The 70,863-nt window shown below is 41.7% G+C and overlaps 4 protein-coding genes across 8 annotated transcripts in view; 3 read left to right on the top strand and 1 right to left on the bottom strand.

Annotated features, from left to right (window-relative positions):
* LOC132974673 (trypsin-1-like) overlaps positions 1 to 2,991 on the top strand; it is a 3,852-nt gene extending 861 nt beyond the window's left edge. The window contains exons 2-5 of the mRNA XM_061038896.1: positions 13 to 175; positions 1,746 to 2,017; positions 2,512 to 2,657; positions 2,753 to 2,991. Of these exons, the coding sequence (XP_060894879.1) occupies positions 13 to 175; positions 1,746 to 2,017; positions 2,512 to 2,657; positions 2,753 to 2,911 (740 nt within the window). The 3' untranslated portion in view covers positions 2,912 to 2,991. The remainder of the gene's footprint in view (positions 1 to 12; positions 176 to 1,745; positions 2,018 to 2,511; positions 2,658 to 2,752) is intronic.
* A 10,871-nt stretch (positions 2,992 to 13,862) lies between these two features.
* On the top strand, positions 13,863 to 17,735 carry LOC132974672 (trypsin-1-like). Its single transcript, XM_061038894.1, has 5 exons — positions 13,863 to 13,992; positions 14,759 to 14,921; positions 16,474 to 16,745; positions 17,256 to 17,401; positions 17,497 to 17,735. The coding sequence occupies exons 1-5, from the start codon at positions 13,956 to 13,958 to the stop codon at positions 17,653 to 17,655; spliced, it is 777 nt and encodes a 258-aa protein (XP_060894877.1). The 5' UTR covers positions 13,863 to 13,955; the 3' UTR covers positions 17,656 to 17,735.
* A 585-nt stretch (positions 17,736 to 18,320) lies between these two features.
* Positions 18,321 to 30,476, bottom strand: naa35 (N-alpha-acetyltransferase 35, NatC auxiliary subunit). Of its 2 annotated transcripts, none has more exons than XM_061038859.1 (23): positions 30,325 to 30,476; positions 28,205 to 28,333; positions 28,036 to 28,069; positions 27,657 to 27,771; positions 27,211 to 27,285; positions 26,862 to 27,029; positions 25,810 to 25,876; positions 25,674 to 25,717; positions 25,535 to 25,585; positions 24,783 to 24,866; positions 24,541 to 24,655; positions 23,973 to 24,151; positions 23,717 to 23,776; positions 23,437 to 23,543; positions 22,216 to 22,282; positions 21,791 to 21,889; positions 21,286 to 21,464; positions 21,016 to 21,152; positions 20,241 to 20,308; positions 20,020 to 20,160; positions 19,497 to 19,619; positions 19,225 to 19,305; positions 18,321 to 19,053 (listed from the first exon to the last, which is right to left on the bottom strand). In XM_061038859.1, exons 2-23 carry the CDS (start codon positions 28,323 to 28,325, stop codon positions 18,994 to 18,996), a joined length of 2,175 nt encoding a protein of 724 aa, XP_060894842.1. In that variant the 5' UTR covers positions 28,326 to 28,333; positions 30,325 to 30,476; the 3' UTR covers positions 18,321 to 18,993. The 2 variants fall into 2 exon arrangements, with proteins under 2 accessions (XP_060894842.1, XP_060894843.1); XM_061038860.1 differs by having other exon boundaries at positions 28,205 to 28,330; positions 30,325 to 30,456.
* Positions 30,477 to 30,683: 207 nt separating this feature from the next.
* Positions 30,684 to 66,905, top strand: agtpbp1 (ATP/GTP binding carboxypeptidase 1). Of its 4 annotated transcripts, XM_061038875.1 has the most exons (27): positions 30,684 to 30,786; positions 32,346 to 32,404; positions 33,911 to 34,041; positions 42,398 to 42,465; positions 42,948 to 43,011; positions 43,902 to 44,048; positions 44,196 to 44,327; positions 44,829 to 44,922; positions 45,067 to 45,104; positions 45,427 to 45,635; positions 46,423 to 46,600; positions 46,801 to 46,842; positions 47,676 to 47,773; positions 48,508 to 48,624; positions 49,055 to 49,836; positions 50,766 to 50,849; positions 51,067 to 51,156; positions 51,580 to 51,728; positions 52,135 to 52,222; positions 53,603 to 53,747; positions 54,526 to 54,676; positions 55,569 to 55,749; positions 55,977 to 56,106; positions 56,696 to 56,827; positions 58,567 to 58,743; positions 60,262 to 60,413; positions 65,661 to 66,905. In XM_061038875.1, exons 2-27 carry the CDS (start codon positions 32,373 to 32,375, stop codon positions 65,839 to 65,841), a joined length of 3,792 nt encoding a protein of 1,263 aa, XP_060894858.1. In that variant the 5' UTR covers positions 30,684 to 30,786; positions 32,346 to 32,372; the 3' UTR covers positions 65,842 to 66,905. The 4 variants fall into 4 exon arrangements, 3 of the variants coding, with proteins under 3 accessions (XP_060894858.1, XP_060894859.1, XP_060894860.1); XM_061038876.1 differs by lacking the exon at positions 46,801 to 46,842; XM_061038877.1 differs by lacking the exons at positions 30,684 to 30,786; positions 32,346 to 32,404; positions 33,911 to 34,041 and adding an exon at positions 38,916 to 39,231.
* The last annotated feature ends 3,958 nt before the right edge of the window (positions 66,906 to 70,863 follow it).

Below are 70,863 nucleotides of genomic sequence, written 5' to 3'. Positions count from 1 at the left end.
TCCATCTGTCAGGAGCCGCGTTGGCTTCCATCGAGAAGAGGATTGTCGGGAGTCGGAAATGTAAGAAGGACCGGCAGTACCATGTTGAGATCAAGGCCACGCAAAGAGAGACTACCTGTGGGGGCACCCTGCTCAACACTCTCTGGGTCCTCACTGCGGCCCACTGTGGACAACAGTAAGAGACATCAACGCTGTGTCACACATAATAATAATAATAATACTTTATTTGTGTACTTTTCAACACAGCTTCACAACAGATAATAAAAGCAAACTTATAGAATAAAAGACTGAAAATAAAATCCCAGAGTTAAAGCTTTCTGTAATAAAAGGAGGGACTGACTCTGCAGGTCTGATCTCCTCTGGCAGGCTGTTCTGAAGTCTGAGGGCTCTGAAAACTAAAACCTTTTTAGTTCTGCATTTTAATTATGTTTTGTTTCGTTGTTGTTTTTTAATTGGATATTTTAGCATTATTTAGGTGGAGGCTTCAAATAATCTCTTTGAGTTTTCTGCACTGAATGTTGTCTTCTTTGTTATTTGTTGATGATGTCTTTTTTCCTTACTGTGCAAATAAATACAAATACAAAAAAATAGGCCTACTAAAATACTTTAGATACCACATGTTTATTGTTGCCATGGGCAACAAATGCTATCCCTTCACTGGCTGCCTGTTGATTTTAATAACTTTATAGGCCCCTTCCTATAGTTTCTGAGCGTTTAAAGGCTTTATATGCGATTTTTTCATCCAGCAGATGTCGCCCTTGAGCACCAGCATGAAACCAAAACAACTGGCGCTGCATTGTTGTGTTAGCATGCTAATGCTAGCGATCTTTATTATGCTCGTATCTTCACTCTGCATGTAAATTAACCTGAAATGAGCGTGATCTAGAAACACAGTTAAGCAGTGAGTACAGTATGTTATTCTTCTTTTCTCTAGTCCCTCAATTAAACAACTTTTATACACGAGGGGAGGAGTCTGCCTGCCGTCCTGGCGATGTAAACAAAGTCAAGATAGGACTCTGAAAACTCTGAAAACATCACAGACAGTGGGACTCGGGTGTTACACCCATTGTAGACAGTCATGACTCACAGAGTTATTTTCAGAGGATATACTTGATTTATATTACATTTAAGTGTGAAAAATCACATATAAAGCCTTTAACCCCCTAAAACAGTTTGCAGTCTGAGATCCTCTGGCAGAGCTTAACAGGCTGTTCCAAGGTCCAGGATGAAAACTAAAAAAAATGTTGCGATATGGACACATTTGTTTATTCTTGTTAAAAGCTGGGCTGCTGTGTTTTGTCTTGTTTGGAGGTGGTGGATTGTTTTTTTACTGAGACAGATGTATCATGATTTACAGCAGTCGAGGCGTGAGGAAATAAAAGTGTGGAGGAGTTTCTCCACTTTTTTTTTTGGCGACTTGAGTGATTTGAACTTGGCATTTTGCACTTTTAACGAGATTCAAACAATTTAAGAAAAATATATACTGGAACATAATGACTTGAAATTGTAATACAAAACTTGGCATAACAAGAGCAATTAATATATTTAAAAAAAAAGTGTTTATAGATTTGCACAAAATAGTGCCGCTTAAAATGAAATGACACCTGCCCTTCAAGGAACACACTCTGTTTCATAGTCTACATTAGGTCTAAAAAAATAACAATATTACATTGAATCAGCCAAAAAGAAAAAGGAAGCTGTTTAAATTATTTTATTGAAGTTACTTTTCTGTTGTTGCTTTGCAGGGAACTGAAGGTGGAGCTCGGCGTTAACTATGATGCACCATTGTTTTCCACACATTTTTTCGTAAATGACAAGCAAGACATAAAAACCAACCAGCAGTTTTTCTTTGACAAAGATGAGGAAGGGAAACTCCACGACATCATGCTCATTAAGCTGACTGAGAAGGCTTCAGCTGAACTTCCCACACTGAAGCTTCCTGCTGGGGAGTGTACTAGACCAGAACTGAAAAAAACGGTTCAGGTTGGAGGCTTGGGACCTGACAAAGAGGGAAAAAGTGAGAAAAAAAATGATATGATACAAAACAGGCCTTTACAGTAGCCTGCAACATGACATGATACGATACGACACACAACACAACAAGACACAACAAGTCACAACAAGACATTTTCACTTAATTGACTGAAGAATATAAAACGCCCTTAATAACGGTCACATTTCAGGATCAACTTCTTGATCACTTTAATTTGGTCTCAGTTTCACCTTTTTATCGCGCTCTATCTCTTAACTTCTATTCACCTCTGCCTGACATTATCCCACAATGCACTTCTGTCCCTGTTACCCTCACTCATATTTCTAAACGCCACTGTGATGAGTCATGACATAGTAATGTGGCGAGTCAAATTAGTGTGAAAATCAGTTGTGGGCCTATCAAAATTCGGCTGAACTGATTTGATAATTGCATCTCACTACATGTCAATATTCTTTCCCACCTTTACTAGACTCACAGGTGAAAGTCACTTTTCTAATTCTGTTCCTTTAAACCCTCAGAGAAAGGATGGTTCAGCTCCAGCAAGTTGATGTGTGCCAACACATTAATGGCCGCATGTGGCGAGAATGATAAGCCTGATAACCAATTCCACAGCGATGAAACCAACACCATGTGTGCCTATGAATCTGGAGTGAAGTCCTGCTATGTAAGAAAACTGCTTATACTTTTAAAAGGCTTATCCATCAAAAGTCTGATTGTAACTTGACATATTTAAAAAGTCCTGCGCTTTCTCTCCTGTAGGGCGATTCGGGTTCCGCTGTGGTGTATGAAGGCTGTTTACACGGGATCATTGTCAGCAACCCGACTGATAAGTGTGCAAACCCCATCGTAATGATGGATATCTGCCACTACAAGGAGTGGATTGAAAAAACCATGAAGGAAAACGAACACTCGCATTAATGATGAGATATCACCATAAAAATGACTAAATGTATGTCATTTCATTTTCCTTTTTAATTAAAGCGATGTGGTCTCTCAAAGCTCATGTGAAGTCTTTCTTGTGTTTACCAAACATTTGAATGTCAACTGTCTGATATGCAAAAAGCTTTCACGCCTTTTCAATTCTGGTCTTAAACTTGCAAAGGGTCAAGAGTTCAGCCCAACGACAAATTGAGAATAAAGATACATCACACTCAGGGTTCCATTACAGCCATACTTTTTCAAGATGTTCAAATTCTGAAGGCAGCATATAAAAGTTCTCATAGGACAGTTCTTTGTACAAAAGCACCTCGACGCGTCTTTAACTTGCACACAGGCAGAAACACACACACACACACACACACACACACACACACACACACACACACACACAAACAGATGTGAGTGTTGTCACTCCTTCAGGTCCACTTGTGATTCTCTGGTTTCTTTGTCACATCTCTCTGTGGTGTGTTGACAGTGCACATGTCATCTTTTTGTAAATGTAATATTGTTTAAAGTGAAAGGTGTTGGTAATAATCTCTAATCTTATCATATATCCCTCCTTGGTTAGATGTTCAGTTCTTGTAATGTCATCTTTCACCTTCCAACATTTATCCAAGCTTAAAATTAAGGTTAATTTTTATCCTGCTTTTTTGGTTTTAATCTGAAAAACAAATCATAATTTTCTGCTAAAGAATTGACACAAACATCTTTAGTACCTCTCTATGTCTTCTGTAGGAGCCATGTTTAGGAAGTGCAAAACGCAAATTGTTCCAGCAGGTGTCCCTTTAAGTTAATGTCATACTCTATATAGGTAGGAACTTTCACTGGGGTGTCAGGTGTTGGGAGCAAATACACTTTTTTTTTACCGCTGTACGCAACGCTGAGGTAACAGAGTGAATCTGAATGGAAATGTATGGATTATTGTTTGAACATCGCACATATTACATTAATGAAGACAACGATGGAATTACAAATAAATATTCCTTAAAAGAAGAAGATATTGGACTGTCTTATTTTCGCAATCTTACGCTGAGGAGCGAAGCGGGCAAGCGCATCAATTAATAGGCTAAATTAGCCCGTCTATGTAGCCCCTCAGTGGCTTCAGGTTTAGGCTTAGCCGCTATATCTTCTATTATTCAGAGTTTTGGTTGTGATCAGGTCTTTTTGGGATTCTACTGTATTTAATTTATTTTACATTTGACATTTATCTTAAGATATCCCTAAATACAAGTCACTGACAGCAATTAACGTAACTCAGGACATTTAGTATTTTAATTTTAGATATGTCTTTACTGATGATCTATTTCTACTGTCTGTGGCAGTGACATAAAGAAGAAACTAAGAAAACACAGCCCCTGTCAATCAATAAATATATGTATTGATTGACCAGGGTGTTTTCTGTTTTTCAGTGTTCTGTGTTCATGTGATTTTTTTTATTTTATCATTACCATTTACCTTATTTGTCACAGTATTATGATTATATGAATGGGCTCAAACATTGTAAATAATGCCTAAACCAAGCTCAATTGTGTTTTCTCTGTGTGTGATGCAGACCAAGCTGTATGAGTTGGAAGGCCAGGTGCGACGAGGAGCGGCGGAGCGAGGAGTCGCAGAGCTGAATAAGAACGAGTTCCGTGAAGAAATTCAGAGACAGAAGAAGCAGATCAGCAACATAGAAAGCCTCTACAAGAGACAGCTAGAAGGAGCCCAGAACACCTGTAGCCAGGACAAGGTAGGTAGATAGATAGATAGATAGATAGATAGATAGATAGATAGATAGATAGATAGATAGATAGATAATGTTGGGGTTGTATCAAGTCAGATGCAGGGTCAATGTAGGTGGAGTATTCCTGGCGCAAAGCATTGCAGAGCGCAGAGTACTGGTATCTGATCTCAGGCTGAAGGGTAATCGTGAAGTTACGGACACTCTTGGAAGTTGTCTTCCAGATCAGCCTGAGTTTTTCTCTTGTGGATGCATCAGGTACCTCACTGAGACACAGGCTAATCGCTCCGAGGTAATCATCGATGCAGCGGTCTGAGTTATCTGGATCAAACCGCTCTACATCCTGTGCCATAGATTCAATGAGCCTTATGCCCATTCTTTGATCTCTGGGTAAAAGGGAGCCATCCGAGTCATCTGAGGTTTGGATATTCCTCAGCTGTGAATCCTGCGATGGGAACCTACAGGTCGCGGGAGGGGGCCTGGTGTTATCTCTGCCTCTGGGGGCTGAGAAGTCACCCCCCTTCCTATGTGGTGATTCAAACCTGTGAAGGTGTGAAAGGGTGTCACAGCTGTCAGGGAACTGGGGCGTTTCCCCAAGGAGCGGGGCTCCACAGTCAAAATCAGGGAAAAATAGACTTATTTCCTCAGTCCTTGGGTTGTCCTGGCTGCTCGGTTCTTTACTGAGCTTTTTCAGCAGGGTTGTTTGATCTCTTGAGGGGCTTGGTCCAGGATCGGAGTCATATCCTGACGATATGTCTTGCTCCATGCTTACCTGTACTCCCTGAATTAATTCAAACATGTCCAACACTTTCTGCTTGGCAGTTTGTAAGTGCTGACTAACAGATTTGTTTCCTTTCTGCAAGGATCGGACCTTTGGTGGGAGTGTCCCCATGAAAGCACGGACACTCCTAGCCGTAGTCTTCCAGATCCGTTTCAGTTTTTCATGTGAGGACGCATGAGGCAGGTCAAGGAGACAATGGTCGACTTCTCTAAGGTAGTCGTTAATACTTGAATCTGGGCTATCTGGGTCAAAACGCTTCAGATCTTTGGCCTGAGGTTCTATCTGCCTGGTTCGCAGACCCTGACCCGAAGGCTGGCGAGGGCCGTCCGAGTCGTCTGACGAATCGTAAGCCCTGTGGTTGTCACGGCGGGGTTTGTGTTCGGCTCAGACGTGGCCGTCTATCATGGGACAGGTAATATTCGGTGCCCGATTGGACCTGTGCCTCCTCCCTGTCTCTAGGGGGCGTGAAGTCCCTCTTCCTGCGGGGTGAGGGTTCTCTTGGCTCAAAGCGTATTGCAGAACGCAGGGGCCATGGGGCATTTCCCCATGACGGTGCTTCATGGTCTGGGGAGGCGTGGTGCCCTTCATTTTTACTCACCCAGCTCTTTACCGGGAAGTCTGAGGACGTGTGCGCTTTTGTGCCTGGGTCGACCCGGCGGTATCTTCCCTCTCCTCCAGATCCTTCAACATGTCTGTCTCCCTCCTCCATGGGCTTGGTTCAGTCTCCCATCCTTCGTCTGAGGTTTCCTCAGCTGACATGGGGGCTGCAGTACTTATCTGCCTATCCTGAAATCTGGGTACCGTGTCACTTCGTTTCTTCTGTTCGGCCAGTTTGCTGCTTTCATGCAGTGTTTTATTCTCCTCCCTCAGGGCCTTGCAATTTTCCTGCAAGTTCTTTAGTTTATCCTGCATTCTTTCAAAGTCGTCCCACAGGATCTGTCCTTCTTCTTGTACCCGGGCTAGCTGTACCCGGTGTATCTCATTCTGCACATTTGATTTGCGCTGATAAAGGAGGAGAATTTCGCCTAGAACATCTGAAGTTGTGCGTGTTGGTTTCCCAGTTGGTTGATTTGCATATTCAACCAAGCCCTTTAGTTTCTCTTCACATGTGCTGAGGGTGTAGGAGTTCAGACTGTCGAGCTGCTCTATAGGGAGGTGGATAAGATTAGCAACTACGTGTTGAAGGGGTGGATCGTCTGATCCACAGTGAGCCTTGGCCCATGGTTGATGTATGTCTTCTGCATACATTCTGTCTTTATTAGGGGTGATCCTGGCTCGGTGGTTGACAAGATCAACTAGCTCCTCTAATTTCTTATCACTAATTGAATAGCTATATAGGTTGGCACTCTCCTCTGAGGAGAGGTTCATCAGACCGGCAGCAGTTTCTTGCAGTGCTCCGTCATCTGATCCAAAAGGAGTCTCACCTAGGGTCTTGGGACACATTTTTCGTGATAAAATGGAACCACAGTGGATTACTGTTAAAAAAAAAACACTAAGCTAAACAAAGCTAGATCAACACAAGAGCAAATCTTATCTAGGTTTCCCAACTGATCACTGTAGTCTATCCTGGAAGATAGGAGAGGGGATTCACACCTCAAGTCCTCAAAGGAAGGGAGGAACTCACACCTCTCAGACAGCTGGCTATGCAACAATGATGAGGTTACACTCTCATCTGGCCAAATGGCTCTCAAACAACAAGGAGCACCACAATCCTTTAGTAGAATACTTCAGTATCAAAATCTGGATTAATGCAACAAATCAAGTTCATTGAGAAAGTCACACTAGCTGCATCCTTATGTCCAATTGTTGTATGGACACAAAGGGGACAACAGTTATTGCTTTAACCGTTAACCAACAACATACAACACAACTAAGCCACAGCTTGATGTCTGCTTTGCTTAAACAACAATAATTTAAAGAAAATATAATTTTCTTCAGAAAGATCCCTTTTAGGATTTAAGTTCGGATTACTGTGCATTTACAGTGCAATAAAGCTGGTTTATTGACGGCCTCACACGGGGCACCATTTGTTGGGGTTGTATCAAGTCAACTTTGGTTATATTCTTTAATAATTATTTCTAATTATTAATAATATAAATAAAATTTCATTAAACTATGTTTAATCTCGTTTTGGGGCACCACCCTGTACTCAGGGAAATATAACCAAAATATCACTCAAATCAGTTTCAAATTAGTTATTTAATTACTAATATTATTAATAATTAATAACTATATTTAATAAATTGAAGGCGTGAAATCCGTACACAAAGCCTTCGCACCCAGCTTATATCACAATGCAAATACACCAGTAATCACAAACAACTGCTCTCTTAAATTATAACAGAATTTATTTAAACAAAGCAACATCAATTCAAAATCAATGAACTTAATCAAACAAATAACTATCATAAACTAATCTAAGCAAACAAACATTATCAAGCACGGCTTGTGGAAGAGGTGTGTGTGTGTGTGTGTGTGTGTGTGTGTGTGTGTGAGAGAGCGAGGGGGGGGAAGAAGAAAAGGGGGAGATGACTTCGTACCCACGTGGACGCTCACGATGGCGCACCTAACAAAGACCTGGGTGCGTGCGTGCGTGTGTGTGTGTGTGAAAGAGAGAGAGGGGGGGAGATTACTCCGTCCCACGTGGTCGCCCTTCCGATGGCACACACCTAACAAAGACCTAATGTGGCCTTAATGTCTAGAAGAGACCGAGTTCGGCCCTACACGATCTGTGTCTCGGAGGCGTCTGGATGGCCGCGAGTATACAGATCTCTGTGTGTGTGTTAGTCAAAGGGGAAGAAAAGAGGATAGAAGAGGAGCATAGAAATGCGTGCCTGAAGAGGCCGGATCACAGTCTGAATCCCGCACCACAACTCGGAGTAATTCCCTTTATTCACAGGAACAAACCAATGGCCGAATTCAAGTTAATACGGCTTACACTGGCCTTTCTGATCAGAAGAATAATACCCGGTTATAACACTGTTACGCTAAACACATATAGGACGCAACGGTCCGAAATGGGAACAACAAGAGTTTTAAACAGGTAAAACTCAGGACGCGACGGTCCAACAAAGATAAAAATTACAGTTTCTGCTTCAATCAAACAATTGTTAAAAACACTCTCTAAAGCTAATTCTGCCCAGACCTAATTAAGCCTCACGTGTGAATCGCTTTGCCTGCGATCGGTGAAGGAAAAAGGAGTCCGGCGATAAAACAGATCTTCTGTCTGTCCTGGTGTAGAGGCGTCTGATGGCGGCGAGGGTCCCTTACGGCGAGAGCGGCTTCGTTGGTTCTCCGTCGAGGGGAAAGATGTCCGTTAATGTCCTTTCGTTGCAGGACAGAATAAGACCGTTATCTTTCTGATAATCTGTTATAGCCTAACGCTCTCCGAGAAACTGAGATGCGTTCACTGGACAATCCGAGCTCGGAATTTGGAACACTGCCGGCCGCGGATTACCTGCGCGCCAAAACTTAAAACAAAGGAATATTGTTGCAGGAAACAGGAGGTGAGCTTGGGTCTCCTAGCACTTCAAGTCGGCGCGTGGAAAGAGGTTGAACGAGGGGAGTCTCAGAGTGTTGTCACCTGGCCGCCTTCCTGTGGGGTCTCCCTCAGGTTCCGGTCCCCCCTTTACGTCACACGTAGGTGTAAAGTACCGCAGGGGATTCTGGGATAAAGAGTCCTTTTAGGCCTCTTTGTGATCTCAGTAAATAACTCAAAGGCCCAAGTCCATGGTTTGACTGTCCTAAGCCTGCGTGGCCCAACAATAGATAGAGAGATAGATGCATTCTTTAACAAAACAAATGAAACAAACAAGCAAGAGGAGGAGAGAAAGAGAAGAGTGTCAGGTGTAGATTTGTGGGCTAACTCCTAGCCTGGGCAGGAGTTAGCCTGTGGGATGGTGTATGTGGCATGTAGGTGTGTAAATGTACATGTACATTATGTGTCACATTACCAATGTCAGGTCATAAAACAGAGACATTAATGTTGGTAGAGTGACTTTGGTGGGTTTTACAGTTGAGGCTACTCCCCCCTGCCCGATGTGAAGTCAGAACCTTGTTCTTTGTAAGGGCTGGAGGCCTCCAACTGTCTTACCACCTCTGTCACACATCTCCGGATCATGTTCTCCATTCCCCTGTCAGAACCTGCTTCCTTGGGAAGTTCATGGGAACTCCGGTTATGCCTACCCATCTGTCTGGGGCTTCGGCCATCCCGAGAGTTCTGTTCAGGTATGGTGGTGATCAGCCTTATGCACATTCTTTGATCTCTGGGTGGACAGGAGCCATCCGATTCATCTGATGTTTCAGAACTTCTCAGCTGTGGACCATGCGGTGTGGACTTACAGGTAGCGGGGGGGGGGGGGGGGGGGGTTGGTGTTATCTCTGCCTCTGGGGGCTGAGAGGTCACCCCCCTTCCTATGTGGTGATTCAAACCTGTGAAGGTGTGAAAAGGTGTCACAGCTGTCCGGGGACTGGGGCGTTTCCCCAAAGGGAGGGGCTCCACAGTCAAAGTCTTCGTTTTCAGGAATGGCAGGGAAAACAAGACTCCTTTTCTTAGTCCTTGGGTTATCCTGGCTGCTCGGTTCTTTACGGACCTTTTTTAGCAGGGTTGTTTGATCTCTTGAGGGGCTTGGTAGAAGATCAGAGCCATATTCTGATAATATGTCTTGCTCCATGCTTACCTGTGCAAATTTCTGAATAACGTCAAACACATTCAGCACTTCCTGCTCAGCAGTTTTGAGTTGCTGACGAATAAATGTATTTTCTGCCAGCAGGAATTGGATGTGGTTCTGCAGGGCTTCTTTTTCTACTTGCAGCTGGGGAGGACTTGCGTTGGGAAAGAAGGAAGAGTTGCCCAAGAATATTCAGGATTATGCTTTGAGGTTTTCTGGCTCGGTGGTTGGCCTGATAAACGAGCTCCTTTAACTTCTTATCACAAATGCTAATTGAATAGCTATTTAGGTTGACTAGCTCCCTAAGGAGAGGCGCGTCAGACCGGCAACAGTTTCTTGCAGTGCTGCGTCGTCTGATCCAAAAGGAGCCTCAGCTCCCGGCTTACCTAGGGTCTAGGTACACATTTTACGTGATAAAATGGAACCACAGTGGATTACTGTTAACAAAACCGCTAAGCTAAACAAAGCTAGATCAACACAAGAGCAAATCTTTCCCAACTGATCACTGCAGTCTATCCTGGTAACTAGGAGAGGGGATTCACACCTCAAGTCCTCAAAGGAAGGGAGGAACTCACACCTCTCAGACAGCGGGCTATGCAACAATTATGAGGTTACACTCTCAACTGGAAAAATGGCTAAATAGTTGTCTCAAACAACAAAGAGCACACAAAAAAATGAAAACTGCTCAACTCACCAAAACACAACAACACAACAAAAACACAACTTGATGTCTGCTTTGCTTGAAATGAGAAGTCAATGTTCAAAACAAAAACATTTCTTTAGAAGAATTACTTCAGGGTAAAACTCTTGATTAAAGCAACAACCTAGTTCATTAAGAAAGTCGCCCTGGCTGCATCATTATGTTCAACAACATACACACACAAAGTAAGCCACAGCTTACTGTCTGCTTTGAATAAACAACAAGCAAGAAAAGTAAATCTTCAAAAGAAAAGATAATATTTCCTCAAGAAAAATCCCTTTTAGGATTAAAAATTTAGATTACTGTGCATTAACAGTGCAATAAAGCTGGTTTTATTGACGACCTCACACGGGGCATCATTTGCTGGGGGTTTTATCAAGTCAACTTTGGTTATATTCTTTAAGAATTATATTTAATTATTAATAATATAAATAACAATATCATTAAACTATGTTTAATCAACTCTTGGGGCACCACCCTGGTATAAGGGAAATTAGTTACTTAATTACTAATATCATTAATAATTAGTAACTATATTTAATAAATTGAAGCCGTGAAATCCGTACACAAAGCCCTCGTACCCATCTTATATCACAATGCAAATACACCAGTAATCACAAACAACTGCTCTCTTAAACTGCGGTTCATCACAATAAAACAAATGCAGCAGCTTACAACAGATAATAAACAGAATGTGACGTCTCGTCAACAATTATGCATAATTATCAGTGGTTATAAAAGAAACATAACTATTTCTGAAACTATTTCTGCCCAGACCAAAGCTCTTACTTGGGGTAACTCCTGGTGATCGTTGCAAAGTTGGTTTGATCGTCACTGTTGAATATTAAATCAACAGATTCAGGCAGGGTTCCTTCGTGGCAGATGTAGGAGGAGGGAAGCAGGATTCAGATCTTCGACCAGAGCACTGCTCTAGGGTCTTCTGGTTGCAGGAGCCGAGTTCTTTATGTGTCCTTGTGGATTCAGGGATCAGTGGGCTTCCTTCGGCACTCCTGTCCAGTTGCGTTCAATGACGTCTTACGAAAATCAAAGGAAAGAAACTCTTCTTTTTGCTCGAACCTGATAGCATCTGATTGCGCCCAAAACTCCTAAAAATATGCCATGGAAGTAGTCAGCTGAATCCTCTGATGCTTGAATTCAGCATGTGAAGAGCTACCTAGACTGAACAACCTCAGCTCTGGAGTTTAACCTATGTAAGCCAAGAGGAGGAAAGGGTTTGTCTCGAATGCTGGAGTCCATCTTGTTGGAGCAATGCCTGGCGATTGCTTTTAAAGACTGGCGCTGCCTGTGGGTTTACCTCAGGCCTCCTCCAATGAGGATAGAGAATTCAGACACCCCCCATCCCCCTATTTTCACACCTATTTGTTAGTTTCTGTTGGGGGGTACTGGGCTAAGACTCCTTTGTTTAGTTCCCTCCAAAATAACTCTAGTCAGGCTTGAGAACTGTGATACAGGCCTGAGTCCTTTGTCCAGCACACATGGCTGAGGCCCAACAGTTTCAAGGGAAACATGTAAATACTCTTTAAAGATACCTTGTTAATATATCTATTTCTTGTTTTTTTTAATTTTGTTTTATTTTTCTTCTAGGGTATATTGCAGCAGAATATTACCTCCAGTATGAAAACCCTTCAGGAATTCAAAGGTAATTGTGAACATTTAACTTCTTATAGGTTAAAATACTCTAGAGCTGTGTTGAAAAATGTTTCTTCTCCGTTCTTTAAGAGGCTCTGAATGTCTCGTGTTTGTGTCTCTACTGTAGGTCAGCTGAATCAGCTGAGCGATGACCTTGGGAAGCTTCAGAAAGAGCTGCAAGGTTGCCAAGGCAACATCAAAACTCTCAACAACAAACTCACTTATGACATGTAAGAAAACAATTCAACACCACTTTCTTTCTTTTAGCAGGTCTATTTGCATTTTTTTCATCATTATGAAAGCAACCTTTCTAAAATTCCCGGTGAACCTTTTCTTTCGACCGTTTCAACCATTTTTTAACCTGAACTCAACTCAACTCAACCTGACACAAACACCAGCTTATTATGTAAAACCAGACCAGAATGTTTCCTCTGAAAGTAACGGCAAAGTCAGAACAAACGGCACATTCGTAACAAAAGACAATCATGCACACATTCAGTGTAAGCCTTTGAGAGGTCATGTTTTACACGTACACCTTCACAGTGTCTGAGTTTGAGACGTTAGGCTGACATACGTTTCTATTCAAAGCCAAACAAATATTCCTTGATTATCAAACGTATGCTTGTAATCCTTTAGTGGACCTCATTTGTATTTACAACGTTCTCAGTTTCATTGGTGCGCAGATGGTCTAACAGTTCACTCCCCATGTAGTAAATTTACATGGGGAGCCCTTCGTTCTGCACTTTGGAACTAAAAGTCTCTCGTCCAGAAGGAAGAGGCTCAAACTCACAAATGCAGAGGAGGGGGACTCATCTCTAAAGACTGAGCTGGTGATCCGCTCCACATGTTCCACATGCTCCACATGCTCTACCTGCTCCACCTGCCAGGTGTTCAAAGTCTCCAGACTCAGCTTACTGGACCCACCTCACGATCTGGTTCAGAGAGGTTTCCAAACCATGACAAACAGAAAAAGATCAAATGGGCTAAAATAAATAAAGTTTCTTACTACTATTGAGTTATCAAAACAGTGTTCAGGATTCAGAAGAGAGCAAAGAAAAGATATTTCACTGTTCACTTCTTTTCTAGTCTTCGGAATACTCAAAAGTGTTTTTACACCACAGGTCACACCTACATTTTCACACACTGCTGGTAGAGGCTGCTGTGTATTGAGACCATCAGAAGTCACTAACACAGCGCTAAATATGGTTCTAAATATGGAAGCTGACATGCAGCAAAGTTTTCACACAGATATTCTGAAAAAATTAAAATATCTTGACACAGACAGACATTTGCATTAAGATAAAAGGTGCTCTGACCTCGTACAGTTCAAATGGTTTTTTTTCCCCTGAACATGATGCACAGCCCTTTATCTCCTGCTTGCCCCTCCCTCACGTCTCAGACCTCCTGTGTATAAATACCCAGAGAGGAAAGCAGAATATAATCCATCAAAAGACAAGTCATCAGCGACTCAACCACCCAAAGTGATCGGAGGGACAACCATGAAGCTCTGCGCTGTCTTCATTCTGTTATCGGCTGGTGAGTGTTTTCTATCAACTTCTATCCATAATGTTTTTATTTGTTACAACTTTCTCCAGCATGCATTTTTATTAAAGTTGCTTTAAAGGTGAAGAAGAAATAAGAGGTTGAAAAACTGAATGTTTTCCCTATTATTAAATCATTCTATATATTTATATCATGTTATATATTTCTATGTAAATCACATAATGATGATGTTTAGGTCATTTTGTCTGTATACATGTTCATGTGGATGCATGGATATAAATGTGTATACACAGTATATGTAGTGTATTATTTTATGTGTTTAAAGATTTATTTTTTGTCTTTTTGTGCCTTTAATGGGGACAGTGATAGGAATGGAAATCAGGGAGGGAGAGAGAATGGGGAATGACATGCGGGAAAAGAGCCACAGGTCGGATATGAACCTGGGAGGACTACAGCCTCCACACATGGGGCGCTTCTAGCTTTTGATGATTTATTTACTTTTCACTTTTTTATCACTCTCATGCAAAATACCCACTCGCGAGTCGTTACACAAACTAGTGTCAAATAAAGCAAATAGATATCCAAGCATGCACACACATGAACTCCCCATTCTCTCTTCTTTTTTTCTTTTACTACTGTTACTGTTTTCTTTCAGACGTATCCCTACAAACCTCTCTGTTTGCCCTGTGTTCCACATCATTTGCCCGTCTTTAACGTCACTGCTTTGACATTCATCCTTTATGTCTGAGCTTGAACTCGACTCGTTCACACAGAATTATTTTCTTCTTCCATCTGTCAGGAGCCGCGTTGGCTTCCATCGAGAAGAGGATTGTCGGGAGTCTGAAATGTAAGAAGGACCGGCAGTACCATGTTGAGATCACGGCCAAGCAAAAAGGGACTACCTGCGGGGGCACCCTGCTCAACACTCTCTGGGTCCTCACTGCGGCCCACTGTGGACAACAGTAAGAGACATCAACGCTGTGTCACACATAATAATAATAATACTTTATTTGTGTACTTTTCAACACAGCTTCACAACAGATAATAAAAGCAAACTTATAGAATAAAAGACTGAAAATAAAATCCCAGAGTTAAAGCTTTCTGTAATAAAAGGAGGGACTGACTCTGCAGGTCTGATCTCCTCTGGCAGGCTGTTCTGAAGTCTGAGGGCTCTGAAAACTAAAACCTTTTTAGTTCTGCATTTTAATTATGTTTTGTTTCGTTGTTGTTTTTTAATTGGATATTTTAGCATTATTTAGGTGGAGGCTTCAAATAATCTCTTTGAGTTTTCTGCACTGAATGTTGTCTTCTTTGTTATTTGTTGATGATGTCTTTTTTCTTTACTGTGCAAATAAATACAAATACAAAAAAATAGGCCTACTAAAATACGTTAGATACCACATGTTTATTGTTGCCATGGGCAACAAATGCTATCCCTTCACTGGCTGCCTGTTGATTTTAATAACTTTATAGGCCCCTTCCTATAGTTTCTGAGCGTTTAAAGACTTTATATACGATTTTTTGATCCAGCAGGTGTCGCCCTTGAGCACCAGCATGAAACCAAAACAATTTGCGCTGCATTGTTGTGTTAGCATGCTAATGCTAGCGATCTTTATTATGCTCGTATCTTCACTCTGCATGTAAATTAACCTGAAATGAGCGTGATCTAGAAACACAGTTAAGCAGTGAGTACAGTATGTTATTCTTCTTTTCTCTAGTCCCTCAATTAAACAACTTTTATACACGAGGGGAGGAGTCAGCCGGCCGTCCGGCGATGTAAACAAACTGAAGATAGGACTCTGAAAACATCACAGACAGTGGGACTCGGGTGTTACACCCATTGTAGACAGTCATGACTCACAGAGTTATTTTCAGAGGATATACTTGATTTATATTACATTTAAGTGTGAAAAATCACATATAAAGCCTTTAACCCCCTAAAACAGTTTGCAGTCTGAGATCCTCTGGCAGAGCTTAACAGGCTGTTCCAAGGTCCAGGATGAAAACTAAAAAAAATGTTGCGATATGGACACATTTGTTTATTCTTGTTAAAAGCTGGGCTGCTGTGTTTTGTCTTGTTTGGAGGTGGTGGATTGTTTTTTTTACTGAGACAGATGTATCATGATTTACAGCAGTCGAGGCGTGAGGAAATAAAAGTGTGGAGGAGTTTCTCCACTTTTTTTTTTGGCGACTTGAGTGATTTGAACTTGGCATTTTGCACTTTTAACGAGATTCAAACAATTTAAGAAAAATATATACTGGAACATAATGACTTGAAATTGTAATACAAAACTTGGCATAACAAGAGCAATTAATATATTTTTTAAAAAAGTGTTTAAAGATTTGCACAAAATAGTGCCGCTTAAAATGAAATGAAACCTGCCCTTCAAGGAACACACTCTGTTTCATAGTCTACATTAGGTCTAAAAAAATAACAATATTACATTGAATCAGCCAAAAAGAAAAAGGAAGATGTTTAAATTATTTTATTGAAGTTACTTTTCTGTTTTGCAGGGAACTGAAGGTGAAGCTCGGCGTTAACTATGATGCACCATTGTTTTCCAAAAAGTTTTTCGTAAAAGACAAGCAAGACATAAAAACCAACCAGCAGTTTTTCTTTGACAAAGATGAGGAAGGGAAACTCCACGACATCATGCTCATTAAGCTGACTGAGAAGGCTTCAGCTAAACTTCCCACACTGAAGCTTCCTGCTGGGGAGTGTACTAGACCAGAACTGACAAAAACGGTTCAGGTTGGAGGCTTGGGACCTGACAAAGAGGGAAAAAGTGAGAAAAAAAATGATATGATACAAAACGACACAACACAACAAGACACGGCATGATACAGTAGCCTGCAACATGACATGATACGACACACAACACAACAAGACACAACAAGTCACAACAAGACATTTTCACTTAATTGACTGAAGAATATAAAACGCCCTTAATAACGGTCACATTTCAGGATCAACTTCTTGATCACTTTAATTTGGTCTCAGTTTCACCTTTTTATCACGCTCTATCTCTTAACTTCTATTCACCTCTGCCTGACATTATCCCACAATGCACTTCTGTCCCTGTTACCCTCACTCATATTTCTAAACGCCACCGTGATGAGTCATGACGTAGTAATGTGGCGAGTCAAATTAGTGTGAAAATCGGTTGTGGGCCTATCAAAATTCGGCTGAACTGATTTGATAATTGCATCTCACGACGTTATCAATATTTTTTCCCACCTTTACTAGACTCACAGGTGAAAGTCACTTTTCTAATTCTGTTCCTTTAAACCCTCAGAGAAAGGATGGTTCAGCTCCAGCAAGTTGATGTGTGCCGACACATTAATGGCCGCATGTGGCGAGAATGATAAGCCTGATAACCAATTCCACAGCGATGAAACCAACACCATGTGTGCCTATGAATCTGGAGTGAAGTCCTGCTATGTAAGAAAACTGCTTATACTTTTAAAAGTCTTATCCATCAAAAGTCTGATTGTAACTTGACATATTTAAAAAGTCCTGCGCTTTCTCTCCTGCAGGGCGATTCGGGTTCCGCTGTGGTGTATGAAGGCCATTTACACGGGATCATTGTCAGCAACCCGACTGATAAGTGTGCAAACCCCATCGTAATGATGGATATCTGCCACTACAAGGAGTGGATTGAAAAAACCATGAAGGAAAACGAACACTCGCATTAATGATGAGATATCACCATAAAAATGACTAAATGTATGTCATTTCATTTTCCTTTTTAATTAAAGCGATGTGGTCTCTCAAAGCTCATGTGAAGTCTTTCTTGTGTTTACCAAACATTTGAATGTCAACTGTCTGATATGCAAAAAGCTTTCACGCCTTTTCAATTCTGGTCTTAAACTTGCAAAGGGTCAAGAGTTCAGCCCAACGACAAATTGAGAATAAATGCTCATTGCATTTAAAGAGACACACACACCAAAACGGAGCGTTCTGAGAGAGCTGGTTTGTACAGGGTCACAAACCTACTCTGGTGCTTGATTCATGTTATATTTTGAACAAAGCACAGCACAGGTGTTTCATTTTAGACCACAGGGGGACTGTTTGAAAAGGTGGAGGTGGATAATATGTCCTCTTTAATATGTTTTTCTAACACTAACTTGCATCCCTATTCTGTCTACAAACACCTTCATTATGAGAAAAGTCCATCCTCTCTGTCTTTTGCCTGCTTCATTTTTCAGAAAATGTGTGCCCAGTTTTCCCTTCATGACATCACAAAGGGCAGTAGCCCCTCCCCCAGGTTAATGAACACCACACCTCCTAGTAACATGTGAACGTAACGCACTGCAGGGGGTCTTCCAATACAAATAACGAGGTATGACAAGACACTGTAGACATTTCAGACTCATCATTTTTATTCAGATAAGCACATAAATACATTGAAAGATCTCATATGATTGAATGATATGCACCTGTTTCCATTACAGCCATACTTTTTCAAGATGTTCAAATTCTGAAGGCAGCATATAAAAGTTCTCACAGGACAGTTCTTTGTACAAAAGCACCTCGACGCGTCTTTAACTTGCACACAGGCAGACACACACACACACACACACACACACACACACACACACACACACACACACACACACACACACACACACACACACACACACACACACACACACACACACACACACACACACACACACACACACACACACACACACACACACACACACACACACACACACACACACACACACACACACACACACACACACACACACACACACACACACACACACACACACACACAGAGACAAACAAACAGATGTGAGTGTTGTCACTCGTTCAGGTCCACTTGTGATTCTCTGGTTTCTTTGTCACATCTCTCGGTTGAAAAAAGGGAACAGGGTGTGTCAGACTCTCCTTCTTTTTTCTTCTTTACCACGCAAAGTCAGAGTCCACACATGGACTGGATGAGGGGGATTTGCACACGTACACAGGTGAGGGTGTGGTCTTTGCAGCTTGACGGGGTCTCTGTGATGACTCTCGGAGCAGAATCAGAGAATCTTGACGACAGGAAAATACTTGTGGGCTGAGAAGTCAAATTCTGGGAGCACCTTGGGAGGCAGAAAATGGCATTTTATTTCAATGTTGAAAGGCTAATACAACGTTTGGATTAACCGATCACTGTGGCAGCTATTTTGACTGCTGAATCAAACCTAATTTCGTAGTAACCATGACAACACAACCTGACGATAATCCAGGGAATGAGTGATTTTTGGGGTTACCTTTGTGTCCTTCTTGTGCCCTCCTGCCAGGAGCTTGGTGACTACGATGTTGGGCTTGGCCACTTTCAGTATACGGTTCACCTGCAATCAGTTATTAAATCGTTATTAGCTGGTAAAAAAAATTATTAAAGCATTGTGAAGCAGAGGCTGCTGTGCTTACGAGTGATGTTTCAATGCTTTAAATTAGATCATTTTAATAAGAAATTGATGCAGATCTGAGGACTGAAATAAATTCTCTTTAGGCGGGCTTTTACAAAAGTTAAGTTCCTGACCTCGGGGTCCGGGCTGGGCACATTTTCTAGGATGAGTTTAGCCTGTTGGAAGTGTTTGCTGGCGGCCAGGTAGAGGTCAGCAGAGCCTGGCGGAGGATTGTACTTCTTCAGATCAGACATCTCCTGCAAAGGGCAAGAGGGGCACAGTCAGAGAGGGCAGGGGCATTAAGGGGTTAAGTCTGACTAAAAAGGAATTCAAATAAAATGTGGTTGTAATTTTATTTTATTTTTCTTAAGATTTATTTTTGGCCTTCTTGTGTCTTTAATGGAGAGACAGGACAGAGGATAGAGGTGGAAATCAGAGAGAGAGAGAGAGAGTGGGGAATGACATGCGGGAAAGGAGCCACAGGCTGGATTTGAACCCGGGCCGCCCGCTTGGAAGACTACAGCCTCCGTACATTACATACACACTAACCACTGTGCCACCAGCGCCCCATGTGGTTGCAATTTGATGGAGAGAAATCAAGATAAGTCAAGAGTTGAGGAGAAACAAAGAGAAAATCTAAAGAGTCTGCTATAGTACCTTGAACTGGATGTAGTGCACAGGTGGGGGGGTGACCACGCTGTTAAAGGGGGCGAAGCGATGCTCGTAGCGGACCTGCTCACTGTCCAACTCAAACTGAGGCTTACGCACCTTCCCGTCCATATCCAAAGCGACCATCGTCTGAGGAGAGAGAAGTAGAGGATGCATGATACAGCCGCGTGCAGGGGAGGTCCAAAAGCACATCAACACCGACGTCCTACCTTGTACATGCCGGCACACATGTTCTGGTATGCTTGACTCATTGTTATTTCCTTGCCGAGAGGGCGAACTGCAGAGGAAACCAAAACATGTCATTAGGCCAGAGAGATTACAACTCTACATTTGAAGACATGTTGTCATGGTGCATGTGTAAACTCTACATTTAAAGAGGACATATTATCCCCCTTCTCCACCATTTCAAACAGTCCCCCTGTGGTCTAAATAAAACATCTGTGCTGTGCTTTGGTCAAAATATAACATGAATCAAGCACCAGAGGAGGTTTGTGACCCTGTACAAACCAGCTCTCTCAGAACGCTCCGTTTTGGTGTGTGTGTCTCTTTAAATGTAATGACCCCCCCTGAGTTTTCCCGGTAGACATCACTCCTCTGTAGTGAGAATAAAAATGGCGGACCTGAGCAAAAGTTTTGGTCTAGGCTGGGGGTGGATTCCATGGGTGGAGATACCAGGGGAGGGGAGGGGATTTTTTTTTTACCAGAATCCCACTGTGACATCACAAGGAGAGCAAATTTGAAACGGAGCATTTTTCTCTGTGTTGTCAGACTTATGCAGACCACAAACAAAGGACTGGATGGATTTATTTCACATTTTGTGGGTCAGTAGACTCTCAGGTTACCCAAATAAATGTTCAAAAACACTGTGGAAGTGGATTTTTCACAATATGTCCCCTTTAAGGACATGCTGTTATTGTGCATGTGTAAAAGGGCTACGGTGTGCACATCCTCCACTTCAGCTGCAGACACTCCCAAAGTGCGTACCTTTTTTCTTCTTCTTTGTCTTTTTGCTGCTGCGTCCTTTCAGCTGCTCCTCCATGATCCGCTCCTCTGCCATCTGAGACGAGTCAGCCCGGCTCAGAGTGGACATCAGCCACGCGTACAGGAACTCTGACAGGTACCTGCGGTGAAAATCAAAAAACACACGTTCATTCATAGATTAACAAAAAGATACCGTGGAGGGATTTTCATTCTAATCTGCCTTCACTGTGCGTCTGTGCCGACCAACAGAGAAGACGGTGTTCATGCTCTCACCAGTAGATGTAATAGTACTCGTGCATGCTGTACAGCTCCAGTTCAAAGCCACTGAGCAGGTACTGGATCATGATTCTCAGGTTGTGGTAGAGGATCCAGGTGCCGAGACAGGCCAGATGCTGTCGCTGAGGCTCAAGTTTCATCAGCAGGCTGTGAAGCGCTGCATCCACCTTCTCCGCCTGCAGAGCACAAAGGGAGGGTTTAGTCGATGTGTTTTAAGTTTTTAACAACAAGATCACTCATAGGGGTCGAACCAAATCAACAAGAATTGTGCTAAAATATTTAAAAAGCTGCAGATGTGGCGCAGTGGTTAGTGTGCGCCCCCCATGTATGGAGGCTGTCGTCTCAAGCGGGCGGCCCGGGTTCAAATCCCACCTGTGGCTTCTTTCCCGCATGTCATTCCCCACTCTCTCTCTCTGATTTCCGACTCTATCCACTGTCCTATCTCTCCATTAAAGGCACAAAAAGCCCCCAAAAAATAAATCTTTAAAAAGCTGCAGATGACCTCATCCTGCAGCGTGGCAAACTCCTCCAGAATGTGACCCAGCTTGTCTCTCTGCCGAGCTCGGTTGTGTCCGTGGATCTGGATCAGACTGCAGAATGGCTGAAAGGAGAAAACACACATAACTGAATACCTTCAGCACTTAAACATTTGTGTTCAGGGCTAATGATAGATCAGCCCTGAGTGTAACATCCAAAACATCAAAACGGCAGAAGTCAAATAAAAACTCCTGTCATTGGTCAATCTCATCTGATACCACACCTCTAATCAAACTCTCTCTCCTCCTAAACTTTTCACTCTAATTCAGCAAATTAAAACACATTTATGCTGCACAATAAGCAGCCAGTTCAGTTTGTTAAGCCTGTAAAAGGAATGAGAGTGCACCAGATATACAGGTACGATAGCCCGGCAGAGTAAAAGTAACATACCCGGGAGCAGTGTGTCACAAAGGAGTCGATGTAGTCCTTGGCCTGGTGGTTGTTGAACAGACAACACCTGGGGAAGGAAAGAAAGATAGATAGATAGATAGATAGAGAGAGAGACAGATAGATAGATAGATAGACAGATAGATAGATAGAGAGAGAGACAGATAGATATATAGATAGATATATAGATATATAGATAGATAGATAGATAGAGAGAGAGACAGATAGATAGAGAGATGGATAGAGAGAGAGACAGATAGATAGATAGATAGATAGATGGATAGATACTTTATTGATGCCGAGGGAAATTCAAAGCATTCAGTAGCAGGTTACAAAGACACGACATGAAACATTTGTTACAAATGAAACCACAAAACCGACGCCCCCCTCCCATACATATATATTAACCCGAAAAAAAAGATTTAAAGAATCCCCCTAGATGAAACAAACTTAAACTGTGCAATTAAAAATAGACACAACCCGTGCAGTGATAAAAATATAAGTGCAATTTAAACAAGAACCTATAAACAGTTGAGGAAAAAGAAAATCTGTAATTAGACCTGAATATAAAAAATTAAAAGTGTTGACCTTCTGAAGTTGTGTTGTTTATATATGTACAGCAATGTTTAAAAAAAAGATTATCAAAAAACAGACATTAAATAACAGTCAAGACAAAAAAATGCTTGAACATCTCAAGTCAGCTCATCTGGAATCACAATCAGATGATTCCAGAGATTGCAGCTCTAACAGGCAGAGTCAGAGACCGCTCCTAATCAACTTGAAGCTCCTGTTTAGAGTTTAAACTGGTTATGAAACAGACTGGGAATGAATACTGTTTCCTCTTTATGAGCTGCAAGAGCAAAGGAGACGATCAGCATGACGATCGATTACATCTATGAAATGATTTTTAATCAGTAGATGTCAGACTAAGTGATGAACAGAACCCTGCAGGATCAACCTTTTTTAGACTTTATCAACAGCAAAATCTCACAATGAGTGATACATTTAACATATGATGAAAGCAGGGTGAGGTTGTGAGACTTCCTCAAATGTACAGAACAAAATCAGCAAAACGAGAAGACAAACCCCTTCCACTGGGGGGCTTCAAAAACAGACATAAAACAGAAACTTCCTGACAGCAGCTTTAGATTATTTGACATAAAAATGTGGAGTGAAGTGATTCACAAGTTAATGTTTAAACTGTTTGATTAATGACATACTTACTTGTAGGAGAGAACAGGGGGGCTGACAAAGTACCTCAGAGCATCTTTAATCATGTCCTGCATCAGGTGGGTCCCAAACACTTTCTTATTATCTATCAGGAACGTCGTCTGCATGTGGGGGGGGGGGGGGGGGGGGGGGGGGGACATGTCAAGCTCTCATACAACAGGTTTTAAAATGATAAATAATTGTTTATTACTTAACGATATGTTATCATCTAAAAGTCGTACTTAGTGTGACATGTGGTGACCCTTTAAAATATGAGCAGCCATTATGAACTCACCTGAAGAAGAGATCTGGAGAGCACACAGGGAGACTGTTCACTGAACTCACAGAAGAAGTCCTGGTAACACCACAAACACCAGATTCATAATGTCACTTTACACCGTTATCATTTAGAACGACCAAAAAGATGTAAAAGCGATTAAACGAACTGCAGTTTTTTTTTACATTGTTTTCTAATTGTTCAGCAACACCTGCTCATTGAAGGTTTCTGGTTCAGAGTTTGAACCCACAGGTCTTCAAAACATTGAGTTTACCAGAATGCCGTGCAGGTTGGTGGTGTTGATCACGTCGCAGACCGTCTTGATGCGTTCTATAAGTTTCCCAAAGTAGGCCACCATGTCCTCCCTCTTAATGATCTTTGCGTAGCGGGGGAAGGTAGGGGGCAGCAGTCTCTGATTTACGAGGGGCTCGAAGCCCATCATGATGGGGTGATCTGCAGAGTACACAGAAGAAGAAAAAGGTTATTCAAGTAACAGTTTGGGATTAAAAAAATCTATGTCAAATGAAATTTTAAGGATGGAGCGGGATGAAAATCGACTTCTTATTCTACCAGATATGTTGGTTAAAATTATGAATGAAAATGTGAAGTTTTTTTTTTTAAGCTTGGTACTTTTAGATCCTATTGATCACTAAAATAGAGGAGATTAAATTATTTCAAAACATGAAATATGGAAAAGATTGGAAGTATCAAACATTTATGACCGCTTCAAGAATACACGCATTTCACAGCACTTTTGATCGTTTTCATTTTGTGTGATTGCGGTCCTGACGATTGTCCAATCTGAACCTCCATGTGTGTGATGGGGTAGGCGCCTACATTACCTCCTTTAGTGGTGTCGTTCTGTGATTGGATGCCGTGCTGAATGCTTGAATGGATGGCTGATAAGAGGTCAGCCGCCTGAACCACGAGCTTCTGGGCCTCTCCCACTGAGCTGGTCTGAAAAGAGAGAAAATCACAACAAAGAAGAAAAAGGATGGATAAAAATCATCTATATAACATACAAAGGAACATTTTTAAACTGATGTTGTCATCGTCTTCTCGTACTGTACTGTATGTGTTTTACCTCTTTCTTGGTGAAGGTGATCAGTGCAGTCAGCAGAAGGCGTGTGAACTTGATTCTATTGAAAAGAGCCAAAAACTGCTGATGCTGGAAAAAAACCACACCAGTTAAACATTAAACAGGATCACATGTACATTAAGAAAGTTATTAATACACCTAATCTTTGAAAGCTCGCAGCAGAAACATTTTTTGTTCAGTCCATGTTTGGGTCTGATTTTTGGCTTTCGTCTTCTTCATTATTATTATTATAACTGCTTGTTATAACAGCTGGGAATTCCAGAGAAGAGTCTCCGGAGGTTATGTGAGTCTCCCACTACTGATAGACAGCGGAGGGGAAATACAAATATAATGGGCAAAGAATGTGAAGGAGGGATCAAGGTTTAGTTTGTGGATCAAACGTCGGGCACTAGATGAAGAAAAGGGCTTAGTGACGATCTGATTTGTTACTTTCACATGATCTAAATCAGTGGTTGTCCACTGGTGGGTCGTGGAGCTGTTTTCATTGGGTTGTGAGCATGTCCCTGGAAAAAGACTCAAACAGTCTGTCAGCGTCATGTTTTGCATCGTCCGTGGTACAAAACAGTTGACAGAAACTGCAAAAGAAAACGGCAGAATTTTTCAAACTGATTGGTTGAAAAAATATCAGAAATTTGGCTCGCGATCTTTCAGGGAGGAGTTGGTCGTGGGTCCTGAAGCTAGACGAGTTGAGAACCACTGATCTAAATCACTTTCTCTAAAGACACGAGGGACTTTACCTCCATCTCGACCTCGGGGTTCCGCTGCTCACCCTGTCGACTGCGGGTGCTCTGAGGCGGTGACAAGAGACACCGTCAAACAATGTAACACTCAGTATTTTATAATCAGGAATAAAAAATCATGACCAACAACAAATACCTTCACTTTCCTCTGTAACTCATCCTCCACGTCTTTCAGCATGCCTGGAAGGATGAACAAATGACAGAGAGGTGACGTCAGCTGTTCTGAAGTAAAGCTGAGGATGAGATGATCGAGATAGAGAGAGTTCCTGTACCTGTCACACGCAGGTCTGTCACATTATTTGCCATCTTGAAGCCATAGGTCATGGCCTGGAAGTCCTCCTACACACAAAAGGAAAAGATCAATCATCCTACATGTAGAAATATATGACACTGAATTCTTTGTAGCCCCTTTTTAAACAACTGAGGCCCGGGATAAAACACCTGCTGTCTCAGATTTGAGGTGTGATGTGGTGTGTGTGTGTGTTAAGTCAGTTAAACATTGCACAAATTGTTTCTGCTGCTACATCACCCGCACACCTGGGCACGGGCGGTGATCACAGTCACAGGCAGTGAGAAAAGGGAGACACATGTACAGAAAATGGCCGGGGGGAATCAGGAATCAGAAGAAGCCACACAGTTTTTCAACCGTTCTTTGGGGTCCTCTGGTGTTTAGTGTTGTGTTTTTTTTTATACAAGCTTTTTTTTACCCAACGTAGTTCGCTATACACCCGGCCTTATAAAAGGTGTTTTTTTTAGAAGGACCGATTGTTATTAATGAGTTACACCATGAGTTGGAAATGACGTCAAGCGCCCTCCAGTGGCCTTTTTGGTTGTTACATTGCCACTACAACACCGATGATAAATTGATTACCTGAACCAGAAGAAACGGGTTTAGAAATAACGGACACACACACACAGACAGACACAGACACACAGGCACGCACGCACGCACGCACGCACGCACGCACGCACGCACGCACGCACGCACGCACGCCCTTTTCAGACTGGCGTTTCAAGCCGCATTATGTACGTCCCTGTGACATTTCGCCTTCAGTCTGAATGTCGGGGAGGTGGAATGGAGGGAACAAAGTGATCCCACCGCTGTACCACCTTTGGAGGTAGTAACAGAGGCGTTACACATTGGAGTGCAGCGCTGTGTGTGCTGAGTGTGTGTGTCTATGTGGAGCTCCCGCTTCCGCAACGCCAGAACACAATGTGAACTCACAGACTGGGACACTTTTATTACGCAGTCGCTGAATCAACATGAATGTACAAAGAAGCGATGTGAAAAATGTCTCCCGGCAGACTTCAGAGAGCCGCTTACCTCCTCAAACACTGCAGCCTTGTTGACTTTCTCCCGGGCGATGTCACACACCTTCAGGATGCCCAGGGCGAAGGCTTTGAGAGACGGCTCCTCGATCATGTCGGGGTTATGGACGTACAAACAGGTGAACACAGTCTGAGCCAGGGAGTGACCCTCCAGCCATGTGATCTAACAACACACACACACAAACATGCTCACTTGAGTGCTGTTGCATTTCTTACTAAGACTTGTAATGTTTTTAATTTTTTCTGTCGTCAGTTCAGAAAAAGAAATTAGAAATAGCAGCAATTCTAAATACATGTGAAAGGAAACAACTCTGTGTGAATCTGTGTGAGGAAGACAAACTCACCAAACAGCAGAAACACGTGTCGATGATACCTATGAGTTCAGGAAGACTTAGATCTTTCACCTTGATGGCACCCTCCTGAGTTTAACACACAGAATGTATAGAAATAATGATGAACCAGGCGGTTAAAGGAAATGTTTACTTTAGTCGACTTTGCATCCAGAGTTTGGGATTTAAAGTAAGACATGGTTGGTCCCATTGTGATTAAAAACCTCTTTTTCAAGGGAGACCTGGCCAAGACAGGCCGCAGCAAAAACACAAATTTACAGACGGAAATACAAACAGAGACAAATTACAAAACACAAAATGTTGGATTAAAATAGAAACATCTATGAGTCATATCTGGGAGTCAGTTGTTCAAACAGCCGAGCTAAAACGTCGACATCTGTATTCAGTTGGACAGTTTCCTGAACTTATTGAAGATGAATCTGAGTTTTGCAGAACTATACCTTGATGGCTTGTTCAAAGTTGAGCACTTTCCTGTTGACCTGGTTTCCGATCATTCCTGCGTCCATCTTGGGATCCATCATCTCTATGGCTGACATGGCCTCAAACAGGCCGAACCTGCCACCATAGCCGTATGTTAGTGTCTTTATTGTTTTCACAAAGGTTTCATAAGTGCACATGACAACATCTGTGAACTGATGTAAAAGCTGATGCAGATTATCAGGAGGTTTGATTTGAAAATGTGGGTTTTCCAACAGACAAAATAAAAATGTTTTGAGGTATTCCTTTCTTATAAATGTTTGTAAATCTGTTTTTAGACAATGGGACATAAAACTGATCCCTAACAGCATGAGTCTGCAAGAAGCAGTACGCCTTACTCACAGTTTGTCATGAAGCAACTCTCCGAGGTTCAACTCTGCATAAATATAAGATGAGGACGAGAAAAGAGAAAAAGAAGAAACGCATCAGTTCCCGTCATCAGCACACAGCGATGACTCACACACACACACGCGCACACGCACGCACACACAGTGACTGGAAGAGTCCGTACCTTTGCATGCTCCCTTGAATTCATGTGTGATATCGACCCAGTTGGCATTGTTCTTCATTTTTTCAGGGATGCCGAGTCCCCAGCCAGCATCATCGTCTTCGATGGCTGACTTCATCACCATGGTTACTACTAAAGAAAATAAAGTTAGTACAAAGGGTTTTAAAATATATATCACAACATATCAACCTCCTAAACATAAGCATGGTCTAGCAGAACAATCTTACAGAAGCCCTAAGCTGACGAACATCCATACATTTTATTTATACTTCTATTTCCTGTGATCAGGACTCATTTCTGTCATCATCTCGAGATAATAACTCTGGTGTTCCCGTGATAACGAGGTCATTTCTGGAGATCCAGAGAACACAGCTGTAAGTGACTTGTTATGACGGGAAAACCAGAGTTTCTATTAAGAGAAAACAAGATAAATAAGTCAAGATGTCAAGAAAACAACCACACTTTTCTTGTTATTTTAAGGAAACAGAGTAAAATGAAATGTATGGATGAATGTCCTCACAGGGATTCTGTACAATATCAAATCAAATGTAGATTGTTTTTCTTTGCAGCAGTATGGGATGTATCTGTCAATATAAATAAACCCTAACTATTTTTCTTTTATTATTGTTCTTCAGAGCAGACACGATGAGCTGTTAGGCAGATTAATGATCAACTATTTCAGACGCTCATAAGTTTCTAAATGTATTTTTTTAATTAAAAAAGGGCAGAAATCGCTGTGTCAGCAGACACTTTGACTCTTAGCTCCTCAGCATTCAGCTCAGACATTACCTGACGCTGACGACATCCAAATCCTGAAGTTAAAATGTTTTTTGATTGTGCTCCAAAAACATTTTAAACTGACCGCATTGAGCCAATTCAGAGTTTTAATTGCTGATCTTATTGATTTAAGCTGTTTTGGCTTTTAGTATTTTTATTTTAAACTAGTTGTATTGTCTCCATATTGTCCTTACCTCTTAATGTGATTCTTAATGTGATTCTTAATGTGAGTCTTTGTTGTCTTTTTTTTATTTCTACCTGAAGTCTTCTACCTGATTTTATTTGTATCTGCTCTTTTTTTTGGATGTAATTGTAAATGAGGGTTATCGTTCTCCTTCAATATGTTTTGTGATGATTGAAATAAATAAATGAATAAATACAAAATGTAATCCAACAGACATTTCTTGGTCATACGTTTGTATAACTGTATTCATCTTAAACTGTGTTTTATTTATTTATTTCTGTTATTTTGAAGTTTATTGAGCAGGGACAAATACATTGTACATTGTTTCATATAAAATATAAAATAGATGCCATGCATACAGGTTTCTAGTCAAGACTGATTTGCAAACCCCCCCATGTCCCTGGTTAGGCCTTAAGTTACAAATACACACAAATCAGAATAAAGAACACGTCAAATACAGGAGACATAAGGACAAAGACAAGGACACGGATTAATGTGTGTGTGTGTGTGTGTGTGTGTGTGTGTGTGTTTACAAAGGCATTTTGTAAACAGTCATGTTAACACTTATATATTCGACCCCTGGATGACACGACACACTGAATTGTTTGGGGTCAACAGCAGAGGATTAACTTCATGTTTTAGCCTAAAAATGTATTTTATTATACCTGACTGCAGCCGAAAACCTCAACCTTTTAAACCATAAGAATGTGTGTACAGTGACCACCCCACACCCATCTCTTTATGACTCATTTATTCATCTTTAACCGATTTGTGAAGTAATATTTAAATCATGATGATGACTTATCTATCAGATATTCTTAATGTATTTCTAACAGAAGATAAGAAGAATAAAAGCCTGTCAGCTTATTTAACATATTATATCTTTACTGCTTAAATACGACAACAAAAACACATACTGCACCTTAACAGTTAGAGGGAGGGAGGTTTCTGAGAGGATTTATTAAAGCGAGAGATGCAAACAAGTGAAGCTAACCATCACTAATGTTACAGCAGCTAGGACAAACGTTTAGCTAAAAGAGCTAATGTTGCCAACAATAGATGTTTCCTTTGAACGAATCCTGAATGAAGTTCATCTAAAAGGGCATATCCATGAGAAAAACATCACGGGAAAGCTTTACATTAATTGTAAATAAGCACATACCTTAGAAACTCGTACCAACCATGAAGCTAATAAAGATATCCTCAAAGACTGAAATGATAGGCGCAGAAATTACACGTCATAGGCCAGCGTCCTTTTCGGTAATTGTAGTCCTTGCCTTGTCATGAAGTTAAAAGCCTCAAAAGTGCAGCTGGTAACTTACAATAAAAACAAATGTTTTAGTGTATTTTTTGTAATGGTTGTGGGGGAACCTCATTTGAGAGCTTTCCATGCAGTGTCATAAAACCTAAAACCTTATTTTTACAGTCTATGCCTAAATCACGCAGATAATCGTACTCTCGCGTTGTCGTACTCTCGCGTTGTTTCCACACAAACCCCCCCTTTGACAGTTTGGGCTCGTCGTCTCATCACAACATCATCAGGGCGCTGCAAGCAACGCTCACACACACACAGCAGCGGTCCTCCTTTATTCGGAATTGGTCCTACAGTTCCTTTCCTGTACAGGTTTGTAAAATCTTTTTTATTATATTAAGCACAACGCAGGTTCATTTATGAGGCTAACATGGCCTGTTCGCTCTGTATTTAGGATTATTGTTAGCAGATTGCCCCGTTAGCTAGCCCCGCTGTCGCAGACAGGCGGCCGTCAATGACTGACTAGTCCAGCAGGTGCAGCAGACAGCAGCCTGTTCTTGGTCTTCTTACTTTAAACGTATAGTTTAAGCTATAAATGGCCTTTAAATGATGATTAACATCAACTCCCGAGCCGAGTAGTATTCTGACAAAAAAATATGAGCATGTGATATTTTCTAAAAATGTGTTTTGGTTGTGGTTTAGTGCAGCTAAATCAGGTTGTTGTGGCCAGGCCATCAACTGTCCCCTTACATCCGATCTGTTTTTGCAAAAAGCTTCAAATAGATTACCCTAAACAAAGGCTTCAAACAACATCTATGCTCCTCCTCGACCCACACATACCAGAGCATGACCTCAGGTATTCAGGTGTGTTTTCCCAGCTGTGCCTGTCTCTTAAGAGGAAATAAAGGGCTTTGCAGTGTGACTCAGTGAGGTTTGGAAAAGCATGATTAAGGGGTAAAGATCAGGCAAAATGTCTAGTAATGGAATTATATATTTGAATATAAGATAAGATATACTTTATTCATCCCAGCAGGGAAATTTAGGTGTTCCAGCAGCCAGCATACATACAAACACACAACACAACACATATATACATACATATCCCACTCATACAAAAAACATGAGCCCACAATACATAGCCAGGATAAAAAAGTGGTATGGATGGTCCATGTGCATAAGTAGCTGTTACTCATAGATAACAGTACAAAATACTAGCTCTGCCAGTGCGTAGTATGATAGATAAATAAATAATTATTATAAAAAAGCAGTCAAGTGTGCAAATATACAGTTTGATATATGCAGCTCAGGCTAAAGTTTAAAAGTTTAAATGTTAAATTAAATGTATAACCTTGCTATAAGCAGTGTGTTAAAGAAGCAGCAGCAGCAGCATTTTTTATGACTCATCTTATCTCAACTCATAAATGCTTCTGTCCTCACTGCACTGCTAACTCTTAGACCTGTGGAAATGCAATATTATATGTGAACTGCAGCTGGATCCAGGTGCTCTAGCTGTATGATGTTTTATCATTTTGTCCTTATAGGTTTTGGTCTTATCTGTGTTTTATGTCATGCAGTGAATACAAACACGTATTGCTTTTTCAGACCTCGTGTTCAGATTACCTCGTCTGCAGGTCTTTTGTCTCCAGAAATTTGAGATCTTTGGCATTAGGGCAGCACCTTTTGTTTTGTGTAAAATAAGTCAAGAGGTTCTGTCGGTGTGTATCTCATAATAGTTATGTCCTTATCAATATGAGTCTACGAACGAAAAGGAACTTACACGACTATGGTTAGTTAAGGTTTCTCATCAGATGGTTTTTAACACGGGGGTAAACAAAAACCTGAATTTATGATGGAAGGAATGACACAGAGTAAATGATTGATTATGCTGATCTTTCTTTTTCAGTAAGGTCTTTATTTTCTCTCTTTTGCAGACGACATGAAATGTTGATGTGGTGAAAATGAACAAACCCAAAATGGCCACAGAGAAAGGGTGAGTTTTTCTAAGTCGACACAAACGCATGCAGACTGTGTTATGTTTGCAATGTGAGATCTGTTCACATCTACCGTTTCTTTTCCGATGAGGACTTCACTTTTCCTTCCCTGATGTGCTGAACATTTCTACCTTTCAGCTGTCTATACATCAGTGACACCACTGTGTGTCCTCTTGTTGGACTATGGGGGGTTTGAAAGGTGCTGGGTCTGTTATCCTCACGTGAACCTTTCGCATGTATTTGTAATGAAGACTTAGAATAACCGCATCATCATCATCAGTGCAGCGGAAACACGACAGAAACATTCTTTTCAGTGTCTGAGTTCAGGTTTGCATGTTTATTATTTAATCTTCTGAGAATTAAGCAGCGTATTTGTTTAGGTTTAACTTCTCCTTCAGTGTTTTTGTTTGTCCATACTTGCCTAACATTTTTTGCAGCTTTCCCTTCTTCTATCGCTCTCTCTCTCTCTTTCTCTCTCTCTCTCTCGCTCTCTCTCTCTCTCTCTTTTCCCCCTCCGTCTCACTCTTTTTTGTCTTTATAAGGACATATCAGAAACTTTGCTCCACTGGGTACAATCACAGACTTTTGATTCTCTGCCCCATGTTTGCAGTTGCTGTACCAACAGCTGACCTCTGACCTTGTGTTTCCAGTCGAGCGATGCTGAGCTAAGGTTATAAATGGGGGATGGGTCACTATCTCAGAAATAGTGAAGGCCCAGGAGACAGCAGTAATAGTCATTGAATGAAATAGGAATGTTAAAGAATGATTTTTTTGTCAGCATGGATTGCCAATTTGTAATTTTTTGTACCCCTGTACTATCATGAACACATGTTGTTGTTTTTTATTATTATGATCTTGGCTTTGACATGTATGACTCACTGTGAGCGTTCGTCTAATTTTAAACCGATTAATACTGGTTCTGCAATCCTGGACAACACATTTAGACAGATTTCATCTAACTGGGATTGTACATGCACGATCATGACACATAAGACTGTTTGTGATGCTTATATCGAGCCCTGCTTTCTAGTTGGATTTCAATATGCTTGATTTCTTTCTTTGTATATTTATTTCTCTCCTAAGCCCTGTGCAGGACATTTTATTCAATGAAGTTGTACGTATTAAAATAGGGATGGGGAAAAAATGGATACAGCTGTATATCTTGGTCGTGACCCGTGTGATACAATACAGTGTAAGACTTTATTCTCCCCCAGGGGAAATATGTTGTCACAGCTTTGCACAGTTGGTACACAGGTTTACATATATGACAACACGGCACATGAAGAAAAAATATAAACAACAGGAAGAAACACATAGACGAGCAATTATCAAGTCAGTTATTCAAACTGTATGATATTTAAATACTAAACAGTTCAGTGTTTTTAACTTCTCTGCCAACTCTCCTCAGGTGAAACGTTCACTTTGTGATTGAATGACAAAACGGTGGTTTTTGAATCGCCCTGCTGCACCTACATGATGAGCAACCCCTCTGTCTGTATCTCCAGTGTTCCCAGTAACTCCAGGGTGCTGATGCTCCTGGGACAACTGGAGAGGATGAACGGAGAGGCCATGGGGAGGGATGTGGAAACGGCGAGACAGGTCACTGCGAAGATACTTCATCTCATTCAGACACAAGGTGAGAGCAGAGACATGAACACACAATGACACACAATGCACCTGACTCACATCAAAACTAAAGAAAGGACGGATCGAGCATCGTCCTGTATTTATGTAGTAGTTAAGGTAAGTGATGTCTGGCTGGTGGGCTTGAGAGGTAAAACAGTGAGCAGCACTGCCCCCTCTTGGTGCTTTCTTTTAATGAAGTACTGCATGAGCATTCAATTACATAGTTAGTACAGCCACATAACTGCACAATATTCATGCTGTACAATATTTTAAAGTGTATTTTTTTTAGCTGCAATTAACATTGTGGATACCTTTTTAATAACTAACGTTTTAAAAAGATGCACTCTAAATTATTTTAATGCTTAATAGTGTTAAAAAAGTAAGGAAACTTTTAAAAAACTTCAGATTTTGAGTCATGATTTCAACTGAAAGTTGCCACCAAAGAAAGAGAGAGAGGGCAAACGCTGTCTTACCTTAAGTCCCGCTGTTTCATGAAAATGTAAAAGTTGTGATTTTGTCTCTTGCAAAAGTATTTTTCTGTACCAGGCAGCGCTATGTTCAGGTTGTTAATTAAAAACAAAGTTAAAAAATACTTAGAGCATTTATTTCACAGTACAGGTGCGTACGTACTGTAGGAGAGAAATGAGTCTTTGAAATGAAATTGCACGCAAACTCTTGCACATTTTCTGAATTTCACAAATACATTAGCAACATTTCCACTGACACTTCTCAGGTTCTTTCTGCGTCTCATACAGCGGTTATTATTTTGTCTCTTTCTGCATCAATGCCAAACATTGGAAATGTACCAACATGTTTCTAAATGTATTAGTGAAATATAGACAGTGTGCAGGAGTTGTACGTTCTAGACGCCCAATACGGGATGTCCAGAACTTTTATTTCTGTTGCCATGGTAATAATACAGGTATGAAGTTTAAATTCTGGTATAGTGACGACCCTACATTAAGTGCATGTTCAACATACAGCAGAGCAATAGAAAACATGTTTAATAAACATCTATCAATCAATCAATCAATCAATCAATCAATCAATCTTTATTTGTATAGCGTCAACTCATAATAAGTGTTATTTCGAGACATTCGACAAAAAGCAAGTAAAAGACCTTACTTGTTGCTATATTACAAAGACCCGGCTTAATCCATCATGAGCACTTTAGCAAAGCAGCAAAAGTTACAGTGGTAAGAAAAAACCTCCTTATTAAAAGGCAGAAATCTTCAGCAAATCCCCGGATCATGACAAAACCTCATAGCCAAAGCTGCGCTGGGCTTGAAAAAAGGGATAGGGGGAGAGATGGGATAAGATGAAGGAAGAGGGATAGGGAAAAGGGGGGTGGGGGGTGTTGTTCAGGCAGGCAACCACAGTTTATCACTCCTTTACTGAGCAGTAATGGTTTCAGGTTGATGTTGGCTTACCTCCCTGGCATTCCACCGACAGGAACATCTAGTCTGCTTTTTGATTTATGAGTAATCCATAGTTTTGTTAGGTAAGTGAAGTCTGTTTGTATAGAAGCGTTCACAGACTACATCACAAAGTGCTTTACATACAAACAAATACACAATAAAAAACTTGTAAAATAGACACACACATAACATTGGTGGACTGTTAGAAAAGGTATTACGTTTCCCAAGAACCAAAGATAGAGATCATTTTCGTTTCAATACCCACAATGCAGCTTGACCACAGCTCAGTCAGAGGGTTGTGTAATTTAGCCTGGAGCAGAGATGAGGAGTGGGCTACAGAGTTTTGTTCAGCTCACTTTTTTTCCAGTGTCACACCAACATGTTTGAAATTTAAAACATTTGGGCTTTAACGCGTGCAGAAAACAGCCACATTTTTCACCCGGAGTTTCTCCTGCCAGTATTTTTACCGCAGCAAGTCAGAGTGAGCTGATGTGAGAAAGCAGCAGGATTTTATCTGAAGAATTCACCACGAGCCAATGGGAGGGGGGAGTGACGTTTCTGTTTAGTGTCTGCATGCTATCGCTTCGATCTCCAGTGTGCAGGGTAATTAAACGTCTGCATTATGTTTTCTGTTCTTCAGTATGTTGTTCTCCGCTCTTTTGTTGATGTTGTCATTCTGTTGAACTACACGTAGCATTGATATAAAGGCAAATATTCTCATTATAGCGTTGTGTAGCACACTCTGTTCTCGGTCCTCAGGAGGTTTACCTCAGGAGACCCCCCCCCCCGCCCCCCCTCCTGTCTGACAGGGATAGTCTCCCCTCTTTGAGGAGCATATGTGAACAGTCAGGTCAGGAGAATATCCCGAGCAGTCCTCCTGAAATGATCTATATTTTCAGGAGTGAATGTGTGAAAACAGCTAAACCCATCTGACAACTCAAATAACATCACTTGAGGCCATTTCTACATTTAAAACACCTTTTTTTTACGACTTTATCTGTGGTATTCCCAAAGACCTGTGGACCGACCCTGATGTAGAAATATCCCGTCAGGTTGGTTAATCTATTAAAAACGTGTTCAGTCCACTTGCTGTGTAATCATAGACGGGTAAGTCGTGGTAGTCAGAGTGTGGATGGATCGATACAGCGTCTCTTGCCGTAGTTATCTAGTTACTGTTTTGAAAGGAGAGCAGAGAAGGAGATGTGACAGCAGAAGGCTGAAACATGAGTGTGTCTCAGGGTCTTAGCAGGGTGTCTCTCTGCCTCTCTGCACAGATGAATGGAAATCTCTGAAGCAAGCATCACTGCTCTGCTGCTTTGACAATTAGTTAATTAAAAAGACACTAAAGATCCTCAAAGTGCTCGTAGTTTCTTTATCAAGACAAATGAACAAACATTCTCAGGATACAAAAACGTCTCTTTTGAAAACACTCGTTCTACGCTGACTGAAAACAACTTTAAAGGCAGGGTTGGTAATTTTTGAAAACTAGCATGATTTTGAAAGTAGCATTCCCTCAGTGCTCCGTCTGCAGCCCCTCCCCCTCCCCTCTGTGCTCCCTCAGAAGCCACGTCCCTCACTTACATGCACAAGCGCCATCGGTCCAGAAGCGGACCTCAGCTCATGCTTTGAGTGTGGGCTGGTGCAGGCGAGGGGTAGAGAACAGGCAGGGAGACAGGGAGGCGTCTGATTGGTTCATCAGTTTGGTACCTCATGGCAGACAATGGTTGAAGTTTTTACAAGCTTACAACTGATACAGATGATGGATTTTCTTAATTCCTTTTTCAGAGAACATGAGTTATTAATTTCTGTCAGGACCTAAAGACAATTTAAAAAAAAATCTTAAAAAGTGTATCAGGAGAAAATTACCCACCCTGCCTTTAAGGCATGATATTGAGTGTCATAATTGTTTTTTTTTTTACCACTATTACATATTTTATAGACTAAGTAATAAATTGTTTTAATACAAATGTATATAATATTGCCAGATGAATTAATAATGAAAAGACTTGATACTTAACGTGTTAAAGTCAAACTAAAAGCCAGAGTGGATGTTTTGTTTGTTTGAATGCAGGCTGCTGATCAGTGCTTCAGTGCTGTGAGTGAAAGGGAAAGCTCTGTTTTTATTACACTATTATGAAATGTTGTTAATGTATTAGTGCAAAGAGCTTGGCGATATGTCAAAAAAACTAGAAATAGAACTTCAAATGAATGTAAGTTATATGTTCTTTTAGAAGGGGAGGTTCTCCTTCTCATCACAGTAGTGACTTGGAAAAACAGTCTATCAGTGGAGGTCTTGACCGGTCTTGATTCAAAATCCGGAGTCCGTCCAGTCTGAGACGGAGACAAGTCCGAGTAAAAATGTGCTCGATTCTGAGACGAGACTAAGACCTTCAAAAATTTGTCTCGAGACCGGTCTTGAGCCCAAGACCGATTTTTAGTACTACTACACTGGGATTAATATTGTTTGACTATTACTTGAATCGTATCTCATTTCTGGTCCTTGTTTCCCCCACGTGTCTGCTTACCTTGTTACTCCATATTTTTAAACCTAGATTTTAAATTAATGTTGCTTCTAGTTTTCAGTTGCGGCATGTTTAAGTGTTTGTTGTGTAGGTGTGTGTAAGAATCTGAGATTATACTCAGGTGTGTCGAGTGAAGGATTCTGCTGAATCATCACTTGGTATTTTCAGCTTGCTGTTATGCTTTGAATTTGCCATTGAACTTCTTCCCTCTCACTTTTCTTAAATTTTATTACCCCACTCTACCAACAATTTGTTGCCCCCCCCCCCCCCCCCCCCACACACACAAACACACACACTTCAAAAAGACACTCGTCACACTGGTTAATCCTCCGTGACTGATGGGCGCGGTGGAAACCATTCTGTCTGTGACCCCTGTCCATCATGTTATGTCAGCTGTTGCTCTCATCTGCTGCGGGGCTGCATGTCACAACCGGCCTGCAGCTTCAACTTGAAATGTTCATGTGTGTGACGTCTGTTAGGGGGTCTGTGAACCTGTTCACGGTAACTATACACCCCAGGAGGGACTTTGCTGTACTCTAGTCTCATGTTCAGAGTCTTAAGAGCTTAGGAGGAAGTCGAGATACAGAGAGCGAGAAGAAGGATGATGTGGAGAAAGTGAAAAACAACAGCATGAGGGCGGGGCTGTTGAGTCATACATGTAATAAAGGCAAATAAAAACAAAATATAGAAAATCACTTTATAAACTAAAAGACTTGTGCTTGTTTATTTTTTATTAGAGAATGAAGTAAGACCCAGTGGCAGGCAGCAGATCTCTATTTCACAGTACAGGGTCTCTCTTTCTCCTCACAGTGCAGAGTAGGAGGAAAGGGAGGACAGGGTGGAGGGGGGAGATAAGGGGACTCCTGTGGAGAGCGATCCTATGCGGTTGACAGTTTTCTGTAGGAGCAGTTGATGATTTAGTTTCTGGTAGCGTGTGAGAGCAGGTGCTGATAACTGTGTTCAGGGCGCCCTGCCCCTGAGCTCGCTGTGTTGGTACACGGCTGGAGGGACGGGGATTGGCCAGTCGAGCAGGGAGAGAGAGAAAAGCAGCGGAGTCCCCGCCACGCTTCATAAAGACCGTCAAACTCTTGAGTGCTGCTAGGACTGCACAGGCATTGAACCTGCACGGGATTTTGAACATTTTGGTTTTTGTTTTTTTCCCACCCAAAGCGCTTAAGAAGTTTGATTTTTTTTGTTATGAAATGGAGTACAGCTACACCAGGAGATACTACGCACCTGTGGTCACTGATGACCCGCCAGGTAGGCTGCAAAATGAATTATTCAGGCTTCAAATGGAATACATGAGTTATAAATAATCTATCAAATCAAATAGGAACTCCTTAGAATAGCGTCAAGTATCTAGTTTCTTCACACTGGCTTCCCGTCAGTTTTAGAATACAATTCAAGATTCTGGTTCTTACTTTTAAAGTCCTGCAGGGTCAGGCACCGGCCTACGTCTCAGAACTTTTACGACCTTACACTCCCTGCAGATCTCTGAGGTCTTCTGATCAGGGTTCGCTGGTGGTCCCACACTCCAGACTGAAGACCCAGGGAGAGGTTGTAGAGCCAAAACTTTATAAGGTCTTCTTTGTTTTTGTTTAATGTCTCGATCTCTCGTCGCTTCCTCTGAATGTAAAAACACGTCTGAGATTTTAAGAGTCGTGTTGTCTGAAGCAGGATTCGGGACAGCTGTCCATCATTCAGCTGAGGGGGTCCTGCAGATAAGATATTCTGGACCTTTTTAGTGGAACGCTCTGCCTCTGGGTTTAAGATTATTGTGCACTGTTGACTCTTTTAAAAAGCAACTTAGGACCTACTTTTTCAGACTTTCTTTTTATTCATCTGTTTTGTACTTTGTTGATTTCTTTCTGTTTGTTCTCATCCTTTTGTAAAGCACTTTGTGACTCTCTGTTCTTGAAAGTTGCTTTATAAATACAGTTATTGTTATGTTAGAAGTATAATGACAATCGTAGGAGAACTACGGATACGTGCTTTTACTAATACTTGGTTTTTTTTGTTTTGTTTTGTTATGTCTGCTCAATGCTGCTCCATGTCTGTCCTGCATGATATCCATTTTTTATATTAACCAATTGCTGCTTTATGTGTATCCTGCATGGTTTATGTATTTTCTCCTGTAGCTGCTCACCTGTCTGCTTAATTACTGTCATGATATTTCTATTTTTGTAGCTTTTAGCGATGTTTGAATTTGTTTTTTTTTAGGGAGCCTTTTAGAAAATCTGGCCTGGGACAACAGATGAAAATTAGCCTTTTGGCTAGCTCTGGCATATTTACAGAAATGTTTATCAATATGCAATGTCCCTGTAAAATAAAAAAATAATAAATAAAACTAACATTTCAAACATTTAACTTTAAATATTTCACTCAAGTCGAGTGATGGTGGATAATGACTCAGAAAAACAACTTCTGCTATGCTGTACTTACTCAAACCTTCACTGAAATAATTCAACAGTGGTTGCTTGGTATTAAGCTGAATTAAACATGTTTTATTTAAAATATATCTGTATCACAGGAAACATCATTTGATACATGAGGGAGGGAGGATGAAGTCAGGAAACGGTAAAATACTGTTACTCTATTAAATGATGCGATATAAAAAATATGGTATGATTGAACTTTATTACAGTTACTTTCCGTGAACACGACGTCTGTCCGACTCAGGCCTGAAACGTTTTCATAGCTGCAGTAGTGGTTGATCCCTCGTTTTTCTAGACTACGTTGCTTGTAATGTTTTTGATTTCAGACTCTGAGTCGGCAGTAATTATTCAACGTGCATTTAAAGAGCAACATCTACATCTCTCTCTGTATTTCCGTTTTAATTTAAGAGACACTTAAAAAGTCAAATCTTAATAAAGCACACACAGTTCAGCAATTCAAATAAAATCACAATTATTCCAAAATGCAGAAAGTTGAAAATAGAAAAGCAACTCGATATGTGTGTGCTTTAAAGCGTGAGCCTTTCATGGTTTTGTTTTTAAGGACGAGTGATGAAATGTCATTATGTTTTGAAGAGTTTTAAAAAGTCTGGCATGACAGAAATGTTTAAAGAGGTCACCGCTCTGAAGTGTGTTAACGTGTGTGTGTGTGTGTGTGTGTGTGTGTGTGTGTGTGTGTGTGTGTGTGTGTGTGTGTGTGTGTGTGTGTGTGTGTGTGTGTGTGTGTGTGTGTGTGTGTGTGTGTGTGTGTGTGTGTGTGTGTGTGTGTGTGTGTGTGTGTGTGTGTGTGTGTGTGTGTGTGTGTGTGTGTGTGTGTGTGTGTGTGTGTGTGTGTGTGTGTGTGTGTGTGTGTGTGTGTGATCTTGTGCTCAGATATGCACACAGTTGTTCTGGTGTGGAAAGTGAATTAGTGGACAGTGTGTTTTTGTGTGTCTTGTTTCTCCTTTAATATATATATCGATCGAGAGTAGATCCTTAAACCCAAGGCTCACTGCTCGGCACCTTTCATTTCCATATTCACCTGCTGATATGATGTTTTTATAAACAGAGATGATGTGTAAGTCTAGACACATGCACCACGTCTGTGTTTTAAAATCATTACCAATGATGGGGCGGCTGTGGCTCAGTTCGTAGAGTCGGTCGTCTCTCACTAGAAGGTCGGGGTTCGATCCCCAGCTCCTGCAGCCACATGTCCGATGTGTCCTTGAGTAAGACACTTAACCCCAAGTTGCTCCTTCTTGTCAGCGGCGTATGAATGGGATTAGATACTTCTGATGGTCACCTTCCACAGCAGCCTCTACCATCAGTGTGTGAATGTGTAGGTGTGACCTGCGGAGTAAAAGCTCTTTAAGTAGTCAGAAGATTAGAGACACAAGCTCAAGTCCATTTACCATTTACAAAGTGCATAAATAATGTAAATAAATAAAATGGAGGTCTGTGTGAGGTTTAATTCATCTATTCTTAGAGGAGGATATTCATCTCTAACCCCTCTGTAAATGTTAATGCTTCAGTGTTTGTTTCCAACTATCTGTCCTGTATCTGTGCCTGGAGAGTTTGCATTTGTGTCCGGACGGGACAGGAGTCACTGCGGCCTCTTCAAAGAGGTCAGGAATCTGTCAGCTACTAAATTACAGAGCAAGCACACGGTACACTGTGGAGGTGGTGAAAGTCCGGAACGAGAAGAGAGGCTGTAACTTAACCACTTGTTCAGCTGGACAACGGGAGAAAGTTTAGAGCTCACGTGTGTAGAAGCTAAATATGACACAGTGTGCTTTTAACAGATCCAGTATTTAAAAGAGAATGTAGTAGATTATTTACAACCACATATAATGCATTACAGGAGTCCTCGTGTTTCTTAGAGGACACTTCCTGCTGTGTTTGGACCACCAACCCCAAAGTTACTTTACAAGATTCAGTACTCTATAACTTCTCATTTATTTATACAAGTTTTTCTATTTGTTTATGTGTTCCAGAGAAGAGCGGGAAAGAGGTGATGTCCAAAGGCTCCACTGGAATGGAGGTCATCCTATCTTCACTGGAGGTCGGGCTCATTAACACAACTGGACACGACCGCACTTTAACAACAAGCACGTTTTATTTACACAAAATCAGGAGCTTGATCTAAGTCAGTGACACACCTGTGTTTGTGCTAAGCTAACCTGATGCTAATAGAAGCTTCAGTTTTACTGTGTGAGATTATATCAAGCCTGGCATTTGAAGGTGAATTACTGTATTCTTTGTCAGTGTTTCTTTAAGAAGGTCTGTTCTTACTTTGAGTCAGAAACAAATGATGACTGTGACGTGAGGTTTTCTTTAATAAGCTAACTGTGAAAACATAAAAAGTGGAAACATAAGAGACAGATCGATGCAACAGCTGAGGGAAACTCTGCTGCAGATCTTGTTGCACATGTTGAATAATGTCTGTTACAGAGAAAGACAAGGTTTATAACAGGTTTAATAAATCGGTAAGGATACCTGTGTGTGTGTTTAGTTTAAAAAGTGTATTGTTTGTGTGTTGTGCAGAGCTCCCGGGATGTCCAGACAACTCTGAACATTTTGTACATTCTTACCGAGCTGCTGACTGTTGGTGAGTACACATTTCTCTTTTAATATTTCAGGAACTGTTCCAGTCTCTGAGAGCTGAGAACTGTTTCCTCCTTAATCATTGTTTGTTATTAAGTTTCATTGAAAATTTATTTGGTAGAAAAAAACAGGAATGTGAAAAATGACATGTTTTAAAAGTAAAAGGCCCTACACTGATTGACAGCGTTTCTACGCTGACGGCGCCCACAACCTCAGTTTCAGATCACTTCTCACTGGTGCTTACTGTTGCTAGGATACCAAAGTTCTTTGGTTCCCCTGATAGTAACCACTAAGTTAGCTTTACATTTCTTTGTATGCTTGATTTTTGGTTTAAATCAAGAAAATTCTACAAATAAAACAAGAAGTTTTCCTACTACAAGCAGCAGCTTTAGACCTGACAGTTTTACCCTTTAAAGAACAGATCTCTGCATGCGTGAGATAAATCTATGTTTTTACTTAATTGATTTTGGAAGTCCCGCCCCTTCTTGATTGTTATTGGTTGATGAGGGAGAAGTGACATTTAGAAGCGGTTTTCAACTGAGAGTGCTGTGAGCGCAGCATCAACAAAACGCTGAAGCTGAGGGCATGTTTGTAGTCAGGACGCTGAGAGCTGAAAATGCTAAACTAGCATTTGGTTTTGTATTGAAAATGGGAAAAAAAAACACTGTTAGTTGAAGACAGCCCTAAACAGTTAATTGTGTTTATGAATTGAACATTTTAGCTGGTATTGATAATATAGCGGTCATTCTGTCTTTTCAAGGATTTCAACCTCATATGCGTAGCTTCTATGTTTTACTCTCAGACAATCACTGCCTCTGATCGCTTTGTTGTAGTCCCATCTTGAATGACATAACCTCACATCTAATGCTTTTTATTTGTTGTTTTCCGTCTCAGGCAGAGGCCGCAGGGCCGGAGTATTCGTGTCTAAAGGAGGAACGGGAGTATTATTTCAGATTCTGATCTCTGCAAGTAAAGAGTTGCCTCCTAGTGAGGAGCTCATGCTGCAGCTTCATTCGCTGCTGGCAAAGGTCGGCCCTAAAGGTACGCTCACTGTCACGTCTGAACACAAGCTGGCATGATGAGTTTCTTTGTTTCTTTACCAAAGCTCATTGTGCGTTGAGATCTTACAGCCCATATTAAAAAACATTCTCTGTGTAATCACTGACCTTACAACCTGTGTGTGTTCAGACAGAAAGTTTGGTGTGAAGGCCCGTTTGAGCGGAGCGCTGAATGTCACAGTCAACCTGTTGAAACAGAACCTACAGAACACCAAACTGCTTCTGCCCTGCCTGCAGGTTCTCAGGGTTTACTCCACCAACTGTAAGTCGTTTGAGTCCATTTCATATTATATATGAATATATATCAGATTGTCTCCTTTCTGTCTTTGAGCATCAGCAGAACATCATCAACAAATATAATAATCTAACTAATGAAATCCTACAAGTACACTGTAAACTATCTTATTATGTTCACCTTAAACCAGGGGTGGGCAACTGGCGGCCCAGGGGCCACATGCAGCCCCCATCAACCCTTAAAGTGGCCCTCAGGTCAATTTTAACATATCAATTAATTGGAATCAAGAAGAAAACATGACAAAATCTGCCATGAAATCATGAAAACCAGAAATATGTCCATAATAATATTTGATCACTGGTATATGTTGAGTTAAATTCGAGACATAATTGACTGTAATTGTTTTTGTATCCTACAATTTGGCCCTCTGGCAGTGAGCCATCCCTGCTTTAAACTGACTCAGTTGAATTCAGTTCTTATATTTCAGCTGCTGTAATGTCTTCTCTTTATGTGTCTGTTCATTAAAAGCGGTGAATGCTATTTCTCTGGGCAAGAACGGAGTGGTGGAGCTCATGTTCAAGATCGTGGCGCCGTACAGCAAGAAGAACACCAGCCTGCTCAAGTACGTCAGGACGATCGAGCCAGCATGCACGTCGTGTTATAACAGACTAGTGGCATCCTCAGGCTTTTGTCTTTTAACATCAGTCATTGACGTCGTGTGTTCAGCAGACCATGTAACCCATTTGCCCTGTTTCTAAATCAACAGGGTAGCTCTGGACGCACTGGGAGCTCTGCTCAAATCCAGTGAGTAATTTACTTTGTAGCATTGACTTTTGACTCCTCGGTGGTTTAGCGTAAAGATCTTTAATCAGTGTTTGTGTCCAGTACCGCTCCCTTATGTCTCCCTCACCTCCGTCATCATTTTACCCTTCGCCTGTCCTTGATTGATTCTCTGTTTTTTTTCAATCAAACACAGTTAATGTTCATTTAACAAGAATGTCCACTCTCAATACCCCACTCACCCCCCTCTGTGTTTCTTTTCACTCCTCCAGTTCTTTTTTAATCTTAGCCCATAACTGTCAAGTAAAAGTTACCAGTGCTGCCTCTCTCTTCTTTCTCTCTGCAGAGACGAATGCTCGCCGTGCAGTCGATGGCGGACATGTTCCGATCTTGTTGGCTCTGTACCTGGACTGGCATCGCAACGACACAAGACATCGTCACATGCTGATCCGTAAAGGGCTGCTGGTCTGCCTCAGGAACATCACCAACATCAAGCTGGGCAGGAAAGCCTTCATAGACGCTGACGGCATGAGGGTCCTCTACAACTCCTCCACGGTGTGTGAGAATGTGACACACTCATGGAAGGCAATATTATGAGCGTTTGCATAAATTCATTGCATAAATCTGAATTTATCACGATGCATAAAATGAATTATTTTATGCAAATGAGCAATGCTTTCTCACTCTGCATGTGTAGATTTAACCTGTTGATGGGGTACTGAGTATAAGGGTCCATGTTTACACACCGTTTCTATCAGAGGTGGGGGAAAAAATTGATTTATGTAGATTCTTATCTGAGACTTTAAATAGATTCATAACTTTTAAAAATAGATTTTTTTTGGCTAGTCAGTCACTCCCTGCTAAGTGCTAATGATAGCTCTTTAACTCAGTAGAATTACAAATGGTGCAGCAAGAAAATCAGCCAGTCTCACAGATGACTGGAGTAGATCCTAAAGTATGTACTAATTTATAAATAGACTTTGAATCATGAAGCTAGAATCTAAATCAAATTGAATCGTGAGATGCCCAAAGATTTCTAATTTCTATGCAGTCAGTTCGGCTCCCCTCAGATTACTAAGGGCAAATTTTGTGGTGAAAAATATTTTTGTATTTATTTTTGCATTGAGGAGACACTTAAGGAACATAAAGAACTGCAGATAGACATTAAAAAACTGAGGAATTGCTTATATGCTCTCTTAAATATTTCTTTATTGCCTTTCATGTCGTCATGAAAATGTTGCATTATGTTATTGAACATTGTGCAGACCTCTATGTGAAGTATGCATCACTGCATAGTCACATTCTCACCTACTCTCCACTTCCTGTCTGGTTTTGTTCCCAGGAGTGTCTCCCAGTGCGGACTCTGGATCCTCTGATCAACACGTCGAGCCTCATCATGAGGAAGTGTTTTCCTAAGAACCGTCTTCCTCTGCCCACCATCAAATCAGCCTTCCACTACCAGCTGCCACATATACCTGCTGCGGGGCCTGTGGCACAGCTGTACAGCCAGCCACCTGGGGGTGAGGACACAGGACACACACACACATACACACATCACAAGTGTGCTCCAGCTTCTCACAGTTTGTGCGCAAAAAGCTTTCATTAGCAATTATGCAAGAACAGACAGAAACACATTTTTGATCCCAGATTCAATCTTGAATACCATAAAGGCTCGACACAGTAAAACGGTTGACACTGCTGCACACAATGTTCCTTACAGGGAGGAAAAGCCATCAGCTCTGCAACAAGCCCTTAAAGAAGGGTAAGACGTACGTAAGACACATCTCCATCCTCAGAGTGCTCAGACTCACTCACCGCTGCTTCCTCATTCGCCTCACATCATCGTTCTCTAACACATGACGTGTGTTAGTAACCAAGACATAGTGAAGGTGTTTGTTCCATATGTGCTTGCCTGCTCATCAGTAGACCTTTCTACTTCTTTTACTGTCCTCGACTAATTTACACCCTCGTGTCCACAGAATGGTCAAATACTTGCTCTTCATTCAATGTGAGCAAAAATAAAAATATCTGACCAAAAAAACACATTTGTCATGTGACATTACGCTTCATTCAATCTGCTTAATGATCCTGTGTGTATGTTTTATTCCATGTCTTTTATGATTGTGTGAGGGCGACATTGAGCACAAAAAAATAATGAGTGTAAGACAGGAAGTTGGGAAAAAAAGCTTTTGACAGCTCTGATTGGTATCATCTATTTATTGCCTTTTTCAGTTTAGAGCCGTGTTGTGTCAGTGACCATGGAGAGCGCCCTAACATGACAAGCCTATACTGTAGTCTTAATGTACTTGAAGACATGCTGGTTAAAGATAAACTGCCGAGCATTTATTCCCTTTCCCAGGCCTCTCACTCCTCTCTGGATCATAGCAGCTCACATCGCTTCTTCTGTTTAATTTGCTCTCTTCCTGTCATAGTAGTTGACTCACTGATCAAATCTGTTTAGTTTACGCAGCTGCATACGTGCAAGCTTTACACACACAGCTTGGACGATAACAAACTCCTCTCTTTGGCAGAGAAAAAAGGGGAAATATGAGACATGAAAACCATAATAACTTCTTCCTGTGTGTGCATACGCAGTGGACGATGTGGTGGATGAAAGTGACAACGAGGAGACGGACGCAGACACGGAGAACGATACTGAGAACGAGGAGGACGAGAAGGATCAGCACACCGCTGTAATGCTCCACACTCACATGCACGCTCAGTATTTCACATCAGGACAGGACTTAAGATGTACTTTATGAATCCCACGAGGGGAAATTCAATTTTACACTTTGTTGTTGAACATGCTACACACACACATGCTGAAATACACACACATGCATACACACAAACAGGATCCTATGGACATGAGTGAGGGGGCTGACCACAGCGAGAGCTCCTGAGCTGGTAGGGGGGTTTGGTGCCTTGCTAAAGGAAACCTCGGCAGTGCTCAGGAGGTGATCTTGCACCTTGAGTTCAAGTCCCGGTGCAGACCAAGTCTGGAAATTTGTCTGGACTTGTTGCAATATATATTAATAATGTTGTTTTAATTCAATGATACCGTTCTTTGAGTGATAGCCCTCTACATTAAAAAAAAAAAAAAGATATCATAATTGAATGTCACACATCCTTATTCCCAGCAGAGGGCGGTCATGACTCACTGGATGGGGCCAAACAATTACATATGATAACTTTAAACATCTCTCTTATCTGGTTTGATGAAAACATTGTTCTGCTCTTAAAGAGTGTGAGGAAACAACCAGACAATCACTTAAATACCACGCACTCAGAAATATAACAACACTCATACGTTTCTATTTCTTCAGCTGTTTTAAATATTTAGTTTTCTGGACCTCATATTCCTTAGACAGTTCCTGATCTACGATTGTGTTTGATGTGTTTGCTCCCTCTGTGTCCTTTCGATCAGAATGACGACATAGAGACGGACCTTAACAAGCTGCATCCCAAAAAGAGCCCTGGACGTCCCTTTGAGGAGTTAAGGGTTTATGAAAGGTTCTTTGTGGAGCTTTCTGAGGACTTCCAGGCAAGTATTTTGTTCACTGTTGACAACATTGTATCAATCAATCAATCAATCAATCAATCAAGTCTGTTAACATTACAAAAGGGGTCAACCAACGATCTCGAGGAGCCTAAGAGAGCTCAAGAGCTCCCAGGAAAGTAGGTGGTTAGTGACTGAGATTTACAGATAGATACATGCAGAGAGAGAGAGGAGCTCAGGGTGCCAGTTCCCCTGGTAGTCTAAGCCTATAGCAGCATAACTAAGAGCAGGTCTACACCAGCACCAGCCCTAACTATAAGATTTATCAAAAAGGAAAGTTTTAAGTCTATTCTTAAAAATACAGACTGTGTCTATAACCAACATGAAGCTAAGTCTTTATTTCTGTTTTCATAGTAAGGATGGAAGACGTTCTTTTTTTCTACTTTCTTCTGATCTTTGGATCTTATTTCTGCAGGGTTTCAACTTTGATTGCTCGAAGAGTGCCTCTACCACATCTTCATCATCCACCTTCTCCTCATCGTCAGCCTCCACTCAGCCCTCTCGGCCAATCATAGTGCCCACAGCTCAGGCCCTGTCCCCCAAGCGGGATCCCATATCGATCCCACTGGGGGGTTGCAATCCTACCAAAGGAACACACACACTCCCGTCTCCTTCTGCACCCGCGCCCACTCCTCCTGCTCCTCTAGTGCCCTTAGAACTGGACACCATCCACCTGGACAAGGACCAAGACAAACAGGAGAAGGCCAACATTCCTTCCCCCGACACCCACTCGACACGTTCCCCCCTCAGCAGGCCTCCTCAGGGGCAGGTGATAGCACAGGAGCTAGTGAATGTGTTGGAGGGTGTGTCTCTGGACGAGGAGGTGTTTCTGAGTGCAGACGACGGAGGGAGAAAGGGAGTCAAACAAGAAGGGTCCCCGGTCAACACCACAAGACACATCCAGTCCCCCCTGCTCCTGGGGGGTATCCCTGCGCTGCGTGTGGGAGGGGGAGGCAGCAACTGGGGATCGGATTGTGGCTCAGAGGGTGCTGAAGACGAGGGAGCGGAAGGAGCTGTCCTGGAGGTGCCGGACACGGCGCTGCTCCTCCCGCTGCACGACCCCGACCTCTACGTGGAGATGGTGAAGGGAACGCTCTCTGTACCTCAGTACGCTGAAGTGGCTTACCCAGACTACTTTGGCCATGTGGCGCCAACTTTCAGGGAGCCCCATCTGGAGAGAGTGTATGGCGTTCAGAGGTGAGATGTTTTTTTTTTTTAAGATATTTTTCTGTCCATTTTTTTTATGCCGTCATTGATAGGACAGTAGAGAGTGAGGGGAAAATATTGGGAGGATAGAGTGGAGGATGACAGGAAGCAAATATCAAGGGATCAGACTGTCAGCCACTGGATGTGGAAATGAGGAAATCAGTCAGTTTTTGGTCGACAGTAAAAATAAATCTACATGAAAGAACTGAAAATGGAAAACACATGTTCTGTAACTGAACTCAACCTTTGACACAAACAAATTTGTCCTCATCAAGTTCCGATGCAGCCACAGCCGGCAGCTTGCTAGAGTTACTCTGCGTCATTCAGCGTCTTCTTATTTTTTTTCTAGTTCATACTTTGTTGTTTGCCGATATTCTTTTACATAGTACGTAGTTCTAGCAATAGCAATGTTTAAGTAAAGCAATTTTTAAACCTTCAGGCAGAGATTTGGGAAAAGTAAAATGCAATGATATGATTCTGCATGGTAGTACAAAGTGATTTTTTTTCCCACTCTTTGGACATCATTCACCAACCTTTTTTTGGAAAGAAATGCCCTCTTCTTTATTTGGATTTGCTCTTAGGTAAGAACACTTAAACCAAACTTCTGCACATATGAGTGCTGATATGCCGGATGTCGTTACCTGTGCTCGCAAACAATCTGCAGTTTAAAAACAGGATCATGACTCTACATTTGATTTGTCTCAGGACTTCTCATAAGTTCAAACTTCAGAACAACTTACGGAGATATTGGTGAATGAGGCCTTTTTGAGCCTGCAGTTTACACTTTAAACTCTGCCGTGTATGGATGGCGATGGTGGAATTTGCATTCATCCATTTAAAGGATCTATATTCTTTAACTGAAAACAAATCATACATCCATTATGTTTACAGTGTGTTTGTTTTTGCATTTAATCCTGCAGGTCTAAGATATTCCAGGACATTGAGAGGTTGATCCATCCTAACGATATCGTGGATAAAGTAGTTTATGACCTGGACATTCCAAGGTGAGTTCCTCTTAATGATTCTGATCCCAAACCATGACTCCAAACCCCCCCCCCCCCCCCCCCGAAATCAGCTTAAACTCCTCGGCCTTTGTAACAGGAGCTTCTATTTTTCCTTCTGGAGATATTGTTGAGAGGTGTGACATTAACAAAGCAGATAAAAGTATCCCATGAAGCGTTTTGGACTTAGAAACATTGATGTGTTTTGTTGTATTTTCAGTTGTCCTTTGATTGAAGACAACGGGGAGTCGCTGAAGTTCAACTCTCAGTTTGAGTCTGGAAACCTGAGGAAGGTGGTTCAAGTGAGAAAGTGAGTAATTGCTGACACATCAGAAGAAACAAAGAAAGAGTTCAATGTTGGCCCTTTACTTCCTTCCTCCTCTTTTCACTTTGGGCTCCAAGCTGACTTTGAAGCTTACTTAACCTTGTTCAAGCTTTCCTGTTATACTTATCTAGATATGCAATGCAAAAAGCTTATTTATGTTGAAAAATCACACAGTAATGTCGGTCTTGATTTAAAATTCCAATCGAGACAGAGACAAGGTCGAGTAAAAATGCTTTCAAATCCGAGATAAGACCTTCAAAAAGTGGTCTCGAGACCAGGTCCTGTTTCGAGTACCACAACGCCAGGACCTTCATCTGAACTGAATTTGAATAAAAGTAAAATGTTTTCCCTCAGTGTGATTTGCGGTTGACGATGTTTGGCTCTAATCTAATTTTGGTGTCTCTCCAGAAATGAGTACGACCTGGTGCTGAATTCAGACATCAACAGTAACCACTACCATCAGTGGTTCTACTTTGAGGTGAGCGGTATGCGAGTGGGAACAATGTACCGCTTCAACATCATCAACTGTGAGAAGTCCAACAGCCAGTTCAACTACGGTGAGATGCAAAGAGTCTCCGTGTGATTTTCATACTTTTGTAAATCTGATATTAAATTTAACTATTTAAAGAGCTTTTTTGGCGTGCAGCTCTAAGCCTAAAAAGCATTGACTATGCTCAATTATTCTCTTGAACATCAGGCATGGCATATTCATAACTCGTGTGTGTGTGTGTGTGTGTGTGTGTGTGTGTGTGTGTGTGTGTGTGTGTGTGTGTGTGTGTGTGTGTGTGTGTGTGTGTGTGTGTGTGTGTGTGTGTGTGTGTGTGTGTGTGTGTGTGTGTGTGTGTGTGTGTGTGTGTGTGTGTGTGTGTGTGTGTGTGTGTGTGTGTGTGTGTGTGTGTGTGTGTGTGTGTGTGTGTGTGTGTGTGTGTGTGTGTGTGTGTGTGTGTGTGTGTGTGTGTGCAGGCATGCAGGTGCTGATGTACTCTGTGCAGGAGGCGATCAGTGGAAGGCCTCGCTGGGTCAGAACAGGAACAGACATCTGTTACTACAAGTGGGTACACTCAGTATGCAAAACACCCAGAGACTGATACAGTATATACAGAGAGAGAGCAAATGAATTAAAGCTTCATTAGGATTTTATTCCATCCATATATATGTAACAGACACACAGTGGAATAAATCTGTGTTACTCAGTTACCACTGTGCTTAGAAGAGAACAGATAAATAACATGCTGTTTTTGTTACCTGCTGCAGTGCAGTTTAATGAATCCAGTATCTCCTGTATGTATTTAATATCGCTGTAAATCACCATCTTGACTGCTTTATAGTGCACTGCGCGGACAAAGTTATTATGAGCTGGTTTTAATGAACTGCAACATTTTGGAAAGGTATCCTCTTCAGAAGACACAAACACTGGCAGCATGTGTAATGCGGTATAATCCATCATAGATACCTGTTTATATTGCATATGATTTTTTGATATATTTCTTGATTTTATAGATATTTTAATGACAAACACAACAAATAGATAGATGTCATTGAACCAAATCGCCCACTGACAGTTGAAAAAAAAAACGTTTCTCTGACACAAAGCCATCCTTTGGCTTTGTGTCAGCGGCTTTTTTTCAGTTGTTTTAAATGAGTAGAGCGTTTGTATCTGCATGCAGCTGCCCTGAGAAAAAGTACAGCGCACAGCGTTCAGAGCACACTTTGTGTGGCTGCTCCGAGCGCTTGACGTGAAAATCTTTCAACTTTTTAGAAAGCCTCTGTTGACGTCACCAGCACTCTTTTCCAAATGTATGCTAGTCCCCGTACTTTTGCCTCCTACATATCGTGTCTTGTTCCCACATGCTCTTTGCTCCATGTCTGCTGGGGTTAAAACTATCTCAACCATAAGACATGCAGTGAAAAGTAATGGAGCACTGTCGGTCATACAGCGGCCGTTGTCAACACACTGTTGTTATAGAGACAGGACGGACATGCAGCGCTATTCCACTGAGTGCACAAGCGCTTTCCCATAAAGTTGATCTTTACATCAGGTCACTGCCTTTGTGAAATGTCTTTAGTTATCAGTCTCCACTTTTCCTTTTCTTTTACATTCTGCCATTAATTCTTCTGATGAGTCTGCTTCTGTTGAAGCTAACATAAAGGTGTGTGTCCTACCTGTTCAGAGACACAAATGGCTGCAGAATATTACCTCTCAAACAAATGCAGTCTACTATAACTCCGACTTGAACCATGAGCTCAGTCTGAAACGTATAATAGAATTTACACATCCACTGCAAAGTTACCAGAAACTGTAAATGAGGGATGTGTTATTAAGATGTCACATTTAAATGCAGTATACCGTATGGGTGTACCTCATAAAGGCTGACTTAAGGTAACATTATTGTGAAACGTTAACTCATGAAATGTTTGTACTTCTTCATAGGAATCACTTTGCGAGGAGCTCCATTGCAGCCGGCGGTCAGAAAGGAAAATCCTATTACACCATGACCTTCACAACGAGCTTCAGCCACAAGGACGACGTCTGCTACTTTGCCTATCATTACCCGTACACATACTCCACTCTCAAGGTACCATTACAATACCAGTTACCATTACAATACCAGTAACCATCACACCATTACAATACCAGTAGCCATCACACCATTACAATACCAGTAACCATCACACCATTACAATACAAGTTACCATTACAATACCAGTAACCATTACAATACCAGTAACCAACACACCGTTACAATACCAGTAACTAGTACAATACCAGTTACCATTACAATACCAGTAACTAATACAATACCATTACAGTAGCCAGTAACCATCACAATACCAGTCACCGTTACAATACCAGTAACCATCACACCATTACAATACCAGTAACAATTACAATACCATTCACTAGTACAATACCAGTAACCATTACAATACCAGTAACCGTTACAATACCAGTAACAATTACAATACCATTAACTAGTACAATACCAGTAACCATTACAATACCAGTAACCATCACAATACCAGTAACCATTACAATACCAGTAACCGTTACAGTAGCCAGTAACCATCACAATACCAGTAACCGTTGCAGTAGCCAGTAACAATTACAATACCATTAACTAGTACAATACCAGTAACCATTAAAATACCAGTAACCATTAAATAGTGTAATTATTAAAGAGTGTGCGACCTTGTTGGTCCAGTAGATGGCGCCCTTCATCACCAGCATGAAAACAAAACAACAGAGATGTTATAAACAAGTCGAGAGGAATCCGTACATTCAAGTTGTAGATTTTCATGTGGTTAAATTGAAATGTCCAGTTCTTAGTTTGCTGTTTTCCATCGTGTCTTCAGATGCACCTGTCCAAACTGGAGGCTCTGAGGACCCCCCAGATCTACCTGAGACAGGACGTCCTGTGTGAAACTCTAGGGGGAAACAAATGCCCCCTCCTCACCATCACTGCCATGCCAGAGTCCAACTCCAATGATCACATCTGTCAGTTCAGTGAGTTAATCCACGTGGGTCTGTGTGGAATATCAAATCGGGTTCATGATGGAGGATTACTCTTAACGGGGACATGTTATGAAAACCCACTTCCACAGTGTTTTTGAACATTTATCTGGGTAACCTGAGTGTCTACAGACCCACAAAATGTGAAATAAACTCATCCAGTCCTTTGTTTGTGGTCTGCATAAGTCTTACAACACAGAGAAAAATGCTCCGTTCCAAATTTGCTCTCCTTGTGATGTCACAGTGGGATTCTGCTAAACAAAATACCTTCCCCTCCCCTGTTATCTCCACCCCTGGACTCCACCCCCAGCCTAGAACAAAACTGTTGCGCTGGTCTGTCATTTTTATTCTCACTACAGAGGAGTGATGTCTACGGGGAAAACTCAGGGGGAGGGGGGGGGGTCCTTGCATTTAAAGAGACACACACACCAAAACGGAGCGTTCTGAGAGAGCTGGTTTATACAGGGTCACAAACCTCCTCTGGTGCTTGATTCATGTTATATCTTGACCAAAGCACAGCACAGATGTTTCATTTGGACCACAGGGGGACTGATTGAAAAGGTGGAGAAGGGGGATAATATATGTCCTCTTTAAAAATGTGGAGGTAACACAAAATATTGTAGCATAATTGTGAGTTACCCTTCGATTCCCACCCTGATTACTGACCTTAATGTTCCCTTCCCACTGACTGCATCATATCACCTCATCACAGTCGCCCTGGGTTTACTAAGACCTTCAAGTGATACACAGTTAGTTTTTCTGTAGTTTAATATCGCTGCTTCTCTGCAAAACTTTAAATTAAAGAATCTTTTTTTTTTTTCTGTTTTCTCATTCCATCTCGCTCTGTTTGTGTTTGTGCCCCGCTCTCCCCTTTCGCCCTCTTCAGGGAATCGCCCATTGATCTTCCTGTCAGCCAGAGTGCACCCCGGAGAGACCAACGCTAGCTGGGTAATGAAGGGCACGCTGGAGTTCCTGATGGGCACCAGCCCGCTGGCAGCCAGCCTGAGAGATGCCTACATCTTCAAGATCGTCCCCATGCTGAACCCTGATGGAGTTATAAATGGAAAGTGAGTAACGAGAGTCCTGAGATGGAAAGGCGAACGCACTCACAGCTTTCAGGCATACACACTGAAGATGCATACATCTGCCTGCCTGTCGGTCACAGCTTTATGTCACACACACACACACACACACACACACAATCTTGTCCTGAAGGATTCTCTAGCTCTGCTCCTCTCTCTCTCTCTCTCTCTCTCTCTCTCTTCATTTTTCTGCCGTCTTCTTTCTGCTGTAGTCATCGTTGTTCTCTGAGCGGAGAAGATTTGAATCGCCAGTGGCAGAGCCCCAATCCTGAGCTCCACCCCACCATCTACCACACTAAGAGCCTGCTGCAGTACCTTGCACACATACAAAGGGCACCGCTGGTATGACCTCTAACAAACTGGACTCACTCCTTCTTCTTCTTCTTCTTCTTCTTCTCTTTTTAATTGCTGCATCAACTTTCATTAGGGGCAGAATAATGAATCTTGTCATGATAAGGGTGGGGTCATTTTCTCCTGTTCGGCTGCATGTCCACAAAATTAACACAAAAAAATCACTGCGTTAGTTTTCAGACATTAATGCAGTTGCCATAAACAACATCCTCTTTACTACGCTGTGTGTCAGCGCGTTATATATGATGGGAAATTGCTCATGGAGGATTTGTGTACTGCATGAGGGGTGATGATTAACGACACAAAGCAAGGTGAAGACTCTGTCCTTCCTTCTGAAAATGCACCAAAACACGTCTTTTTTAGAATCCCTGCGGGGCGTCCTGCAGGAGACATTTATTTACAGTTTATTTTCCTGATTATACAGATTATTCATTTGAGCTGTCTTTGCATTGTTTATCTGTACTTTTGTTTGTGTCTTTTAGAAAAATGCATTGTAATACACATCATTAACTTCCTTTACTCCTTCTATTTCCTGTCTTTGTGTGTGTCTTTGTGTGTGTGTGTGCTCGTCTACACAAAGGTGTTTTGCGACTACCACGGTCATTCCAGAAAGAAGAACGTGTTCATGTACGGCTGCAGCGTGAAGGAGACGGTCTGGCAGTCCAACATCAGCGCCACGTCCAGCGACCTGCAAGAAGACCTTGGATACAGGGTAGATCCACAAACACGACCACACACACACATAGACACACATTTTCATGCACAGAAACATACATGAACACGTACTTCCTCAGTCCATAACATGTTATGCCTGTGCTGTGTTGAAGATCCTTAAACTATGATATTCTCAGATTGCATACACCACATCTGCACATCCATTCTTTGACTTGGATCCTTTGAAACCTCCTCACATAAGAACAAATTTAAGCACCTTTTTAAAGGACCTTAAAATGAAAATAGACAGCAAGGTGTCAGGGAAAGAAGTTTAAATATGGGCCTGATTGATGAGCTGTCTCAGGAGCAACATAACTTGAGTCAGAAAAACGCTTAAAAGTCCACAGGAGATGATCAGGGCCTGATGTAAAAAGGTTTATTCACGTCTACTGAAGCAAACAATGAACAAGCCCGAGCAAAACCCGGATTCAGCTACTAAATGATTTCAAACAAAGCATCAAAGAGCATCATTTTATTTCCTGTTTAAAAGGTCATCAGTGTAACTTCTGTGTATGTTGTCATGTGCTTCTTGTGGGATGCTGGCCTCTAAGATAGTGCAGATTTACACTCTACAGGGAGTACAGCGGTTCTGACTGATTCACGTCCACTCTCTCTCCTCCTTGTAGCTTCCTCTCTCTCATATGTCACAGGCGCTCCAGTACACCGTCCTGAGTTTCTTTATGCTATTTTAGACCCTCAACCTACAGAGCTGTTCTTTCTTATCATATTTCACACTCGTACATGAGCACTTCATGACCTCATAATGTAACGTTTATCCTAGGATATATGAATTATCACAGCTTTAATTTAAGGTGTATGGATTAACACAGTTAAAGAAATTATGTTATTGGTGATTGTATGTGTAACACAACTCATGAAGACTTAACACAGTATAGCCCTGGTTTGGTACCCATTTATTGGTGTTTCCATACCGTCCTACTTTTTTGGTACCCTTCTGTTGGGGTGATAAGGGTACCGATCCGACCCTAAAGGGTCCCTTGTTTTCTGTGTCTCTGTTCTGTCGCTATTAACTTAATTAATAGCGGGCTACGCTGTGTTGGGCTGCTATGATGTCACACTTTTACATCGGCTATCTCCATTTGGCTTACACTCCGCTTACCAAATAAGGGTACAGTTGGCTGTGGAAACCCACCAAGATCAGGGTTCACCGTACCAAACTGTACTGAACCGTACCGGACTGCTTGATGGAAACGGGGCTCTAAAGTAGCCTATAAGTAAACCTGTAAGAATCCTAACACACCGTAAGATGACCTCTGTAGTGACATGTTTCCTGTTTGTGATCCCATCTGTGTCCTTCCTTTGTTTTCATTTATCCAAAGATGTAAACATGCCTTATCCTTTATCATGATTAAATCATTAACATGAGTTTCAACACAGGCTTGTTAGGTGACATACTCAAATATTAGTAATTACCCTGCAGTGTTGAAGAGCTTTTTTCTGTTTCTGCTCGGGTCAGGATACGTTTGTTGTTAATCTCTGCATTTGGGAATGCAAAAAAAAAAACTTCCCCTAGCAGAATGCTAATAAAGAAGCAGGTTCAATACAGTCGTTTGTTTGGTGGGGTGTAGCTTCAGGCTGCAAGCCCACAGCAAACATTTTGGAGTTAATACTGCTCACTCTGAGCCTGTCTTTGTTGATCACAGTGCGCTGATGCACACACACACACCTACACAAACGCACTGAAACACATCAAACAATTTGTCATGTGTTTTTCAGGCTCTACCTAAGATCCTGTCCCAGATCGCCCCGGCCTTCAGCATGGCCAGCTGCAGTTTTGTCGTGGAGCGCTCCAAAGAGTCGACCGCCCGCGTTGTTGTATGGAGAGAGATAGGAGTGCAGCGCAGCTACACCATGGAGAGCACGCTGTGTGGCTGTGACCAGGGCAAATACAAGGTAGGCATTTTATTTACTTTATGATGTGTGTGTCCCCCCCCACCCCAAACAAAAAAGACCTGCTGAGTGTCATTATGTTCATAACCCTGCAGTCAAACAAAGAATCAAAGAATCACTTTGTACACTGTTGTTTTTGTTAAACTCTCATACTGATAACTTTGTTATAAATGCATTTTAGTTTGTGCAGACTATTCACTGTTTGGCTAGTGCATGTTGTTCTTTTATTTGGGGGGGAGATGTCTCTTATTTATTCATACATTCATTCCACGCACAGGAAATATAAAAACAAGGCGTAGAGAGAAAATATCAAAGCGTGTGTGTGTGTGTGTGTGTGTGTGTGTGTGTGTGTGTGTGTGTGTGTGTGTGTGTGTGTGTGTGTGTGTGTGTGTGTGTGTGTGTGTGTGTGTGTGTGTGGTAGAAACCTGTAAAGGGCTTATAAATATAGAGATGGTTACTGTTCTAGTTTATGTTTTTTTGTACACAATCAATGACAGTGAGGGATTCAAAACACATATTCATACCATTCATCTAATGTTTGATTGAGAACTGACAGAGGGATTTATCAAAGAAAGATGAAGATGTTTCTCCTGTCTCTTGACTGACTAAATAATACCTGAAACAAAGTGTTAAATCTGAGTTCTGATCTACAACAAAACTCAAGATTCACCCCTTTAAATCTCTAAACATCCACCAGATGGCGCTGCAGTCCTTTCTTCAAGTTTCCCTTTCGCTGCTCTGCTGTCTTTTCTCCTCCCTTCCTCTTCCTCCCTCTCCTCTCTCCTCTCTCCTCCCTTCCTCTCTCCTCTCTCCTCTCTCCTCTCCTTCACTCCTTCACTCTCCATCCCAGCTGATTTCTTTCCTGCTCAATTCTGCCAATGTCAACATCTCACATTTCCACAGGCAGTCTCGGGGTGCCATTTTGGCACTGATTAGCCCCCCCCCCCCAATGGTGTGTGTGGAAGTATTTGTCCAGATGTGCAGGAACTAATGTCTTTTGAATTTGGGCTGCATATCTCTGTGGCCAGGCCAAGTTTAGATGTTCCTAGCTTTGCTCTGGGGAAAGGGGAACATGAAAGTTTTGGGTTGAATTTGGGGTAAGCTGTGTGTCTCTGTGCGTATGTGTGTGTGTCTGTGTGCGTGTGTGTGTCCCTTAGCGAGTATTCATTTACTTGTATGATTGCACCGCACTGTGAGGACTCTGTTCGGGCTGCAGGTGTGTGTGCACATGTGGTTGAATAAGCTCCTCATGCAAATGAAATACATATAATTTTCCTGCATGAAAGGTTTTCTGAGTCAGGACTTTCCAGCATTGAGAATTTAAGCGTTTGAAGATGGACAACGACTCCAGAGCAACTTCAGAAATACAGCCGCTCTTTTAGAGTAAACTTCTGTTTGACCTTTGAGATTATTCTGTGTTTTAATCATACTGAACTCAAAATCTGATGCGGTTGTGATAGTTTTGTTTTTTGATGAGTGTGAAGGTGCTCTCTCTGATGTTCATGATCGTTTCTCATCCAGGGTCTGCAGATCGGCACCAGAGAGCTGGAGGAGATGGGCGCTCAGTTCTGCGTGGCCCTGCTGAGGCTGAAGAGGCTGACGGGGCTCCGCAACCACCAACATCTGCTGGATCTGGAGAGCGATATCATCGGGCCGCAGTGTAAAGTGGTCAGGTAGGTTAAGTGGAGCCGCAGCTCAAAACCATTACGCACAAGCTCAGACGGAATCTGTGAGACTATTAATAGACTTAGAGTGTGACTTTGCATCTCACTACTCCAAAACAAACCAGACACAGCCTCGTTGAAACACTACAGATTCATAAAACAAATATATATTTCTCTCAGGATTGTAAAAACAGTGTCCTCATGCAACCTTTCAAGGATATCGGCGCTTTTGAAAGAGGTTCTGTTTCCACAACTCCGACCTGGAAAACAGTAAATTGGTTACAGAATAGTTTCTTTTTTTATCTGCACCAAACACCCTCTCTACTCTCAAACATGCCCCCCCCCTCCCCTCCTTCACCCCGATACACAGCGCTGTGACTGTCACTCTGGATCTCCTCTGAAGCACTCCTCAAGAAACAAATGGACGCCCCTCGTTCACACAGGGCCGCTGTGCATGTCATTGAAATCCTGTCACCACGTGATGGATCAAATGAAACCGTGGAGTGAAATGGGGAATGGGTATGAATAATTGTCAGCAGTGTCATTAAGTCGCCGAGAGAGCGTAAAACAGCGCCTACACAGAGGGGTTCTTCAGGGCCGCAGACGCCGTGCAGATTAAAGTTGTGTGTCGCTGGAATAGATTTGCAAAATAGGAAAAAGAAAAAGTGGTCGGTGTCAAAGCAGTTTTTTGTTCACTTGAGTGCCAGTGAGTTCAAGAACGGCAGCACAGAAGATGTTCAACTCGCAGCACATTTATGATAATAATAAAAAAATCTTTATTCATTAGAGAACTTTTCTAAACTCTGGATAAAAAGAGCCTCATGATGGGAGATGGGAGTTGACCTTGTGGTAAGGACGCTCATACACAGAGGCCAAAGTCCTCGAAGCAGGTCCAGGTTCTCTTCTGAGCCTCTGGACATCTCCTGTATGTCACCCCCACCCCCCTCTCTCTCCCTCTCTCTCTCTCTCTCTCTCTCTCTCTCTCTCTCTCTCTCTCTCTCTACATTTAGCTCTTGAAAGTAGTTCTGTAGATTTGCCTAGAATCAGAATCAGAATCAAGTTTTATTGCCAAGTTCATTTACATATACAAGGAATTTGTCTTGGTGTATTGGTGCACAAAAAGTTAACAAAAGAAATAAAGCAAAAATAGCAAGAACTTAAATAATGAAATATGAGAAGCAATTACAAATATATATAATATACAATTAAAAAATTGAAAAAAATTAGAAACCAGAAGTACAAAGAGCTGTGCAGGTGAAAATAAAAAAAAATCATACAGTGTTTATGAATCTACACACAGAGTGCATGTGAAGAAATATATGTAAAGAAAAACAGACTCAGCCTATAAACCATCCATCAGAAAATACATGTTTTTTGTCATTGACAAGATTTGCTCCTTTTCAAAGTTGACATAATTGTAAATCCAGTTTCTTTGGGGTTAAGATCCATGTTTGGATAACAAACCTGGAAGATGTTTTATTGGACATTTAATAAGCTAACATGTGAGCAATGACTTGATGAAATAGTCAAGGAATTGTTCAATACTGAAAAGAATCATTTCTTCCATTACCTTGATGTACTCCACCTTTACTTCTCTGCAAATATTTAAAAAAAAAAAAAAAACTGGAAATGTTTTTCCCTCCGCTTCAATTAAAATAAAAATAGAACAATGATGCTTATTTGGCTTTATAGAGTGGCCTTGATACTCAGATAATAAAGTGATGATTAAATTAGAGAAAGTAAAGTTTAAGCTTCAGTAAAGTCGTGATCAGAATCTGAACAAGTTGTCGTCCATATTTTAAAGAAAATGGCGTCAGACGATGAGCCGGCGCTGCTCTCTAACATCAAGTCCCAACAAATGACCACGAGGCTTTACCGTACATCAGATCATCTCCTTTAAAATCCTCTGTTCGGAAATCTGACGTCCACACAGATTACATTGTTCTCCAACTCCACACCGCAAATAAATCATTACGCTCGGCCAAACCTCACTTTGACCACCAAGGTCTTCTTAACTTCTTTTTCTTTTTTATAACGTCAGCGTTCGTTCTCCACGCCACGGATTTGTTAAAGCACTTGATATAAAAGAGTGGCTTTAAACGCCAAACCACTTAATGCCCCTGTCTCTCCCAGTGTCTCCCAGTCTCTCTCTCTCTCTTACCGTCCCTCCTCTACTCTCATATTGATACATTCATTCATCATTTATGAACGTCTGATCATTAAGAGACTGTGTATGTATGTGTGTGTGTGTGTTTGCGTGAGTGTCCTTTGGGATTGGTTGCTCTCATCCCGACTTTATGGTTTTATGCGTGGGGCTTGGTATGGTACCACTTACCGTTTAATAGGTCATCACAACAATGATATTGCGGCCATTGGGAGGCTTCTGCAAATAGGCGTCTCAGAGTGAGTAAATGGCTGGATACGGTCAGGGGTGTGTTTCTGTGGCAGCAGGAGGAAGACAAAGGCTGAGAACGCTGAGGTTTGTGCACATGGGAGTAGACTTATTACTGGTTTACATGAACATATTTTGAGGTTTTGTATGCTTTGATACGTTTTGATACGAAGAGTTTTAAAATCTGTAAATCTGTAAATATCTGTAATTTTAATGATTGGTCGATCAAAAGTACAGAAACATATCTGCAGTCATATTTTTAACCAAAAGCTGCCTCTAAGGGAGAGAGATCGATGTCTAAACTGCACTAAACCATTGGCGATGTTTTGTTACCGAAGCATTTAGGTCATTAAAAATTAGAAATGACCCAATATTTGGTGTCTAGGACTTCTTCTTTAAAGAGGACATATTATCCCCCCTTTCCAACTTTTCAAACAGTCCCCCTGTGGTCTAAATGAAACATCTGAGCTGTGCTTTGTTCAAAATATAACATGAATCAAGCACCAGAGGAGGTTTGTGACCCTGTATAAACCAGCTCTTTCAGAATGCTCCGTTTTGGTGTGTGTGTCTCTTTAAATTAAATGACCCCCCCCCCCCCCCCCGAGTTTTCCCCGTAGACATCACTCCTCTGTAGCGAGATTAAAAATGTCAGACCTGTGTTAAGTTTTGTTCTAGGCTGGGGGTGGAGTCCATGGGTGGAGATACCAGGGGAGGGGAGGGGATTTTTTTTGACATCACAAGTGAGCAAAATTGAAATGGAGAATTTTTCTCTGTGTTGTAAGACTTATGCAGAACACAAACAAAGGACTGGATGGATTTATTTCACATTTTGTGGGTCTGTAGACACTCAGGTTACCCAAATATATGTTCAAAAACACTGTACAAGTGGATTTTTCAGAATATGTCCCCTTTAAGTTAAAGTGATGAACAGGTATCAGTATTGTTTGACTTGGACTAGTATCATGTTGAACAGGGATGAAACGATGAACCGCAAAACTACATGAATCAAAAAAAATCTGGTCAATTTCAATCGATACGACAAAAACAAAAAATATTGCAATACTCTCTTTAACCAGCAGAGGGTGCTAACTGCGTCTCATTCAGTGCCGCAGGAAACTACGTCCAGGGATTACGCCAACAACTGCGTATCTCGTGTTTTAAAAAAAAACTTTGCGGAGGTTTAGTATGTATTTAAATATATGGATCAGCATAATCAATCCCCTTTAAAAATCAAGAAACAATCATATCATGAACCTCCAATCATAATACACATCATGTTCTGAGTGTACTGTATCCTGAAGTTTAAAATCCTCGTATTGTGACGGTCGTTTTCAGACGGACTCTGAGTCGACACACTGAAGCGGCTTAATGAAGAAAATGTAACCCAAAGAAAGCACAGATTGGGTTTGGTGTTTCCATAATGGCGTGTAATGGTTGACTCCCGACTCTCATTATCTGTTTGGACAACAGTCCGTCCATCCAAATCATTACACACACACACACACACACACACACATTAGTACACACATCCACATTTACTGTACACTGACGCACTATTCCTCTCTGTGTCTCTCTCTGGCACTCAAACGCTGCCGAGCTCATTGGGAGATCATTGTCTGAGCCCCCCTGATCGACTGTCTCCCTGGGATCACATTTCAGACCATTAACACCATTAAAAACCCACTAAAGCCACTAAAACCTCAAGAACCAGCAACCATTTAACCATTAAGACCCACAGGGAGAGAAAAACCAGCCCCACCAGTCAGAGCACACAGTTTGTTTCACAGCCTCTTTGTTTACTGATTTGAAATATACTTGAATATGAATAATATCGTAGGAGACGAAGAGTCTGTTGTTGAGAATAGAGTGGAATAGAAAGTTGATTTATAAAGAACATTTCATTACAGGTAAGCTCTATGTGCTTTACATTGATGATACAAACAGGATTACAAGAAACAAAGTTATTTCAACAATCATGAATAAGATACAGAAAACACTTTATTTTATAAAGTGAGAAGTGTAGTTATTAACTACAGTTAGATTTTATTTTTTGGACCTTTTTTTATTATCATTTCAGCTTCTAAAATAAACAAAACTTGGTCTGAAATTTTGTCTGATTTCATTTGCTGATTTCAGTGTTTTGTAAACTAAACACGTAAAAGATAGCAAAACAACAACGGACGCATTTCAGCGTCTTTTGTTGTGTTGCTATTGTTATCCGGATAACGGAAACTAAAAGGACGTTTGTGTGCTGACTTTTCAGTCTCTTTTTAGTCTTGTTGCGGTCGTGCACCTGGAATCGTGTTTACTGTCGAGTCGGCTCCTTTTTTGCTGTTTTTGTCCGTTTTGTCCAACCATACCCACAATATCGGACAATTTTAGCATATCCCGTGACCATCTATATCGACTAGTTTTATCGCAGGTATGCGCCGATATTACGAGATTATTTCACAAAATATAATTTCATTGAAGTTTCTTTGTTTTACACTAGCAGTGAACACTTTCTGGCTGTCACCAGCAGAGGGCGCTATTTGGATTACAACAATCATCACTCTTCAGAGAGTCAAGTTCTCCTCCTCTTCATTATGAATCTTTTCCACAAGTGTTTGATAACTGCATTTGAGGGATCAACACAATAAAAGTGTCTCTCTATATATATCTGTCTATCTCTAAAGATTGAACATAGATCAAAGCTGAGAAAGATATCGGCCAAATTATCGTTACCCAATATCGATATCAGTATCGGCCCCATATATCGGTCGGGCCCTCATCTACACGCTGTTTGTTCCAGGAGTTTCTACTTCACAAACTCACAGAGAAACATCGTTTGAAAACTAACACCTGTGTCCCTTTGTGTTCTGCAGCAGCAGCACCACGACCTACGTGCTGGAGGAGGATGAGCCCTCCTTTCTGGAGGCGATAGACTACAGCGCCGAGAGCAACGACGAGGACGCCGAGGCCGACAACGAACACAGGATCGAAGTCCACGAGAACACCGATCACCTGGATCCCCCGTCAGACTCCGACTTCAATCACAGGGACTAACGCGGAGGTGTTCCTCACTCCTAGACCGTTTGAGCTTCTAAACAAGCAGCGCTCAAATCGTTAGCCGACTTAAGATAAAATAACTAGTCACCCCAACACTCCTCACTCTGGTGAACAAATAACTTAACTTAACCTTTGCTGTATAGACACTTTATGATGGTGTGTAGTCTACTCTGTCGCGCATTCAGACGCTCTTTTCTCCTAAAGGTGCAACTCCACCTGCCTTCCACTTTTAGCCAGGCTGCTATAAGCCCTCAATAGAAATCAAAGTGGATTCCAATGAATGTTTTCACCTCTCACTTTTATTCTGCAACCTCCATGAACTGTTAGCCCTGACCTCGGACACCATATAGCCTCTGAGATTCACTTAAAGCTAGCCCAGGGGGAAGCAGACAGCGGGCACCACCGATCCTTAACTTGAACCCGCGTCCACTAGCTTGTTCTTCACAGCCGATCTTACACTTTAGCTGTGGCGGTGTTACAGAGACAGCGGCTTCTTTGGTGTGGTCACCTGTGTTGTAATAAACACACTCCTGATGATAAGAGGGGGGACTGAGTCTCCTCCACTGACCGGTTTAGAGGTGCAACCAAACATGCCTTCTTACTTTCTGTTTCCGTTTTTCTCTTTAGCCAAAAATAAGCGCTTTAACGCTTCGCTCGTTGCGGCCTGTCTCGTGTCCTTCCTGTATTGTTTTCTTCACTTTTCTTCGTTTTTTTGATGTGTAAATGTGACGCGGGGATGAACAAACATCTCTGCATCACAGCACACCTGTAGGTCAGTGTCTGTCCTAACTGTGTCATGTAGAAAACCTGCTAAGGCCAGAGATATACTTGCTTTTAACCTTGCAGTCATACACTCAGTAACGTGATTGTTTACATTCTTAGCTATGCACTACATGTGATACTGGAGGGTACCACTAGAGGGCGCACCAGAGAGAGAGAGAGAGAGAGAGAGAGAGAGAGAGCGCTCAGGCTGTATGCAACTCTCTGATGTGCGGGATGTAAAGTACAGACATGAAAACAGTTAGAGAGGTTACCATCGTGTTCATTATGAGATAAAATAACCTCAATACTCCATCATAGATGAGCTCAGTCGACTCATGAAAGTTGGACCATGTTCCTGCAGAATTCTCCTCCGTTACAGTCCCAGACTCGTTTGATTTAGGTCAGCAGGTTTCCACATCGACTGAAATGAAAAAAAGTGTTGCCTGATATTTTGACAGGCATGTTTGTCGCTCGTTCAGATGTGAAGAATTGCAGACTCGGTCCATCAGCTTACTGCCATTGTTCACCCTGCTGCTGTGTTGATTCTGTCACATCCCCTACAATACTCTATAAAAGTCACTCTCCATCTTGCTCTCGAGTTGCGTTCATTGTGGAGGACATGCACAGCGACCGTACCTAAGGCAAAGCAGCCATCATGCACACGCTTAAAAGTAGTTAAAAGCAAGTATTTCTGTGGCGCAGGTTGTTTCTGTACTCGAGTTGTGACCTCACTTCTCTCCTTTCTTCTCGGCCGTCCGTGCACGAGGTCCGATCATCCACCACGTGCTGTTTGCCTTGCTTAATCCAAAACTGAAACTCTTTAAATAACGCAGATTGTAGAATGTTCACGTCTCTTATCGAGGCCGCACCTTGTACAGAACATGGATCACAGTAATAATCACGCACCACAAACAGAACAATAACAGGGTTAGAACGAGAAGTCAGAACAGAAAGATGTAAAGTGTCCACATGCACTCTGTTAGGTGTTTTTAATAATAGACGGTGTCGTAATGTTGGACGGAGCAAGATAAGAACAAGACGCATGAGGCTGCAGAGAGCTTTAAAAAAAAAACAACAAAAAAAAAAAACCTTTTGCACTTTGGATAAACACTCACACAACAAAAAACCGGACTGAACGACAGTGAAAGGTCACTTTACAACACGTCACAGTTTGCAAACCTCAACTTCACTCACCTCAGTCGTCCAGCCTACAGCTTTGATGTTTTAAAGAAATATACTGGAATTGAGTTTCCTTTTTATCTGTACATTTTGTGGATTTACTTACAGGAGAGACTGTTGCATAATATCAGATGGTGCTTTGTATTGGGAGTAGTTTTGATTGTCTCTTTTATTTGTTTTTTAATATTTGAGTTTGTGTCTGTTGCGTTTGTACAGCTAGCGCATGGCTTTTTTTTTTTTTTTTTCTGTTTTTATTTTGTAATTTATTAAACATTGTTTATGGGATGCTACCTGTATGTATATGAGGCTTTTTGAGAGTGTGAGTGTGTGAGTGTGAGTGTGTCCTTAGTTCAACCTCACAGTGTTTTACTTTCAAACTTGATGATCCACATCCTCTCTCTGTCCTTCCCTCTAACCTTCTTTCATTCCCTCGTCTCCACTTCTCTCTTGCCTCTTCTTTGTTTTCTTTTCTATTGTTACTCATGGACATCCAACAAACCCTGCTCCCCCCCCCCCCCCCCCCCTCTGAACGCATGTGTGTTTTGAAAAGGATATAAGAGGTGTGAAATAATGTCAGCCCCCTCTAAGAATTGTGTGTGTGTGTGTGCTCTTATAACTTGAATTTTTTTTGTGTGTGTCTTTAGAAGTTGATGTCAACAAGATGCCGCTCTTATTTTATTGGGAGGTAAAAACAAGAAGCAGAGATAGTGACTGATTTTTAGTTGATTGTAACAAATACAGAAGCTAAGAGTGAACTATGGAAATAAAATGTGAATGTGGAAATCTGTCCGCTCTGGTTTATTCATCTTTTCATCGTCATGGAGTGAAAACAGGATGTGCATTTCTCTTCTTTAATGGCATGAACACAACTTTAGTCCTCATGAAGATCTCTCTCTCTCTCTGTTTCTCTCTCTCTCTGTCTCTCTGTCTCTCTCTCTCTCTCTCTGTCTCTCTCTGTCTCTCTCTCTCTCTCTGTTTCTCTCTCTCTCTCTCTCTGTTTCTCTGTCTCCCTCTCTCTCTCTCTCTGTCTCTCTCTCTTTGTCTCGCCCTCTCTCTCTCTCTCTGTCTCCCTCTCTCTGTCCCTCCCTCTCTCTCGCCCTCTCTCTCTCTCTCTCTCTCTGTCTCTCTCTTTCTCTTTCTCTCGCCCTCTCTCTCTCTCTCTCCCTCTGTCTCTCTCTCTCTCCCTGTGTGCCTCTCTCTCTCTCTCTGTCTCTTTCTCTCGCCCTCTCTCTCTCCCTCTGTCTCTCTCTCCCTCTGTCTCTCTCTCTCTCGCTCTCTCTGTCTCTCTCTCTCTCTCTCTCTCTCCCTCTGTCTCTCTCTCTCCCTCTGTCTCTCTCTCTCTCTCTCTCTCTCCCTCTGTCTCTCTCTCTCCCTCTGTCTCTCTCTCTCTCCCTCCCTCCCTCTCTCTCTCTCTCTCCCTGTGTCTCTCTCCCTCTCCCTCTCTCTCTCTCTCTCTCTCCCTCTGTCTCTCTCTCTCTCTGTCTCTCTCTCTCCCTCCCTCCCTCTCTCTCTCTCCCTCCCTCTCTCTCTCTCTCTCTCAAACATTGTAAAGTAACTGTAATGGATCCTAACTGAGTTATGAGGAGAAGTGCTGTGATCGTCAGACCAAGTCAAAAACATAAACAGAGTTGAGATGTTTTTCTTGTAACTCGGGTCTTATTATCATTAGTGGACAGTGTTGGGTTAAACTCCACTTGTTAAAATAACCACTTGTGTTTTTAAACCCTCATGCACTCCATCGACAGGCTGTCTGTCTCTGTGTTTCTCTCCGCTGTGACCTGGTGAGAAAAGTGTTTGCATGAGACCGTTCAGCTCTGGTTTTCAGAGACTTCAGGTTTATGTGTACAGAATACAAAAAAACATGATACCTGACCGGTGGACCCCGATGATAATATCACAATGCAGCATTTCTGAGATAACTGATGTAATTACTGAACAATCATAATCACATACTCATATAATCAAACATTACGATATCTGGTTTATTAAAGACACAATTTCACTGATGTTCAAAACACAGACAGTAAATATTAATGTTTGAAGCCTGAGTGACGTCAGCCTTCTGTTCCTGCAGGAGGCTCTGGAGGCTCATCAGCAGCAGCCGCCATGTTGGAAATCCTGTCTCAGTCTAACTTTCAGTCAACCTAACGACAGACTGAGAGCTGGAGCTGAGGCGGGTTTTAAGCCTCTTGACGAACCGTTACATCCCGCCCACCTGTCAATCATGTCATCTACACGCCCAACTGTGCATAACTCTTCCATCCATCCATCCATGTTCTTCCGCTTATCCGAGGTTGGGTCACGGTTCCCTCTCCCCAGCAACGTTTCCCAGCTCCTCCTGGGGGATTCTGAGGCGTTACCAGGCAAGACGGGATGTATAATCCCTCCATGCATTAATCAAAACATTAAAAACTTCACCCCCTGTACATTGCGTTCCCATGAGGACAATATTAATCAGACCATTATTGTTTTATGTACCAGGCTGTAAACACATATTCCAATTTCTGCTGTAAAAACTGACTTTTTTGAATGTGGTGTGTATGTGACTTCCGGTGTTCCTGGAGCCAGCCTCAAGTGGACACTCGATGAACTGCAGGATTTTGCACTTCAGCATTTGCTTAATTTTAAACAACGGAGGAAGCTGCTTGGTCCCACATTATCGCCTTTTCTTCTTCTTCTACTTCTGCTGTCATCTTCTACTTTGTCCGAGTCACCGTCTTTCCTGCCATAAGTGCCACCGCGAAGAGCAGTGAAGTAGCGCTTGTTTTAATTGAAATATCGATATTTGGCACCAGGGATTCTATGATTGTGTCACACGAGTCAGGAAGATATATATATTGTCCCACCACATAGTATATGCTATATTTGTTCCTCCTATCCTTTGGTGTAGATGATGGGCCACAAAATTCATTTCACACTTCAGCCCGAGCTAAAATGAGCTCTACAAATGAACTGGGTCTCTTCCAAAGCCACAGCAGTCGTGTTGCTGTGCCTCCCTCCACCGCGGCTCAGCTGAGGCAAACAATGTCTCTGGAAACACGGAAATGGGATATATTTGAAAAATATGAGAGTTGAAGT

This window comes from Labrus mixtus, chromosome 5, assembly GCF_963584025.1.
Source record: "Labrus mixtus chromosome 5, fLabMix1.1, whole genome shotgun sequence".
Taxonomy (NCBI): domain Eukaryota; kingdom Metazoa; phylum Chordata; class Actinopteri; order Labriformes; family Labridae; genus Labrus; species Labrus mixtus.
The sequence above is the reverse complement of the archived record's forward strand: the minus strand, read 5'-3'. Positions and strand labels throughout refer to the sequence as shown.

Excerpts from the sequence above, each read along its gene's own strand:
- LOC132974672 (XM_061038894.1), top strand. The coding sequence starts at position 13,956 with ATGAAGCTCTGCGCTGTCTTCATTCTGTTATCGGCTG. Across the intron at positions 16,746-17,255 it reads ACCTGACAAAGAGGGAAAAA|AGAAAGGATGGTTCAGCTCC; the intron begins GTGAGAAAAAAA and ends TTAAACCCTCAG. Across the intron at positions 17,402-17,496 it reads CTGGAGTGAAGTCCTGCTAT|GGCGATTCGGGTTCCGCTGT; the intron begins GTAAGAAAACTG and ends TCTCTCCTGCAG.
- naa35 (XM_061038859.1), bottom strand. The coding sequence starts at position 28,325 with ATGGTGATGAAGTCAGCCATCGAAGACGATGATGCTGGCTGGGGACTC. Across the intron at positions 27,030-27,210 it reads ACACGTGTTTCTGCTGTTTG|ATCACATGGCTGGAGGGTCA; the intron begins GTGAGTTTGTCT and ends GTGTGTTGTTAG. Across the intron at positions 25,586-25,673 it reads AGTTACAGAGGAAAGTGAAG|AGCACCCGCAGTCGACAGGG; the intron begins GTATTTGTTGTT and ends TCACCGCCTCAG.
- agtpbp1 (XM_061038875.1), top strand. The coding sequence starts at position 32,373 with ATGAACAAACCCAAAATGGCCACAGAGAAAGG. Across the intron at positions 48,625-49,054 it reads AGCTTTCTGAGGACTTCCAG|GGTTTCAACTTTGATTGCTC; the intron begins GCAAGTATTTTG and ends TTATTTCTGCAG. Across the intron at positions 58,744-60,261 it reads GTGACCAGGGCAAATACAAG|GGTCTGCAGATCGGCACCAG; the intron begins GTAGGCATTTTA and ends TTTCTCATCCAG.